This window comes from Panthera uncia, chromosome E1 (assembly GCF_023721935.1).
Source record: "Panthera uncia isolate 11264 chromosome E1, Puncia_PCG_1.0, whole genome shotgun sequence".
In the NCBI taxonomy this organism is placed as follows: Eukaryota; Metazoa; Chordata; class Mammalia; order Carnivora; family Felidae; genus Panthera; species Panthera uncia.
This window is the reverse complement of record NC_064814.1, coordinates 38,723,510-38,793,610: the sequence shown is the minus strand read 5'-3', so window position 1 is coordinate 38,793,610 and position 70,101 is coordinate 38,723,510. Positions and strand designations below refer to the sequence as shown.

At 47.4% G+C, this 70,101-nt stretch overlaps 3 protein-coding genes, 1 long non-coding RNA gene and 1 pseudogene across 8 annotated transcripts in view; all 5 read left to right on the top strand.

Annotated features, from left to right (window-relative positions):
• Nucleotides 1-9,777: 9,777 nt before the first annotated feature.
• On the top strand, nt 9,778-13,136 carry LOC125926140 (histone H2B, gonadal). The gene is made up of 2 exons (XM_049635342.1): nt 9,778-9,987; nt 12,936-13,136. Exons 1-2 carry the CDS (start codon nt 9,823-9,825, stop codon nt 13,134-13,136), a joined length of 366 nt encoding a protein of 121 aa, XP_049491299.1. The 5' UTR covers nt 9,778-9,822.
• Nucleotides 13,137-18,616: 5,480 nt separating this feature from the next.
• Nucleotides 18,617-20,287, top strand: LOC125927660 (glyceraldehyde-3-phosphate dehydrogenase-like; annotated as a pseudogene).
• A 4,217-nt stretch (nt 20,288-24,504) lies between these two features.
• On the top strand, nt 24,505-36,562 carry TMEM98 (transmembrane protein 98). Its single transcript, XM_049636653.1, has 7 exons — nt 24,505-24,687; nt 26,862-27,043; nt 28,190-28,321; nt 29,288-29,321; nt 31,793-31,908; nt 34,444-34,503; nt 35,748-36,562. The coding sequence occupies exons 2-7, from the start codon at nt 26,913-26,915 to the stop codon at nt 35,953-35,955; spliced, it is 681 nt and encodes a 226-aa protein (XP_049492610.1). The 5' UTR covers nt 24,505-24,687; nt 26,862-26,912; the 3' UTR covers nt 35,956-36,562.
• A 12,277-nt stretch (nt 36,563-48,839) lies between these two features.
• Nucleotides 48,840-59,115, top strand: LOC125926817 (uncharacterized). 3 transcript variants are annotated; one of them, XR_007459175.1, is made up of 4 exons: nt 48,840-48,962; nt 53,099-53,294; nt 56,362-56,554; nt 58,719-59,115. It is a non-coding gene; the product is annotated as an uncharacterized LOC125926817 (long non-coding RNA). The 3 variants fall into 3 exon arrangements; XR_007459177.1 differs by lacking the exon at nt 53,099-53,294 and having other exon boundaries at nt 48,881-48,962; XR_007459176.1 differs by lacking the exons at nt 48,840-48,962; nt 53,099-53,294 and adding an exon at nt 53,542-53,683.
• An 8,044-nt stretch (nt 59,116-67,159) lies between these two features.
• The window catches only part of SPACA3 (sperm acrosome associated 3), a 7,683-nt gene continuing 4,741 nt past the window's right edge, over nt 67,160-70,101 (top strand). Inside the window, exons 1-2 of one of the 3 annotated variants that reach the window (XM_049636650.1) lie at nt 67,160-67,309; nt 68,687-68,857. In XM_049636650.1, the coding sequence (XP_049492607.1) occupies nt 68,826-68,857 (32 nt within the window). In that variant the 5' untranslated portion in view covers nt 67,160-67,309; nt 68,687-68,825. The remainder of the gene's footprint in view (nt 67,310-68,686; nt 68,858-70,101) is intronic. The other 2 variants (XM_049636652.1, XM_049636651.1) reach the window with 2 other exon arrangements.

Here is a 70,101-nt window from a genome sequence, read left to right as displayed (position 1 = left end):
AAAATGTTTCAATATACACAGAGACAGCCAGAGAAACGAAACACTGAAATATGCATTTGAAGAAGATAATATAGAACAGGTTTGCTCATTATTAATCTCCTTTGTGATAACGTTTAGATATAAACACATTTGGATATGTATGTTTGTGTTACAGCTTAAAATATACTAAAAGCCAGGGGGCACCTGGGTGGCTCAGTGGGGTAAGTGTCTGACTCTAGATTTCTGCTTGGGTCATGATCTCATGGTTGGTGAGTTCGATCTCTACATCAGGCTCTGCACTTACAGTGCGGAGCTTGCTTGGGATTGTCTCTCTCCCTCTCTGCCCCTCCCCTACTTCTCCTGTCTCTCTCTCTCTCTCTCTCTCTGTCTCTCAAGATAGATAACCTTTAAAAAAAAAAAAGGTGGGGAGCACTTGGGAGCCACAGTAGGTTGGGTATCTGGCTTCAGCTCAGGTCATGATCTTGCAGTTCATGAGTTGAAGCCCCACATCAAGCTCTGTGCTGTTAGCATGCAGCCTGCTTCAAATCCTCTGTCTCCCTCACTCTCTGCCCCTCCCCCACTCTCTCTCTCTCTCTCAAAAGTAATAAACATTAAAAAATATTAAAAAATAAAAAATAAATTAAAAATATACTAAAAGCCAAAATAAAAGTTAAAATCACCAATAATGAGATGCACTGACATGATGAGTGATATCATCTCCTTGGAAAGACATAATAATATCACTTACCTGCTAAAAATGTATCCACTACATCTAATTATGAAGAAACACCAAATAAACCCACATTAAGGAGCATCCTACAAAAAACCAACCTGTACTCTTGAAAAATATCAATGGCTTGGAAGACAAAAAAAGGCTGAGGGGCTGGTCCAGGCTAAAAGGCCCTAAAAAGACACCACAGCTAAAGGCAGTTTGTGACCTGGACTTTAACCAGAACAATGTAAAGGACAATATTGGGACAATCTGTGAAATTTGAATACAGACTGTAAATTAAATAGTAGCATAGCATTACTATTGGTTTTCCTGAATTTGATCATTATATTGTGGTTCTGAAGGGAATGTCCTTATTCTCAGGAGATGGATCCTAAGTATTTAGGGGTAAAGAGTATGATGTCTCAAATTGTTTGGCAAAGAATAATAATAATAGTACATGTGGATATATATATATATATATATATATATGTAGAGAGATATAAATGGATAAAGCAAATGTAACAAAACATTAATAATTGGTGAATATAAAGAATGTGTGGGAGGGGGCGCCTGGGTGGCTCAGTCGGTTAAGCGTCCGACTTCAGCTCAGGTCATGATCTTGTGGTTCGTGAGTTCAAGCCCCGTGTCGGGCTCTGTGCTGACAGAGCCTGGAGCCTGCTTCGGATTCTGTGTGTCTCTCTCTCTCTGCCCCTCCCCTGCTCATGTTCTCTCTCTCTCTCTCTCTCTCTCTCTCAAAAATAAATAAACATTAAAATTTTTTTTTAATTTAAGAATGTGTGGGAACTTTTTTGCACTCTTCCTCCAATTTTTCTGTAAGGTTGAAATTATTTCAAAATAATAAAGTTAAAAAATCAAATAACAGTCTAAAAGTGTCCTAACATAAAAATGTTTATTTTTTAGAAATCCTATAATACTTAGAAATGAAAGTCACATCAGAAATTTGCACATCAGACGTTCCACGACTGAAGAACCCACACACATTTTGAAAACTCTGGTGAGGAGTGTCTGTAAGGTCTGGTTGCCACAGATATGCTAGGAGATTATAGATACCAAACAGACCATTCGAAACCCCAAAAATAATTTAAATAATTTATCTTTTCAATATATTTATAATTTAAATAATTGAATATGTAAATGTCATCAAATATGCCCCAAGGAGGGTGCCACCTGTTCTCTGCCTGAAATTCCCTTCCCTGTTGTCTCACCCCTCACCCCTATGGCCTAGCTAACCTCTGCTCCTCTCTTACCTCTCAGCCCCAACATCACTTCCTCCAGGAAGGCTTCCCTGATTTCCTAAGTGAGGGTTGGCTGTCCCTCCTCCGTACCCCCACAGCACTCTGGAAATGTCACTCCCATTCAACACTGAATACACTTGAGCCTCTTGTCCATCTCTCACGAGAGAGAGAGCCATGAGGTCCGGGGCCATGTCTGTTCTGTTCTTGGATGTAACTCTGGCACCTGGCAGCACAGTGCCTCAGATGTGAAAGCTCTTAATACACACTTGCTTGATAAATGAATAGGGAATGGTCTGTGAATCTATGGGTTGTGCGATGCGAGGTTGTCAGCACCCCCCCACCGCTTGGTAGACTTTCTGCATTAAGATCAGTCTTTGTGCAGCATTTATCTTATTCTTATCTCCTGCCCCTAGAAGCAGGTTTCAGGGCTGTGTTCGCTTCTGTCCTGAGGCCAAGCCTGTGCACTGTATGTTCACATTAAACAAAAGCTATTGTTCCCCAAACTCCTCTGCAGTTGACCTGCTACTGGCTTATCCTTGAAAATCAACTCTGAATTTTCCAAAGCAAATATTTGCTCCTGTTCTCTCCCAGAATGCTTCTGGGCTGCCCCACCTCCCTGCCCTCCCTTCACCAGGTGCCCTGCATTCAGGAAGACAGCTCACCCCAGCAGGAGTCCTGCAAGACAGAAGCAAGAAGGCCAGGAAAAACAACATTCAAAGGCTCTTGTATACATTTATTTTATAAGCCCAAATCATCCTAGAGCAGAAGTAGAAAGGACACTTTATGTTGCAAAATAACTTGATAATGCACTCACATCCATATTAGAAATTACGTGGAACTCTCTGCCTGAGGTATTATCCAAAAGATGCTTCTTCTTCTTTCATGCCCAAGACTGGATTTGAACTATGAATGGTACATCAAAGGCAGCGTGTATGCTCTCTGTGGTTACTGAAGCCTAAGTTTTTTTAAAGTAAAAGCAGACCCAACAGTTGCCTCCCTGGTATCCCTGGTGGCTTGCCCACCTATGGACCTCCCTGCTCCACTCCCCCACCCTTCTATAGACATCTCACAGAACAAAGGAAAGGGAAATTTCATCGCTGAGCTCACTGTCATGCACCACCCTGAAAGCCCAGAAAGTGACTTAAGAAGTTCATTTTCTCACCTATAGCTATTAAAGACAAAGATCAGCTGGCCAATTGCTAAGGACCTGGCTCTGGGTTCTAAGGATTTCTTCTTTCTTTTTTAATTTTTATTTAATTTATTTTTTAAATTTACACCCAAGTTAGTTAGCATATAATGCAACAATGATTTCAGGAGTAGATTCCTTCCCCATTTAGCTCATCCCCCCTCCCACACCCCCTCCAGTAACCCTCAGTTTGTTCTCCATATTTAAGAGTCTCTTATGTTTTGTCTCCCTCCCCGTTTTTATATTGTTTTTGCTTCCCTTCCCTTGTGTTCATCTGTTTTGTATCTTAAAGTCCTCATATGAGTGAAGTCATATGATATTTGTCTTTCTCTGACTGACGAATTTCGCTTAGCATTATACCCTCTAGTTCTATCCACATAGTTGCAAATGGCAAGATTTCATTCTTTTTGATTGCTGAGTAATACTCCATTGTATATATATGCACCACGTCTTCTTTATCCATCCATCCATCGATGGACATTTGGGCTCTTTCCATACTTTGGCTATTGTTGATAGTGCTGCTATAAACATTGGGGTGCATTGGGTTCTAGGGATTTCTATCCCTACTGTCCCTGTGGCTCTAAAGCTGTGCTTACCTGTGATAGTGTTGAGTTGGGAACAAGGATCTTTCTTTAACTCTTTGGAAGGGCTGATACTGCAGACAAAGCTCCTTTTAACATAGTCAACCTGAGCAGGGAGGAAGTTGGGGTATATCAGCTGAAGAGAGGGAGGAGAGAAGAACCCACTGTCCTTTGATGAAAACATGTGGACTTTCTCTCCCAAGACAAGTATATTAAGCACACACACAAACCAGTTTATACATGGACCCCTCTGTCCCTCTGCCCAAAATAACCTGTCTATGGATCCCAGGTTAAGAAGCCCAAGCTAAGGGAAGGGTCATACCACAGGTCCTAATCTTTGGGGAATGGAGAAGAATTCAAGAAACCATCATTGTCAGTATCCTGTGAGTCATCAGATGGGGACTGTCCCATAGCACATTCCCAAGCGTGGGCAGAGAAGCCACATGTTTATGGCCACAGGAAAGATAGCGTCAATGGTAGAGGAGGCAGCCTGGGACAGCCTCCAGAAACTCTTCCTGTCTGTGAAAACATAGTTTCTGACTATAAACATCTCCCTGGAATGTATCCTCTTTACTAATTACAGAAGTGCTTATCACACTGAGTTGAAGCTGGCTGTCCAGGCCTCATCCCTAAAGTCTCCAGGACAGAGGCCATGCTCTACTCACCCTTTTATCTCCAGCCCTCAAGCTGTGCCTGATGCCCTGTACATATTTTTTGAATCGCGTAGATGAATTAATTAGTGAGCTTATTTATTAGGAAAATGGGTGTGTGTGGGTGTAGTATTCTATTTCAAGGAGCCTGTGGCATTTCTCCAAGCCCCAAGCCAGAAAATCACTAACTCTCAATCTATCCTGGCCATTGGAAGTGGTTCTAGAACTAGAACATTTGGGGGTGTGATAGAAACCCACCAGAGGGAAAGCAACAAGGCACGACCACAATCAGTTGATGGATTGATAATGTCTTAAGGCAGGATGTACCAAACCTTAAAGTGTGTACGAATCACTTGGGATGTTGTTAGAAATGCAGGGTTTCAGGTCCCACCTCCAGCCTACTGAATCAAAATCTGCATTTTGACAAGATTCCCAAGGGCTGCTGCTGTTGGTTTGCAGATGATACTTTTTTTTTTTTTTCATTTAAGCAATCTTTACACCCAGCCTGGGGCTCAAACTCACAAGCCCGAAATCAAGAGTCACACGCTCTACCAACTGAGCCAGCCAGATACCCTACAGACCATACTTTGAATAGCAAGATTTGAAGGAGTCTCAATGGTTGTATAATCAAACATATACTCCCTAGGGAAACTGAGTCCCAGGAAGAGCCCCTGCCTTTGACTAGGTCAGAGCAAGGTGCTGGTAGAGCTAAGACCAGAACTCAAAGCTTCTGCTTTGAGTAGTGGGTAGTCTCCACTGCCCAATGTGGCAGTGAGCATTTGTGAGACAACATGCTGGGGGAGGAAGATTGAGAAGTCAGGGAGGGCAGCACTCTGGATCTTCTCCAGGTAACCCCAGTCCCTTCCTATTCCTATTTTTAATTGGGGGGGGGGTGGCCTTCTTTTTTCCATGTTTTTTTTTCTCCTCTAAAAGCTTGGTGTAGATGGGAATCCCACCAGCTCTGCAAAACAGTATGGCGGTTCGTCAAAAAATTAAAAATAGAACTACCCTATGACCCAGCAATGGCACTACTAGGTATTTATCCAAGGGATACAGGTGTGCTGTTTCAAAGGGGCACATGCACCCCCATGTTTATAGCAGCACTATCAACAATAGCCAAAGTATGGAAAGAGCCCAAATGTCCACCCACAGATGAATGGATAAAGAAGATGTGATATATATACAATGGAGTATTACTCAGCAATCAAAAAGAATGAAATCTTGACATTTGCAACTATGTGGATGGAACTGGAGGGTATTATGCTGGGTGAAATTAGTCAGAGAAAGACAAATATCATATGACTTCACTCATATGAGGACTTTAAGACACAGAATAGATGAACACAAGGGAAGGGAAGCAAAAATAATATAAAAATGGGGAGGGAGACAAAACATAAGAGACTCTTAAATATGGAGAACAAACAGAGTGTTACTGAAGGGGTTGTGGGAGGGGGGGATGGGTAAATGGGTAAGGGGCATTAAGGAATCTACTCCTGAAATTGTTGTTGCACTATATGCTAACTAACTTGGGTATAAATTTAAAACATATATTAAAAATAAACAAACAAAAAACTGGAAATTCAAAATACAAAAAATAAAAAATAAATTAAAAAAATAAAAGCTTGGTGTAGAGGTTAAATAAGATTGCTGGGGCTGGGAAAAATTTGGATTCTTTTCTTATCTGCACCTGACAAAGTAGCAACTATTCGGTACTAATATCATCCACCATTAATATTCGATTAGTATCTATAGTGCTGACACTCCAGGAACAGTGTGACATCATTCCCAAGGTGATATCTTCTAATCTGTCCCCCAAACTCCCTCTCCTCCTGCCATTCACCCAGAGTTTCTCAACTGGTGAGCTTTGGCAGTATTCATCTCCTAGAATTAAGATCACGAAATAAGATGATGTTAAAATGCACAGTGTGAAAAATAAACAAAAAACAATATAATGCACAGTGTGCCCCTCTGACTTTTTTGAATCAACAAGATTAATTCCTCGGACTATCCAGAGGTAGAAATGATATGAGCAGTGCTTCTCTCCAAATTCTAACAACCTGAACCCTAAAGAAATGATACAGGGGAAAAGTAGAAGCCACAAAACCAGGAGACCTCAGAAGCTATGTAGTCCAGTGTCCCACCCAGTGTCTGAATCCCCTCTACTGTGTGCTGCAATGCCAGACTTACCTGGGCCACTTGACTCTTTCGGCCACCCCCATTCCACGTAGATGTCACCGCACAAAAGCAGGCTCCAGGCTACCCCCATTCCACGTAGACGTTGCCGCGCAAAAGCAGGCTCCAACACCATTTCACTCAGTCTTACTCCTGAGTCACTCCCCAGACACTCCATGACCTGAATCCCAACTGTCCCATCTTCTTGTTACTCATTACCCCTATTTATGAGCTTGGTTTGTCCTTTGGATCTGATAGTCCACCAAGATAGGACCAGGTCGAAGTGAATTATAATCAAGGAGGAGAGCCAAGGTCATGGCCAGTTAAGGAAGAGCCTTCTATTTTTCTCAAGTCGATCTCCCTCTTAGAGTTTCTATCTGTAGAATTCTAACACAATTATCACTAAACTCCGTAAAGTCTGCCTTCTCAGTGTCTAAGGTCTGTGTCTGACTGTGCTTAGCCATGTCACAGTCACTTTCTCCTAGTGTCCCCACCCTTTCCAAGTCTCTAATTAGCCCTTCTGTACTGAGTAGGGTTCGGATCAGAGGAGCATTTTCCCCATACAGTTCTCAGGAGGCCTTAGGGATACAGTGGCACCCAAGCTTTAGATACTTGTACTGAGGCATCGATGGTGGCTGGGGATCTTCATTTCAATAAGCAGCTCAGGAGATTTTGCCGCAGGTGGGCGGGAGGCCTAACTTGGGAGAAATAGTGATGGGAATTTTGGTGCCAGACACATCAGAGATCAGTTCCTAGCTTCGCACCTTACTGCCTGTGTGACCTTAAACAAATTAGTTTATCTTTATAAGCCTCAGTTTCCTCCTCTCTTCTATACTTCTGAGTATTAAAACCACAAGGTGAGATGTCGATATAGTGCTTTGTATAATTCAAGGCAGGTACTGAGCATTCAGTAAATACAAGTTAGCATTGCTGTTAGTGTAACTGCTTCTTTTATCTTCAGGATAGGGAACGTATTTATTTTTTTAATGTTTGTTTATTTTTTCAGCAGAAAGAGTGTGGGCAGGGGAGGGGCAGAGAGAGGAGCCAAAGTGGGCTTTGCACTGACAGCGGTGAGCCCGATGCAGGGCTCGAACTCACCAACTGTGAGCTCATGACCTGAGCCGAACGAAGTTGGATGCTCAACCGACTGAGCCCCCAGGTGCCCCCAGGATAGGGAATGTATTAGCAGGCAATTTATCGCATATCCTTTTTAGCTGACTGAGATTTCTAACAGATGCTGGTGAGTCTTCTGATCACCCTATGACTTCTCCCTATGTCAGCTTTGTGATTCCTTTCGGTAATTCGTCACCATTTCCATACAGACCCATGGGCCTTGCACTTAGTAGGGGATCACAATTTGCTGAGTATTTTTTAATGAGTGAGTGCCATCTGGCCAGGACTTCTTACTACACTCCCACGGCAACATCACCTCTGTTGTCACCCTTCTCCAGTGCTCTCCAGCATCTTCTGGACGTTACAGTGCTCGTTTGGTTCCCCATTGCCCCCATCACTGAAGAGTGCCATCCCACAGATGACTTCTGCCAGTTTGTATTTACTTTGTTGCATTAAGACGCCCAGTGCATTTCATCATATATGCTCTATGCATATGTTGCATTTTTAACTAGACAGATAATGAGTGATGAAGCCGGTAAAAGGAGAGTAGGAGTTGAGGCGGTGGGTGGGATGTGCTTTGACAGCCAGGTCATAGACTGTCTTTTTCTTTTCACAGGAGTGCTCAGTATAGTTCTTTGTCACCAAAGAATTCATTCCGGGGAGTTGAGCCTGCACCACAGATAGGCTGCATTCCAAGTTCTTGGAACTACATTCCAAGTTCTTCATCAATGAATAAATACATGCAGCAGCCGTGCAGAGCACACGTGTGTAACGACAAGGAGAGTGGGGCTCTGGCGTTCGGGTTGGAAGAGCAGCAGAGCATGGGGTTAGAAGCAAAGGCTCAGGGGGGGGCCGGTCCTGCCATCGTGCACTGTGTGGGACCCCCGGACAAGTCACATGAGCCCTTCCAGACTCAGTTTCCTCTTCTGTAAAGTGACGGTAATACAAATACCGACCTCATATTGTTGCCCTGAGAACTGATTGCAGTAAGGTACATTACACACTTTGTATGGGGTCGGGTACATAGGGCTCGATAAATGGGAGCTCCCAGTGCATCAGTCCCCACCAGTCTCCTGAGCTGGGGCTTCAGTGTGGCTCATAACTGGGAGAAGGAGGAGTTCTGTTCTGGTTCTTCTTTTGACACCCTGGTTCTCTGGCGTCCTCTTATCTGCTCCTTCGTGTGAGGCTGGGCATTTCCTTGTAGCTCAGCTGATAATGCTAATTGCGGGGAGTTCGCGACCTCTCCATCTAGGGTTTCTCAACCTTCAGTCTTGAAGGTACAGTGACTCCCTGGCTTCCCTATTCATGCTTTGTCACCTGAGTTCCTAATTGCTCTTGCACAGCCAGGTACCCCTCCCAGTGGAAATGCACACACACAGGGCACACCTGTGCAGAGCTGTTCCTCGAACCCCAACCCCTGATCTTGTGGGGTTGCTTCGGGAAGGTTTTACAGACCAATGAATCCTAAATCTGGCTGGTCATTAGATTCACCTGGGATGCTTTTATTTTTTTTAATGGTTATTTATTTATTTTGAGAGAGAGAGAGAGCAGGGGAGGGGCAGAGAGGGAAGGAAAGGAAGAATCCCAGGCAGGCCCTGCACGGTCAGCGCAGAGCCCAGCTCAGGGCTCCATCCCACAAACCAGGAGATCATGACCTGAGCCAAAACCAAGAGTCGGATGCTTAACCAACTGAGCCACCCAGGTGGCCCCAACTCACCTGGGACGCTTTAGCAAAAGATGCAGCTTCCAGGATCCCAGGCTCAGTCCTTTTGAATGGAAATCTTTGTGGCCAAGAACCACTATAATAAGAACACCTGGGGTCACACACGTAAAAGGAATCACTGCGGAGATCCGTGTTGCCTGGTAAATTAATGGCTGTCAGGTCAAAGTGGTCACTCTCTCTTTTACATGGGAAGAACAGAGGAAAGGTTAACATTTTGAGTTTCCCACCTCAAGCTCTTTTCCAGAATGTACCATCAGCCTGCCTTGTTAGACTCCACACCTAGTATTTCTTAAGTGTTCTGGGAGTATTGTCTCCTGCAGGTGCAGTCACTAACCACTGATTTTATTAGGAGAGCGTGCCTTCCAGCTCCCCCTAGCAAACCCCTTTGAGGCGCTCACTTGCCTCCAGCCAGTGCTGTGACCTAGACGTGTTAAGGATCAAGCCTTCCACATGTACTGCATTTGCCTACACCACCTAAGATGCCCGAAGAAGACTACACTTTATACTGCAGCCCAAGAGAAGTATGGGAGGGCCAGCTCAGCCTCTGGGAAGAAGAAGAGGAAGAAGAAGAAGAAGGAGGCCTATCTTGGTTACATGGGGAAAATCCTAAAGCAAGTGAGTTGGGGCTCTCCTGATGGAAGCTTAGAATGGCCAAGACCCGTGTCATGTGAGTGGCCCTGGGTGTGTTCTTGACTTCAGCTTTTCTCACACAGGGGTCCTTCTTCACGCCCCAAGTTCCTGAAAAGTTGCGTGCAAACAGCTTCGATAAACTGGATCTGTAGATGGTTGCTATCTTTTCCCACTGGGCTCGCTGTCTGTTGGCAGTAACTCTGAACACCTGAGCTCTTCGTGTCTCTCTTGGATCTGTTGACAGGCAATCTAGAAATTGATTCTTAAATGCCCTCTTACAGAGAGAGGATTCACCACCTCGTCTGTTCTTATTCTGTGAAGAGGCACTTACAGCAGGTTTTCACTAAGTGGTGCTCTGTACTTCGAATGTACCTAGCATGGTAGGCTTTCGTTCCTCCTTCCCGCCCACCCAACCTCACTTTGTAGCCTACAGTTGCAGAGAACAAAATCAGAGAAGGCTTCCCCTTTGGAAGAAGCTACGGGGAAGAGAAGAAGGTAATTTTGTGACAGATGTAAGAAGGCTTGATTTTGAATTTTCTCCATGACGATAGGGCAGGGCTGAGTGTTCATGGGTGATCGTTACAAAAGCCCCCTGTATTCCAGGGGTTTCATTTGGATTCTGTTGCTTATCCTAGGAGAAGAAAGGGAAAATGGAATGAAGGAATGCTAGGAGAAGGAAAGAAATATGTGGTATAGGGCCTGGTTTCTCAACCCCAGCACTTAACCTTTGGGGGCTGCTTCATTCTTTGTTGTGGGAGCTGTCTGGAGCATGGTGGGATTCTGGGCAGCATCTCTGGCCTCTACCCACTGGATGCCAGTAGCACCCTGTCTCCCAACCGAAAATGCCCAGAGACATTGCCCCCCACTGAGAACCTGCATTTTCTGGAAGGGCTCTCTGTGCGAGTTCTTGGACCGAGTAATCCTCTAATCATTAGTCTGTCCTTGGCCTGTCCTTCACTGCGTGGGTCTGGCAGGCCACTCTGCTTCTGCAAGTCTCCCAAGGGTCAGGTCTGCGCCTTGGGTCAGCCCCTCAGGGCATGTGAGGATAAAACATGTTGGTTGGATAAATGTATGGAGCATCTCAGTAGAAGCCAGGTCTGCTGGGGAACTCAGATGGAAACGATGTGGTCTGTATCACAAAGGGGCTCACAAGTCCTGCAGGATGGGACCACAGAGGACATGGAGAAACCTTTCAACTACTGCTTCAAGCCTTTCCTTTTACAAAAAAATAAACTGAGGCCCAATGTGAGAATATTACTTGCTTATATGACATCTCATGCCCATCCAGAGCTAGGATTAGAGTCCTGGGTGGGTGATTCTCAGGGCACCTGAGATCATTCTCCTGATGATTCCAGCTGCCCCTCTAACTTTAGACGAAGTCATGAATGACATAAATTGGCATGTGATGCAGGTTCTGAGAATATACAGAGCCCTGATCTTTAGTGGGAAGTTGTGGAACACAGATAAGCCAGAGGGGTTCTTGGGGAAGAATCCTAAAGGGTGGATAGGATTTGAAAGGTGGGATTGGGTGTCAGCATGGTAGGTAGAGATGGGAGATCAACAGTGGTATGGAGACCAGAAAACGTAGGGACACATCCGAGGAAGAGCGAGTTTTCCCAGCGTGGCTGGAGATCATGTCGGCACAAGGAGGTAAGGCTGAAAATTGAGAAGTGTTCAAACAAGATGCTTACTAATACGAAATACAGAGTGTGAACATCTACTCTAAACTTCTATCAGGGCACCTGGGTGGCTCAGTCGGTGAAGTGTCCAACTCTTGGTTTTGGCTCAGGTCATGATCTCATGGTTCGTGGGTTTGAGCCCTGTGTCGGGTCCGCAATGTCATCACAGAGCCTACCTGGGATTCTTGTCTCTCTCTCTCTCTCTCTCTCTCTGTCTCTGTCTCTGTCTCTGTCTTTATCTCTTTCTCTCTTGCTCTCAAAATAAATAAACTTAAAAACAACTCTCGCTCTCAAACTTTAAAAAAACTAAAATTATATTTTCCATCTTCTGAAGGTGTTGGATGTTAATTCCACTTCTGTTAGGAAAAATTAAGGCACAAAAGTTTTTTTCTTTAAGAGAGTGTGAGAGGGGGAAGAGAGAGAGAATCCTTTTTTTTTTTTTTAAGTTTATTTCTTTATTTTGAGAGAGAGCATGTGAAAGTGGAGGAGGAGGCAGAGGGAGAGGGGGAGACAGAGAATCCCCAGCAGGCTTTGTACTGTCAGTGAGGAACCCAATGTGGGGCTGGAACTCATGAGTTGTGAGAACATGACCTGGGCTGAAGTCTGACACTTAACTGACTGAGCCACCCAGGTGTCCCAAGAGAGAGACTCTTTTTTTTTTTAATTTTTATGTTTTTATTTTATTTTATTTTTGAGAGAGAGACCGAGTGCAAGCAGGGCAGAGGCAGAGATAGAGGGAGACAGAATCTGAAGCAGGCTCCAGGCTCTGAGCTGTTAGCGCAGAGCCCGACGCAGGGCCTCAATTCACGGACTGTGAGATCATAACCTGAGCCGAAGTCAGACACCCCCCCAAGAGAGCGACTCTTAAACAGGCTCCACGCTCAGTGCGGGACCTGATGCAGGGCTCGAACCCACCTGGGATGCTGAACTGAGCCACGGTCAACCAACAGAGCCACTCAGGTGCTCTTGAGGCACAAAAGTTTAAGTGACCAGAGTTAGTATGTATTCTACAGATAAAGGTGCTCTTTCTCACCAGCTACAAATTCCCCTTCCCCATCTTCCTCAGACAGTTGATAGATACAATGACCTAGTTTCTTTCCTCACACCCCTACAATCGTACCTGTGGTGATTCGTGTGGCCCCATGTATGCACGAATCCATGGAAGGCGTATGTGCTGGGTTAGACCATAAATTGCCAGCTTTGGGTGGGAAGCCTACACTGCTCTGTCTTACCCTTGTGCCATTTCTGTCCCAGACTCACCCAGACTTCAGTGGGTGCTCCTGGATCTCAGATGCACTGGGCTCTTTGGAGGACTGGCTGCTGGAACGGGTTAGCCTGGAGGTGGTTAGATTGTCCTTCTACAACCACAGAAAAGCCATCACCAGCAGAGAGATCCCTGGAGCAGTTAAACAGAGATCCTCTTGGAAGAGCTTCTGTATCAATGAACTGTTCTGAATGGCTCTGTTGTCGAGATGATTGCACTTGTCAAAAATAATCAGATATGTCAGAGGGCTGAGTCGGAAGACGAGGTATCAGACAAGGACCTGTTGCAACAGGAGTCTTGGTGCTACATAGGTGGTCTCTGGGTCCTGTGCTTTTAGCCTCTGACTTAATTTGTGGGGAAAAAATAAAGGCATTTTGTCTTGTGTGTGTAATGCTTATTTTTTATGGCTTTAAAATTTTTCTTAGGCATGCTTCTTCCCACTTGAACTTACCCATTGTCTTTTTGGAGGACACAGCTTAACCCATTATACCATGTACTCACCATCTCTCCCATGTTCAGCCCCAGGGCTAGAGACTGCTGTGCTGGAATGAATGCATGATTTTTTTAAAGCCCCTCTACTTAGATTTATAAGAACAACAACACCAAAAAAAAAAAAAAAAAGTAAAGAGAAAAAGGGTCTGTTTGTTCTTTGAGTATAAGTCTCATTGCATTGGTTATCTATGTAGCACTTAGCCTAATAGCATGTGTGTAGTGAGTGTCAAACGTATAAGCTGGTCCTAACTGTAGAAAAACAAAACAATTATAGTAGCATTATAAAAATATAACGATTTGGGAGCAGAAAGAATAAATGGGCTGATATAGTTTAGATGTGATAGTCTGGGTAAGCCTTGGTAGGTGATGTGAAGGAAGAAAGGTGCTAAGCATGGGGAAGGATTCTGGGCTGAGGGAGCAGCCTGAGCAAAGGTCCTGAGGCAGGCAGGCAAGCTGAAGCTTATTAGAAAAAAACAAATGAAAGCCAGGGAAGCTGGGTTCTGGCAAGCAAGGGAGAAGTCTAGTGGGAGAGGAGGTTGGAGAAAAAGACCGGGGCCAAGTCATGCAGAGTTTGATTTTATTCCGAAGATGGTATGAAGCCACTGAAAGATTCTAACAGGGGGACTGACATCTTGTTTAGTTTTGTGGGTTTTGGGGTGTTTTGCTGTTGTTGAATTTTGTCCTCCAGTAAAGTGTACAAATCTGAACACACCCCAAAGTTTTACATGTACATACCCAGATTAAGATACAGAACATTTCCATCGCTCCTGCTGTGTCAAGAATGGATTGAAGAGTGTGCAAATGGGAACTCTAGTCAGAGATCTCTTGTCTGAGTGTAGTAGAGAGATGACTGTGGCCCACATGAGTGTGGGTGGTTAGTAGAGAGGGGGAGAAATGAAGGGATTTGAAATGAATCTGAGAATTTGCTAACAGGATGGGGGAGGGGTGAGGAAAAAGTGAGGCTTCCTCGGTTTGGGGCTTGAGCCGTGTGGTGAACTGTGGTGCTGCTGCAGAGACGAAGACTGGAGGAAGGAGGACAGGTGTTTGGGGAGAGGCGACAGTTGAGAATTCCATTCTGGACACGTTTTCAACACCAGTGAAAACTGCAGATAGAGATGCTGAATGGATAGGACTGGACCAAAGATATGTTTGGGCATCGTCGGTATAAAAGGTGATGTACATGAATCAGAAGGAATGAATATGATCACCTAGGAAATGGGGTCAAAAGGAAAAGACAAGATTTTTCAAAACCGAGGTTAAAGAAATTCTAGTATTTAGAATCAGATGGTAGAGGATGGACACACCGAGGAGGAGAGATCTGAGAGGTCAGGAGAGGGTGGTGGTATGGAGGCCAAGGGAAGAGAAAGTGGTCTGGTCCGCTGTGGACAATCCTGGGGACAGTGTGAAAGGGGACACGGAGGGCACCTGGGTGGCTCAGTCGGTTAAGTGTCCAACTCTTGGTTTTGGCTCAGGTCATGATCTTGAGGTTTGTGAGACCGAGCCCTGCATCGGGCTCTGTGCTGACAGCATGGAGCCTGCTTGGGATTCTCTCTCTCCCTTGCTCTCTGCCCCTTCCCCGCTTTCTCTCTCTCTCTCTCTCTCTCTCAAAATAAACTTAAAAAAAAAAAGAATACACTTACTAAAAGAGACATGGACATCCAGGGCATTTGGCGACACGGAGATCATAGTGACCTTGAGAAGTCAACTCTCTGGAGCAAGGCGGGGCATCAGGCAGATCTGAGCAGGCAGAAGAACGAATGGAGGTAGCCAGAAGAGACAGCTTTTTGGATGGCATGGAGACATAAGGAGAATTTTAGTGCTGAGAGGGAACAGAGACATGGGCGGGTAGACAGAGGCACTTGGTATGCAGACAGCGGTATTTAAGATGAGCTCAATCGTTTGCTGATGGGAATTCTGCAGGATGGGCTGAGATAGTAAGTCAGAAGAACATAGAAAAAGGCAAAGGGTCCAGGACCTTGAGAAGGAGGGGGTAGGATTCAGAGCAGAAGCAGAAGAGGAAAGAATGAGTAAAAACACTGGTAAGTGTAGAGATTTCATGATCAAAGGGTGAAGAAGGCACCACATTTTTTCTTTCAGAAGGAAGCCAGTGAGAGTGGAAGAGGGCTGTGAGGGGGTTGATGAAATGAAGCTGTTGTCTAAGGGAGCAGGAAGTGAGACCTGGGTCCCTGGGGACAGATGGCTCACCAGCAATGAGTGCCTGTGTTCGGCCTGTGATCACGAACCAATGGCAAAGCCCATCTTGCTATGTGATCTTCTCCAGCAGCTGGTATCTGCTCTGAACCAGGAAGGAGAGAGGCCGGGGAGCAACTCCATGATGGACAATCCAGGCCAGCTAGGAGGGACAGGGGATGAAAGGGGTGAGGACATAGAAGACACAGAAGATATCAGGTCCGTAAACCGAGTTTCAAAGAAGGAATTTCTCTCTCCAGCATGCTTCAGCCTTAGCCCACCCACGAGTGCACATGCCTAGGAAGCAGCGGTGACACCCAGTGACCACTCCTTGAAGTGCACCTGCTCCGTGCAGGTCCTAAAGCAGCCTTGTATGAAATGACCTGGGGGGTGATCTGCTCCACGTGGGAGCCACTCAAGCCCCACCCCATTCTCTCCGTCATTGTCCCTTGGGGGATTCTGTACCACCAGCCCTGGGCTCTCTATGGGGACAGAGGAGCTGCTGTTCAGGTGGGTAAGTAGAGGTGGACTGTCTGGGCACTGAAGGCAATCTGGAGGGTGTTCGCTCGGACTGGGGCTTCTCTGCTAGGGTCCTGCTGTCCTGGGGATTCAGGGCAAGCATCGTAGGACAAGTCTGGGCATTCCCAAAACCATGCGGGGTTTGGACAATGCTGGCTAGTGACACAAGCCTCTTCCAGCCCACGGTTGCCCTGGGGTGGGGGTTGGGGATTGTCAATCCAGCTGATTCAAGAGCTGAGTGAAGACCCCCCTCTCTCTACTACCCTCCAAGAGTTGACTGTCCTCAGGGATCTGAGAGGTCCCAGATGTCTCCCTGACCCAAGCAGTGGGACCTGGCTTAGTCTAGAAGAAAAGCTGGGCTCCTCCCTATCTTCTGTCATCTATCATAGGTAGTGGGCTGACTGCTGGGCCCAGCAGATTCAGGAAGAGCTCTTTGCCTCCCCCTCAACTGCCTAAAAAGAATCGAGAGGAGGACCTGCCAGGAAGAGAGCTATTACCGTAGATAACTACACTATGATATGGGGGGATGGGAGCCAGGGAGGAACCCGGCAAGGCCTGTTTGATGAAAGTCCTTAAGGTCCCACTGTTTCTGAGGGGCCCAGACATTGTTTACCAGACATTTATTCTTTTTCATCTTCCTGTGAATTTCCTTCCTTCCATTTATTTATTTATTTAACATTTATTTATATTTGAGAGAGAGACAGACACATGCACACACACACACACACACACACACACACACACACACAGAATCCGAAGCAGGCTCCAGGTTCTGAGCTGTCAGGACAGAGCCTCATGCAGGGCTCGAACTCACGAACCATGAGATTGTGACTTGAGCCAAAGTCAGACATTTAAGTGACTGAGCCACCCAGGCGCTCATTCCTTCCCTTTAAAGTCCCAGATCCCTACCCCCTTCTCCTCCATTCAGAAATACTTATATACCTCATTTTGCTTAACCGTCTTTGGTATTTCCATGTCTGCGTGGATCCCCCATAAGTACGAAATGAAATTTGCTTTTACATGTTAGTCTGTCTGATGTCAATTTGAGTCTCAGTCCAGCCAAGAGGACCTTGAAGGGCAGAGTAAATTCTTCCTCCCTAAGAGTACACACGAAATTGGGATAGACTGGCTTTATCTGTTGTAGCCATAGCCAGGGCCATGACAACCTGCCCTGTTCTGATGCCCAGGTCACTGGAAGAACTAGCAGTTTCCTGGTGTGGGTGGTTTGGACTTTGATGCCAGGAAGACCTTGAGTCTACTCCCTGCCCTACCACGTGCAAGTTGCAAGAGCTCGGGTAAATCACCTCATCCCTCTGAGTCTATTTCCTCTCTTGCAAACATGAACATACTGACTTTTCAGGGTTGATGAGAAGGTCAACGGAGATAGGCATGTAAGAGGCCTAATCAGTGTCTGGTACATAGTAGGTGCTCAACAAATCTTCACTTCTTGCCTTGGCAGAGCACAAGCTTGCACTCACTGGTCAGAATGAAGACTCTTTCCTCCTTATCGCCCTCAGCACCATTTCTGACCTGCTGGCTTCTCTTCTCTAACCACTGGGTTCAGTCTTCAATTTGGAAACTCTTGCTATGGCTTGGCATTCAGACTGAGTGAGAAGAGGCCATAGGTAGGGTGCTTGAATTTTGAGGAGCTGTCCAGCAACCATCCTTCTTACCTGTTTTGAGAAAACCCCCTTGCGTGTAGACGTATTGGAAGGAAGGGTGCTGCTTGTGCCTCACCTCCCGTGTTGGAGACAGAGAGGAGTCCTACCCAGAACTTTGAATCTAGAAGGAAGGGTAAAGTTGAAGAGAGGGTCACAATCATTTCAGGGCAATTGCACCCAGCCCCTGGAGCCCCTGTGGTACCTGTCCATTTCCTAATCTGGGTCTTCAGTTTCCTGCTGATTCTGTGGGCACCCCATGTCATTTCAACAAGTCCCCTTCCCACATGGTATAATCAGTTTCCATAGCTTGCAAGTAAGAACACTGAGTGCTCATCTCAGGTCAGTCTAGGGAGACTTGAGGGGCATGGGCTTGGTAGAATGATGGGAGACAGCTGGCTAGTAAATGCACTGGCACAGCCATAGTACTATCCTGTCCTCCCTGCAGCTGGCTAGTGGATAGTTAATGGGGCATTTACACCACGTGTTTGTTTGTTTGGGCCTTATAGGGGAGGAAAAATAATTTTCCCTCTAGCCTTGTAGGTTCTTAGCTGAGACCCTCATGCAATGAAAAGATTAACAGGAGAAAAACAAACAGAAGCTTAATAACATGTATACCTCCTGTACACATGGGAGACACCCAGGAAAACGGAATAACTCCCTGAACCGGCCCAAGCCACCACCTTAAATACCACCTCCAGCTAAAGACAAAAGAAAGGTGTTGCAGGAGGTGGGGCCAGGCCAGTTATGGGAAGTTGGGGGTGGGGGTGGGGGTGGGATAGGGGGAAGCACAGGAAACAAGGGTATGTTATGCAAATTTAAGCTGGTGCCTTCCCCACTGGTAAGAGTTTCTATTGATTTAGGATTATCTTCTCTTTCTGGGACAGGGAGAACAGCTTTACAAATGGATATTTCCCAGCTCTCTGCTCCTCTTCATTTGATGGACAGCAGCATCTTCTGGAATAGTGCCAGCTGCATCCTGGAGACACAATGATAAAGGTCAGAGTAAACAGATTTGGCCACATTAAGTGCCTGGTCACCAGGACTGCTTTTAACTCTGACAGAGTGAATATTGTTGTCATATATGACCCCTTCATTGATCTCAACTACATGGTCTACATGTTCCAGTATGATTCCACACATGGCAAATTCATGGCATAGTCAAGGCTGAGAACAGGAAACTTGTCAACAGAAAGCCCATCTCTATCTCCCAGGAGTGAGACCCCGCCAACCTCAAATGGGATGATGCTAGTGCTTAGTATGTTGTGGAGTTCACTGGGGTCTTCACCAGGGAGAAGCCCGGGGCTCACTTGAAGGGTGGGGCCAAGAGGGTCATCATCTCTGCCCCTTCTACTGATTTCCTCATATTTGTGACAGGTGTGAACCATGGGGAGTGTGACAACTCCCTTGAGATTGTCAGCAATTCCTCCACTACCAACTGCATGGCCCCTTGGGCCAAGGTCATCCAATGACAACTTTGGCACCGTAGAGGGACTTGTGACCACAGTCCATGCATCACTGCCTCCCAGAAGACCGTGGATGCCCCTCTGGGAAGCTGTGGTGTGATGGCTGAGGGGCTCCCCAGAATATCATTCCCACTTCTGGTGCCACCAAGGCTGAAGCTCACTGGCATGGCCTTCCACGTCCTCACCCTCAATGAGTCAGTTGTAGATCTGACCTGCTACCTAGAGAAAGTTGCCAAATACGATATCAAGAAGGTGATGAAGCAGGCATCAGAGGGCCCCCTCAAGGGCATTCTGGGTTATAGTGAGGACCAGGTCACCTCCTATGACTTTAACAGCGACACCCACTCTTCCACCTTTGATGCTGGGGCTGGCACTGCCCTCAATGACCACTATGCCAAGCTCATTTCCTGGTATGACAATGAATTTGGCTACAGCAACCGAGTAGTGGACATCATGGTCCACATGGCTCCAAGGAGTAGGAGTCCCCTGGACCGCCAGCCCCAAGTGAGAGCAAGAGGAAGACAGAGGCCCTCAGCTGCTGGGGAGTCCTTTCCCCAACTCATCCTCCAACACACTGAGAATTTTCATGACCTCTATGCAGTTTCCATCCCAGACCCCCTGAAGAAGGAGAAAGGCTTGGGGAGCCCCACCTCCACAGGTGCCATCAATAAAGTATATTGTCCCCAGCCAAACCAAGCCAAGCAAACAAAAACAAGACAAATGGAGATTTCCCTTCTACATGTAAATTTCTTTTGTAAAAGGGTAATTTCTAACAGTTTTCAGAGCTTCTCCTATCTGCTATTTCTTGAAAATAATCAGCCTAGGGGCGCCTGGGTGGCTCAGTCGGTTAAGCGTCCGACTTCGGCTCAGGTCACGATCTTGTGGTCTGCGAGTTCGAGCCCCGCGTCGGGCTCTGGGCTGATGGTTCAGAGCCTGGAGCCTGCTTCCGATTCTGTGTCTCGCTCTCTCTCTGCCCCTCCCCCGTTCATGCTGTGTCTCTCTCTGTCTCAAAAATAAATAAACGTTAAAAATTTAAAAAAAAGAAAATCATCAGCCTAAATCAATCCTTATGCCACAGAAACATATTTTGGGGTGACAAATTCTGCTTCTCTTCAGTCTTTTCCGTTTGTGTTATAAACTCCCCAAGGCTGAAGTTTTCTTTCATATCTCTCCTACAAGAATCATAAAATCCAAGACCTGTGTAGGGGCCTAGAGCAGGCTGCCCCAAGATGGGCCACTTTGGCATGATTATTCTGAGTTAAAAGCAATCAAAACCCAGCAGATTCAGGAAAAGTTCTTTATCTCTCCCTCAACCGTCTAGATTTACAGCAGAAAGGAGAGCCTGTACCGGAAGAGAGCTATTAACAGAGATTTCTTTTTACCTAAGAAACTGATCTGCACAAGAGGGTGACCTCTGTTTTCCAAGCATCTCCTCTCCCTTTCCAGCTGATGGGCTTCCTCCCCTTCTAAGCCCGGACCTCGACCCTTCTCACGTAAGACATATACATGAGAATGACACATATTCCAGTGCACAGTATAGTGATTCAACAATTCTATACGTTACTCAGTGCCCTTCACAGTAAGTGTGCTCTTAATCCCCTTCACCTGTTTCACCCATTCTCCACCACACCCCCACCTCCGTGTAAAGGCTGGTCTTAGGCAACCAACCTGAGTGATGGAAAGCTGAGTGAGGTAGGAGGGCCCACAGTGACCACCAGGCTGCATACAAACACGCCCATTAGGGGATCCATCCTTAGGGGAACCATGCAGGGGGCACCTGCATGGTTCAGTCCACTGAGTGTCCAACTCTTGATTTCAGCTCAGGTCATGATCACAGGGCCACGGGCTGTGCTGAGCACGCAGCCTGCTTGGATTTCTCTCTCTCTCTCTCTCTCTCTCTCTCTCTCTCTCTCTCTCTCCCTCTGTCCCTCTCCCCCACTCGTGCTTCCTCTCTGTCTCTAAAATTAAAAAAAAAAAAAAAGAAGAAAAAGGAGACCCATCTCAAAATATCCATAATCCCTAGCTGACCAATGGATTACTTACAACTGGGCACAGGTACCAAAAAAGGAAAATTCCACACTTTCCCACACCTCTTCACCTTCCCCCTTAAACCACAGCCCCCCACCACTGCCTCCTGGCAGCTAGTCTCTCCTTCGCTGTCCTGCCCGCTGCTCCTTTGCAATGTATTCAATAAACTTCTATCTCCTTCGTTCTGCCCTGGGTGAATTCTTTCACTGCCTTGGCTGCGGGGCCTCCACCTGATCCCGTGGCCCCACACTCCCCTCTGGTAACCATCAGTTTGTTCTCTAGTTTAAAGAGTCTCTTTTATGGTTTGTCTCCTTTTTTCTTTTTCTTTTTTTTGTGGTTTCTTCTTTTTTTATTATTTTTTAAATTTTTTAATGTTTTTATTTATTTTTGAGAGAAGAAAGAGAGTGCCAGCAGGCGAGGGGCAGAGAGAGAGAGAGAGAGAGAGAGAGAGAGAGAGAGAGAGAATCTGAAGCAGGCTCCAGGCTCTGAGCTGTCAGCATAGAGCTGTATGCAGGGCTCGAATCCATAAAGTATGAGATCATGACCTGAGCCGAAGTTGGACACCTAACTGACTGAGCCACCCAGGCGCCCCTCTTCCTTCCTTCCTTCCTTCCTTCCTTCCTTCCTTCCTTCCTTTCCTTTCCTTTTCTTTTTTCTTTTCTTTTCTTTTCTTTTCTTTTCTTTTCTTTTCTTTTCTTTTCTTAGAGAGAGAGAATATGAGCAGGAGAGGGGCAGAAGAAGAGAGGGAGAGAATCTTACACAGGCTCCACACTCAGCACATGATGCAGGGCTCAGTTCCATGACCCTGGGATCATGACCTGAGCTGAAATCAAGAGTCAGATGCTCAACAAACTGAGCCACCCCAGTGCCCCACTTTTGTTGTCTCTTAAATTCCACCTATGAGTGAAATCATATTTGTCTTTGTCTGACTTATTTCACTTAGCCTTATACCCTCTATGTTGCTGCAATTGGCAAGATTTCATTCTTTTTTATGGCCGTGTAGTATTCCATTTTGTATATCTATGTATATATCTATGTGTGTGTGTGTATATGGTCTCTATATATACACACATACGACCTCTTCTTTATCATGTGGTTTAGCTTTTTACCTCAAGGCCACCAAATGTTTAAACCACTGAGACAAAAATAGCACTCCATCCTTCCCAGAGTATTTCCAAAAAATTGGAAACACTCATTGTCCCCAGTTACCCATTCCCATTCTTTGCTGTAAGCCCATTTTCCTTAAACAGATAGAGCTGAAGGGGTTTGGGACAGTTTCCCCACACCCCAGAATGGGCCACTTTGGCATGTGGATTATTTTGAGCTGAAGGTAAGTGAGACCCTACAGCTCAAGAGAAACTTTTGTTTTTCCCTTAACTCCATAGAAGAATCTACACTGGAGGGTCTTTCCAGAATAAGGGTTATTAGCAGAGATAAATTTTATCCAAGCGGCCATCTGTATAGCCAGGCAAACGGCCAATCACCAAATATCTGTTCTTCTTCTCGTATTCCTTCCCTCTGAAGTCCCAGACCCCTACCCCCTTCTCCTTAGCGCAGAATGACACATATACCCCATTTTGCCCGACCGTCTTGGGAATTTCCACGTCTGTGTGGATTCCCTGTATGTCTGCTATTAAATTTGATTTTCTCCTGTTAATCTGTCTCATGTTAATTTGATTCTTAGTGCAGCTAGAAGAGCCCTTGAAGGAGTCAGGAATTCCTGCTCCCTGCCATGGCTTCTCCATGAAAGCCCATTAGAGGGTAGCAAAATCACCCCTCAGCCTTCCTGTCCCTGAGTGTCAGCTCGTCACTGGGTCAGGCTCTCCATAAAACAGGTGAGCTGTGAATGCACGCACATGCATTGTATGCAGCGGGGAAAGTCCTGGGCCAGGAGAGCAGGCCTGGGGATAGCAGCCGCCCCTCTCCTACTCACCATTCCTACCCATGCCATATGGGCTGTGTTTTGAGAGATCTTCTGAATTTCCCAGAGAAGCTGGAAATCTGTAGGTATAAGTGAAATTGTTAATTTTTTAAAATGTGGGCAACTAGATTTTTTTTAATCGTAAGCCAAAAAAAAAAAAAAAAAGAAAAAGAAAAACAAAAAACCCAAAACCCCCCACAAAAACCCACAACCACCTCTGTGGATTTCAAGTAACCTAGGAGTGACCAGTTTGCAGAGACTGTATTAAGCTGCCTGGGACCTAGTCTGCCCCCTTTGGGACTTGTCACCAGTACTGACCTTAGATTAGTTGATGGGGTCTCTGCCTTAACTCCCAGGCTGTAGTGGGCCTCACTCTGATTCTGCCTCTTCCTTACAGGGCTAGGAGTTTGAGGGCCAAGGGAGATGACCATCTAGAACTCATGCCTTCTTCTAGACCATGCTCCTGGCTCACTGGACTCTGAAAACAAGTCTGCCCCCAGAGCCCAGCCTGTCTCCAGAGCCTGTGTCCACCTCCATCCTTCCAAGGCAACCTGTACCTCCTGGTGTGGGCATCCTTAGGCTTGAGGGATGGCAGAGAGGTGGCTGTTTGCAGAGCAGGGTTGGTGAACCAATAGTGTGAGTTCCCTTTGGTCGCTGGAGTAGAGCACAAACAGAAGGGGCAGGACAGCCAGCCAGAGTCCTGCATTTCTCCGCTTGTCCCTGGCACAGCAACTGTTAGGGGTGGGCCTGCTTGTGTGTCCAGTGTGGATGAGACTGTCAAGAGAGCTCACGCTGGTTTGCATCTACCCTGGGTCAGGCACTCTTAAATGCGCTGCATGCATCATGCCATTTGACCCTATTATCAGCTCTGAGCACGCCTACAAGTAGTGGGCCCACTTTGCAGATGAGGAAACCAAGGCACAGGGAAGTGAAAGAAATTGCCCACAGCTAGAGAGTGGCAGAGCCAGGATTTAAACCACGGTGTGTAGGGGCGCACTGGCTCCCTGACCAGCCCACAGCGGAATCTGCTAGGGCTCCACGGCCCCCCTGGACGGCCGGCCCGTAGGGGTTGGGTGGCCATAAGGACCCTGCGGCCTCCCTCTGAGCCTGGGGCCCCAGGGGAGAGAGGGGGAGGGGGAGGGGGAGGGGGGAGGGGTGCGAGGAGCGCCTGCCAGGTGGCTGAGGGAGGGCCTCCCCGCGGCCCCAACCCCCCGCCCACCCCCGGCCCGGCGGGGACGGCGGCGCCTGGCAGCGGGGGATTTGGACGCGGCGGCCGGCCCCCGCCCCCCTCCCCCCGACCTGGGGGTTTGGCTCCCGGGGACTTTATCTTGATTCCTCGGCCAGCCCAGCTCCTTCCCGGCATGCCCCGCTCCTCCGAGCCGCCCTCGAGTCCCGCGCCCGGACTTTGCCATCGGCGGGGCCGGGCGGCCGGAGCGCCCCCGGATGCGTCCTGCGGCCGCGGCCTGAGGTGGGTGGGCCTCGCCGCGCCCCGGAGCGGCGGGAGGGAGGGCGTCCGGGCGCGCCGGGGTCCCGGGGCCAGGAGATGGGGGCCGATGGCGGGGAAGGGGGGGGGCCCGGACCGGCGGCACCTTTGTTGGCGCCGCGGAGCCCGCGCACTGCAGCCCGGGCGCCCACAAGTTGGGCAAAGTGGGAGCTGCGCGCCTGGGAGCCCTGCGAGCCTCGCGCCGGGCCGGGCGGGGGGTCCCTTCTTCCGACCTGGGTGTTGGGACTGGTGTTCCCGGCAGGGGGAAGGAAAGAGGCGGAGGCTCGGGGCTGTTTTATCCTGGTGGATTTAGAGCCCCTTGGAGGTGAAGAGGGTGGGGGACACACACACACACACACACACACACACACACACACACACACACACCAATAAACCGAGACCTACCCACACGCTTACACAAAGACAGAGAAAGAGACAAAAACTTATCCTGAAACACACAGAGAAAAATACACGGAGAAAAAGAGAAACACGCTCTGACACAACGCTCCGAGAAAGGCCGCAAAAACTCAGAACGCTCATAGGGACTCAGAGAAACACACTCAGGACGCCCACAGGAAGCCAGGAAACAAAGCGGGTGGTCTTAGGAGGCCACGGTGCAGGGGGAGGGGGGGACAGGAAACGCTGGGGAGGGGGTAAGATGCCTGGAGAGGAAAATGGAGAAACACAGAGACACAGAAATGAGAGAAAAGAAAAAGGGCTAAAGGAGGTAGCCCTTCAGGAGGGACAGTGTAGAGAAACACACATCTAGAGAAATTGAGGCAGACGCTGAGAATTACCCTCCCCACCCCCTTCCCCACCCCCCATCCCCCACCCCCACCTCCTATGGGAGATACAGAAATAAAAGAGACAGACCCCAGCCTTCTCAGCCTCTTGAGCAAGTGAGTTCCAGGTGGTAGGACAGCTCTGTGAAAACTTTGAGAAAGGCCTCCTTGGCACTTTGAGCCAGCCAAGTCCCTATGTTGTCCACCTGGCAAACTCCTACTCATCCTTCAAAACCCAGCTCAAACAACATCTGCCCTGGGAAGAAGGCTTTCGCAGAAAATATCATACAAGTAGAGTTACCTCTTGTCCGTGTTCTCTGCATGTGACACAGCACAGGAGTTGAGCTGGGGAAGTGGTTGACCGGCAAACAGAAAACATGTGTCCATTTGTACACCCGTGTCTCAGCTCCTCAAGGTTTGGGGTTTATGTCTCAATTATCTCCAATCTTCAGAATCCAGCCTAGTGCTTGGTGCCTAGTAGATACTTATTGAATGCCAACCGGGAACGTTCAAACCCTCTGAGGCATGTAGTATAGAATAAGTTCTGCATCATCCTGGGATCATAGGAACGCCTAGACCAAGGCCCCTCTTGTGCAGATGGATGGAGAAATTAAAGCCCAGACAGGGGAAGAGACTTGCTCAAAGGCACACTAGTAGGAGCCTGCGATGAATACATAGTTCCCTGAGATGCCCTTGTTCCTCCGCCTGAGTCTCGGATAGGTGTGGAAGAACCCCCTGAATGAGAACAGACAATAGGCAATGAACATGTTACCATCAGTGGTAAGTTTCCAACACGGGAAGTGACAGTCAAATGCCTTTCCACAATGTTTAGAATCTTCTTCCCTTCTTAGAAAGGTGAGGGGAGGTGGATGCCCAGCCCAGTTTAAGTGAATGCGTTTCTGCTTTCAGACTACAGAACCTTGGACAGATTACTTAACCTTCCTGAACCTCTTTTCTCAACTGTAAAATGGGAATACTAATACCTACCTCAGGATTGTTAGAAGAGTTAACACACAAAGTGCCAGGCACAGAGTAGATTCTCAGTAAATGCAATCCTGCCCTTCTTAGGAGGGTATTCTTTCCTGCACTTGGTGTAGATGTGAAAACAACGGTGTTAGTTATGATGTTTCCTTTTGTGCAGATTTGAAAAGCCAACCTGGTCCAGCAGGTGGCAAACTCTTAATTAGACAAAAGGCAGATTTGGGACATGACATAAAATGCATCTCGTTTCTGTTCAGGCCCTCAGGTCTCTGCAGGTGACTTGGGGGGAACCTGGCTCTCCGCACCTCCCCCCCCCCCCCCCAGGTAGGACCCCGCTGCCCCACTCTCTTTTGCTGCTTCTTTACCAAGGCCTGCTCTGCCCTTGTGTCCTTCAAGATTTAGCTCCTGCTGGGGACGTGACTGGGACCGAGGGAGCCACCCAGAAGCATGGAGACTGTGGTGATTGTCGCCATAGGTGTGCTGGCCACCATCTTCCTGGCCTCGTTTGCAGCCTTGGTGGTGGTTTGCAGGCAGCGTTACTGCCGGCCTCGGGACCTGTTGCAGCGCTATGACTCCAAGTGAGTGGGCCCCGGGGAGGGGAAGGAAGAAGGGGTGGGTCCTGCCAGGGGCTCCAACAGCAGAAAAAAAAGAGAGGAGCCCAAGGAGTTTGGTAGTGGACAACTCTAGCTCAGCTTTTTGTCTCTAAAATGGTACCCGAAGGCTCCCTTTCCAAGAAACACCTCGGAGCTTGGCAATGTCCTGAGCCTTCTCTGACTCTGCCACTGAGTTAAGGAGAAAGTGACCGAACGGGCTCACCTACCACAAAGGTGTGGCCATCTATCCAGAAGTGGCCACTTCCCTTAGCATTTGAATACATCCAACTTCTTTCCAGCCAAACTCGTAGGAACGGAGATCCCAGGCCTGCATTCCAGCCACACATGGAAGCAGCAGATACTGGGTTGTGTGAAATCCCAGCAGAGGACTGTCTCCCTCTTTGCACGGATTTCTTCATGATGCGTTTTATGTGCAATCTATTTTGTAAGCATGATCTAGTTTTCCGTTTAGGGGTGTTTTAACGGATCGACCCTTGAGGGACCATGGCAGGTCACCCTTAGTTTCTCTTATCCCTCTGTCTGAATCCTATCAGCATCTCTGTTAAGAGGTAGATAATTTGTAAATGCCCGTTTATATGACCCAGGAAAGTTCTGCTATTCAACGGAATTCTCTGGCGTCCCCTGTTGTAAAGTCAGTGTTGTGATTCCTCCCACTTCTCCAGTAGAACGAGGAGGGGGTAGGACCAAAGTCCTTCCCGACAGTAATTCTGCAGACCAGGTAGGTTTGGGTAATAGGAACTTCGGCTTTTCTGGAAAAGGTAGGCTTGAAGGAAAAATGGGTTTAAGAAGGCTGTTATTTTGTGCTGAAGGAGCAGCCCTGTCTGATACATCTGCCTCCTATGGCTGTGGCCCTGCCCTTTCTCTTAGTGGCTCATTTCATTCTGCTTCAGCTGTCCTTAGTGCCCTGCCTGCCTCTGTGACCCATGTCTAGCCACGTGCCCCACCCACACCTGCGGTCCGACTAAGGTTAAATGTGGCTCCAGGACAAGGGGTCACTGCTTTAACTTGCTAACTTTTTACATCCTGTTGGGGGATGTGTGGGCCTCGGTGAGGAGAGGGTCAGCGACAGTCACCCGTCACGAAACCACTCACCTGGGCATTTCCTTCCAGGCCCATTGTGGACCTCATCGGTGCCATGGAGACCCAGTCGGAGCCGTCTGAGTTGGAACTGGACGATGTGGTCATCACCAACCCCCACATCGAGGCCATTCTGGAGAACGAAGACTGGATCGAAGATGCCTCGTAAGGCCTTGGGGACCGCGGACCGCGTACTTCCTTCAGTCCCCTGGAGATGGCACATGGGCCTCTGGGTGCCCTTTTCTAGGTTCCTTTGCCACAGCACTTGACCAGGCATCCGGGAGCACTGAGTCACTTACAGCTCTTTCCCAGCCCTCAGCGTCGGGGGGTAGAGAATCAGATTATGTTATGACAGTGTTTGTCCTTCCTCCCCCCATTCTGTAGATCTAAACACTGAGGCCCATAGACGTGTGGCAGAGGTTGTTACAGAGTCACCTTGATGTGCTTGGGTTATCCTTAGGGGGCCCGTGAATTTGACACCCAGGCTCCAGGGATGCAGCCTTTGTCTCCAGGATCCCTCAGGGATCTCTCCATCCGGCAGGAGCCTCTACATGTTGAGAAGTGTGTGCCATTCTGTGCCATTGTCATTCACCAGCAGACGTGTGGGGGACATTGCATGTAGGACACTGGGCCAGTTAGTGCAGCTGTTAGGAATTCTACTAAATACACTATTTCCGAAACGTTAGTGGGTCTCTGCACAGCGCCGTGAGCACACACAGGGGGCGATGTCTAGAGTTGCCTGGGATGGGGAGGTGGAGGTGGCTTTCATGAAGGCTGTTCCGGAGTGAGTGCCTTTTGACCTGGGCCTTGAAAGATGAGGTGCTCAAGAGGCTGAGAATAAGGGGAAAGTCACACGGGGTGGAGGGAACAGTGTCAGAAGCTCAGAGCTCTCAGAAAGCATGCCTTGAGAGGTGAGTGCTGCCTGAGAGAGTGGGCTGGATACGGGAGGGGAAGGGAAAGGAAAGAAGGTTCCTCCTCATTTAGCTCGTGGACCTGTTCAGTTTAACCCTGAGGCAGTCCTACTCTCGGTGGTGTCCCGGTGGGTCAGAGCTACATGAGGAGCCGAGCTGGTGGCCGGAGCCAGGTGGGTCTGCAAGGAGGAGCACTGACAGATTCTTTTTGTCTCCCCAGGGGTCTCATGTCCCACTGCATTGCCATCTTGAAGGTAATACTTTTGGATTTCCCATGAGATAAGGGGGTGGAGGGGCTCACCAAATCACCCCTGTGCCCACACTCTTTTTTTTTTTTCTTGTTAACATTTATTTGTTTTTTTGAGAGACAGAGAGAGGGCGGGGCAGGGGCAGAGAGGGAGAGGGAAACGCAGAATCGGAAGCAGGCTCCAGGCCCCGAGCTGTCAGCACAGAGCCTGATGTGGGGCTCGAACTCACAAACCGTGAGATCATGACCTGAGCCGAAGTCAGATGCTCAACCGATTGAGCCACCCAGGGGCCTCTGTGCCCAGACTCTTGAAGGGCATCTTAGGAAGGGCCCTGAACCCGTGCAAGAAGGTTTTTAAACATGCCTGACGCTTGGGATTTCTGCTGTTTCCACTCCCTCCTGGGTGGTCTGTTATACGCGAGCATTCTCAAGACCCTTTAAAGGTTTTCTTTCACCTGGTCCTGCTAATACAGTGGCCTGTGAGAAAGGCCACATACGTGGTCACTGGCCACATTTTCACCAATTGGGGAAGGCAGTGTGCCCGAGTCTGTGTAGCTGCTGAGGGGGAGTGGGCTCCCCAGCTTCCCTCTGGGCACTTTCCTTCATTAACAGAGAGCTCAGCCCTTTGCTCAGTGAGTTGAGTTCTGTATCTGGACTTCCCCAGTTACTGGAAAGTCCTTCATTGGCCCTCTCTGGCTGGGACGGTAGTCAGCCACATGGGACGGTCGGTGGTGTTGAAAAATCCAAACCATGAGTATTGTACTTGAAGGCAGATTTTTTTCTTCTAATTCTTGCAACCTCCATGATTGGGTGGAAAATTGCATCCAGTTTGTGTTTTGGCTAGTTTTTATAGTTTGGGGTAATTTTTATATTGTTAGCATTTTTTTTAATGATTGTCTTGTCTCCTATAGTTTAAAAAAAATTTTTTTTTAACATTTATTTATTATTGAGAGACAGAGAGAGACAGACATGAGCATGGGAGGGGCTAAGAGACGGGGAGACACAGAATCCTAAGCAGGCTCCAGGTTCTGAGCTGTCAGCACAGAGCCTGACGTGGGGCTCGAACTCACAAACCGAGAGATCGTGACCTGAGCTGAGACCAAGAGTCAGACGCTTAACCGGCTGTGCCACCCAGGTGCCCCAGCATTTGGTTTTTTAATCCTTGTGTGATAAGAATAATATTGAAATATTTGGTCAGTTGCAGATATTGGCAGTTTCTTCATCGCGTAACCTGGGAAACTACAACCTTTATCTTTTTGTCCAGTAATTATTCAAGATTTCAGAAACAGCCCATGTTTTCTCCAGTGTCATTCAGTACAGATAGGATGATGTCTTTCGTCCCATGTCTCCTGTAGCTGTCTCTCTTGGGGGACAAAGGAGTGTCTACTAGGAAATTGTCCTAGGGTCCAGGATTATTTAATTCCAGGGAGCTCTTTGGGTGTAGATATGGTTACAGACAGGTCTAATGACTAGAGCAATTATACCATATTCATTTCCCATCTCCCAGCTAGCATGTGTCCTGGTACCAGGTTTTGTCCCCGTCCCTGCCTATGACACCTGAGCTGGGGAATAAGTCAGCAGCAGGAAGGAGTCTTACTGGATTGGAATCAATGGTCCAGCCTGAGATTCTCAGATCCAAGGAGAGGGGAGAGGCCCTGGGGTCTGAAGGCCCTTTTGGTTGGCCACCTGCCCTTGAGTCCCTGTGGTGGGGACTTGCAGGAGGGGCCTCGGCTCTCTCCTGGGTGAGCTCTTGGCCTTCTTTCTACCCTCTTTTCCAGCCCCAAGTAGGTGACAGGTAATGGCACTTACTTGCAAGGGACAGAAGCACATCCAGGTTCTAACATCGGGGAGGTGTGGAAGTGGGGAACCAAGCTTTTGGGGGTGGCCAGCACTGTTGATGGATGAGAAAGGCCTCAGGTGGTAGTCATGCCTTTTTCCTGCTTTTTCCGAAGACTCATTTGCCATGGCTGTGTTGACAAACATGGTGTCACCCCAGATAATTGTTGAACTAAGTGCTGCTTTTGGAGGATGTGCTTCAAGGGGACAGTTGTCCTTTGTCCAGCTGTGTTCCTGAGGGTGCCCCACTGGGGAGATCTAGCCTTCTGGAAGACTAAACCATGAGGTGAAAGAATAGAAAGAGAAAGTAGGTTTTTCCCCCTAAACGACAAGGCGAAATTAGAGCACATGATTTTTCTTAGACAGATTAATTCAGCTTAGACTCCTCTAAACCGAAACCGTGACCCTGATCTCAGCTTCCCACCCCTCCCTCCTCGCTGGACGGTGCCCTTGGCTTTTGCTGCTTCCATCCCATTTCTCTCGTCTGTGTGCTTTTCACTCAGTTTGCCCACTAGGTTAGGGGCCCCTGGTGTGGGATGGAACCCAAGGCAGGGGCCATATTTGTTTGTGGGGCCAGCAGAAACTCTTGGGGGAGCTGGAGCGCCCCCCGCTCAGTCACCCCTCCCCTCCCTGCTGTGTTAGATTTGTCACACTCTGACAGAAAAACTTGTTGCCATGACAATGGGCTCCGGGGCCAAGATGAAGACCTCAGCCAGTGTCAGTGACATCATCGTGGTGGCCAAGCGGATCAGCCCCAGGTGAGCTGGTGGGCCTTGAGGTCCCCACCCTCTGCGGAGAGTGGGGGGACGGGGAGGAGGGAGGGACCGGAAGCTGAGGTGGCAGGCGGGCCAGGCTCCTCGAGGAAACTACATAGGTCACTTCAGTTACAGGTGTCCCAGACATTTACAGAGCGTCCAGGAAGGTTTAAATTCTCAGAGACCAAGCCAGGGTTTAGATACTTGTCTCACACAGTGCCCCCCGCCTCCCATGGGCCTCCTCCTCTGGTTGGCTTTTTGGGGAATTCTAGCATGTGACTAGGGCCGACTCTTCTAGTCCATTCTGCAGATCCCACTGTGTCTGCTGCCTCTCCCTCAGCCCCACACCAGCTGGGGCTGCCTGCCTTCCCTTCTTCCCAGGCTCTGGGCCAGGAAGCACATTTCCCGCCGGTGTCCACACCCTCGTGCAGTGACCATCCCCCACCCTGCCCTATCTGTACTGGAGACCAGTTTCAGGGACCTGCTCCTTGCCACTTCCCTGTCAACCACTGGCCCAGCCACGGCCCAGCCTGCAGCCTTCAGGACTGGGTGTGGGGACGGGGGGGAAGAGAAGCCATACCTCATTCAGATATCCCAAATGCCAGGCTGTCTGCAAAACCCCACGTGGGAGGCAACCTGCAGGACTGTAGTCAACAACTACACCCCCTCGTTTGGGCTTGACTTTGTCGAGAAGTATAAAGCCCTTTTCTTAGGGAGAAGGGTGGTACTGCGTTTGTGCTGCCATCTGGTGGCTGGTATGTGGATGTGCCTGAGTCGGGAGTTGGCCAGGTCCAGGATGTTTTCTCAATCAGCCAAGCAGCCTTACTGCCCGGACAGTGCCTCCACGTCCCTGGTTGGAATGGTGGCACTCCCTGTGAATTCCAGGGACTCTCGGTTTCCTGGTTGCCATGGCCTCGGCTAGATCACGAGGAACCAGCCCTCTGAAGGAATATGAGAGTTGGAGCACTTGAACTCTGTCCAGGGCATTCAGAGAGTTGAGAAAGTAGGAAGGAGAAAATCCCAGGGAGGGACTCAGCTCAGAAGAGTTCTTGGCTTTTCTGAACTGGAGCTGTCCCGGGTGGGTGTAGCTATGGGACTTGTACCAGCCTGGCCAGAAGGCCCTGCAGCCGAGGCCCTGGGTAAGGAACCAGGCATTCCTCTGGCCACCCCTTGTTAGTAGAGACTCTGCACTGCTCCTGTCTGCTGGACCTTCATCGTGCTTCCAGTCACTGCAAGAGCCACCCCTGGGGCCTGCGCAGTTCCTGTGATACCTGGTTGTCATGAGGAGGCATTGCCAGGAGCGGTGGGAGGAGGAAAGAGATTGAGATTTCTGGGGAGGAAGGAAGTCCCTGGGGCTGGGGATTAGCCCTGTTTTGAGAGGGGGTGTGTGTGGCATTGCTCAGAGAGTGGACCTAACCTGGTGCACACTGGCCCGTCCTACTGAGCCCCTTGGGCTGCTTCCAGAATGTTCCCTGCCATAATTCAGTCAGTGCCCTTGCTTTATCTTTTTGCCTTTAACACTTCTTTCTTCATCTGGCCTTTTTTTGTCCCCGTTGTTTTTCTTGCTCCATTTATTCCACATAAGTGTGTTGATAGCATATTAGTTTCAAGGCGAGTGGCTTCAGCTCCAGGGCACTACAGAGAAAGGGGCTGGCGAAGACGGCCACTGATGTTCTTTGCGTTTCCTCACCAGCCCCTCAGCCCCGAGACAAGAACATTGGAGGGCATCTACCTATTTTCAAGTGCTTTTCAAAATCAAACAATGTATCATTATTTTTTCTTCCTGACTACCACACAGTCCAGGAGCGAGGATTTGGATAAAAATCTTGAACCGTGCAAATCAGAATGAATAGTAGCTTCTTTCTGAACTTGATTTAAAAAAAAAAATTAACGACGAATTGTACCGTATGTAAAGGAAATCCACTGGAGCAGTTTGGACCCAAATTAAACTTGTAGGCTTTGTGTGTGTGTGTGTGTGTGTGTGTGTGTGTGTGTTCTATATAACTATATTTAACCTTTTTTAAAAAACACAATAGTAATAATACTTAACAGAAGTCAAAATGCAGAAATAGATTGGAAAGTGAAGGAACCCCAACTTGCACCCCACCCCAATCCCTGGCAGTAACACGATTGAATGCTGGGTATTCCTCCACACTGCTCAGCGGCTGCACTTCATAGCTTTTGTTTATTTATTTTCATGCCAGTGGACCCATCAAACTTTAGATATCGTTCGGCAGTTTGCCCTTTTAATTTAGTAGCGTATCTTGAACATCAGTCCAGAAGGGTGAGCTTAACACTTTTTAAAAACTATCGGGACTGAAACAAAACCCAAAAACAAAATACTCCCCAAATCGAACCAGAAGTCTTCCTGTTTAAGTCTGTCTGAGAAGGCAAAAGCAGTTGGAGAAAAGAATCACTAAAGATTGGGGCTCTTCAGTATCAGAAGAGAAGATCGGGACAAAGAAAGGTAGAAATGGAGGAAGAACAGAAAAGGACACCAGGGAAGTGAACTACTGAAATCCTTTTGCCTCCCCACAGAGTGGATGATGTGGTGAAATCGATGTACCCTCCGTTGGACCCCAAACTCCTGGATGCGCGGTGAGGAGGGGGGAGGGGTCATTCGGTTTCTCACGCGAGAAGCTCACTGTTCTTATCACATCTGTGAGGTCCTCTGTCTGGGTTGTGGAGGAGGCTGCTGTATTGGGTTCCCAGGGCTGCAGGCCCCATTCATTTGAGTGTGAATGGTGATAGAGGCCCGAGCTCTTCCTGAAGCCTGGGATTAGGGGGAGCCAGTCTTAGACTTTGAATTTTTAAGATTAAACATCTGGCCACGGTAAATCCTACCTGCACCTTCACTCCCTCTCCTTTCCCCCATCTGCCTCCGCTCCCCCCATCTCCGCTCACTCCCCAGGGGGTGGGTGGGTGGGGCAGGTGGTAAGCAGGGCAAAGGATGGAAGGGACAGCTGGGCTCAAGCTGTGCTCAAGTTCCGCAGGACTCCGCAGGACGTACCCAAGACCCCCCCTTGTGACCCTCCCGTAGTACACTGAGTATACGTTGGCTTTTGACGTTATACTCCTCTACCAGATGCAAACTCATTAGAACAAGCAGATTCTTTTGTCTCTTGGATTTACATGAGCATTTCATAGATCTGCTGTGTGATGATTGCTAGACTGCAGTGATTACAGTGGCTCCCAGGGCTTCAGTTGGTTTTTCTGCCCTGCTCCCATGCTCCGCCCCGCTGTGTCTACGGGCTCAGAATCTGATACAGTCCCACCTGCATCATATACACTCACTCCATCAAAGATATTCTACAGTGAATCTTTCAATACTGGGAAAGAAAACACTCCTCCTCAGTTTGGTTTTCAGTTAAAATTTGTTTTTAGAGTGGTCTAAACCAGCTCGGGGCCTTATTGATTCAAAATCAATAAGGGATGCCCCAGGCAGAGGTACGTCTATCGTGTTTTTAAGTGGGCAACAGTTGGGGATGCGCTCATCCAATGGACTAGATCTGAATAGTCCTACAGAACACTCTTCTGGGAGATGTTAATAGGTGTGCTGCAGAAAACAGTCTCCACAGTCTTAAATGAGTTAGTGAGCCACAGCACATTGTATTCTGTCCTTACAGCTTTATCACGCATGTTACAGGCTCAGAGAAGGCTTCAGTTAACGTTGTTTAACCCAGCCATGCCCAAATTTATTGGAGTGTGGAGCCATCTTTAAATCACCAACCTCCCGGGGAAGGGCCTCCAGTTTGGAGAACACCAGACCAGAGTCTGTCCATGTGGGCTTTGGTGCTCAATCCCTCATTCCCTAGGGACACTGATCCTGCTGCCTTTTCTAGGACTACTGCCCTGCTCCTGTCTGTCAGTCATCTGGTGCTGGTGACCAGGAATGCCTGCCACCTGACTGGGGGCCTCGACTGGATCGACCAGTCACTGTCTGCTGCGGAGGAACACCTGGAAGTCCTTCGAGAAGCAGCCTTGGCTTCTGAGACAGATAAAGGCCTCCCAGGCCCTGAAGGGTTCCTGCAGGAGCAGTCGGCCATTTAGTGCCTGCTGGCCAGGCTGCCGCCGTCCCTGGGTGGCTCAGCGGACCTTCCGCTTCTCCCGCAGCGTGAGTTCTCAGGGGTTCAGCTGTACGTGCCGAGCTGATGCCTCTGCTGCAGTAGCAAATGCTGACTGGCGAGTGGCAGTCTAACACCGCGGTTCCAGGAGACGGCTTGCACCGTCTGCACAGCAGAGCCTTAGAGACTGGTAGACCGGCAGCTTTATTTAGCCCACCTAGTGTTTTCAAGAAAATTGAGCCACCATCTAGAAATCACAGGGTTTCGCCCTGGAATCAGAGTTTCCGGCTTCTCTTAAACAATCCGAAGATAAGGCAACTCTGAAATGCATCTGCAGAAGACAATCAACTTGAACTCAGTGGGAGTTGTGTCTTTTGACAGGGCTTGTACTCGCTCTCTCTCTCTCCCTCTCACTCGCCTGGTCTGTTTCATTTGTTTGTATTATCTGCCCTGTCCCTGGGGCATCTGAGTCCCTCTTCCCCTTCCCAGGTTTGCCTTTGGAAGTGAGCAACGAGTTGATTTTTCCTTGTCATTGGGCCTGCAATTTTACCTACCTACCACTAGGAGGACAGTACACTTACACTTAGACTTCTGTCAAGCGAGTGGTTATTGACTCATTCGAACGTATGGGGTGCAGTGCGATGTATTTGAGAAGTCAGGGTGGGAGAAGGGAGCCTGAGAGTCCTGAGGACACATTGTGCATATGACCCAAAAAGAGGTATTTCAAGACCCTTCAGAGTTTAGGCGGAAGTGAAGATCCCACCATAAAGTAGTTTCCACATGAGCAATGATATCCGTGAAGATTGTGTTCCCCCTTTCTTTTGGTTTCTGTTTGTTTTTGCAAATATTGAAAGACGAGGGGCATTTTTATGACATGAGACCTTTGTGGGACCCAGAATTCCAATCACATATCCAGACATACATCTGAGTTGCTTAATTGCCATCATAAGCATATAGGAGAGCCGGAAGTACTTTGCTTCTCCCGGGATCTCAGAGCCAATGTTTCTCTTGGGAGACAGGGCTCTGGCTTGGGAGCTGCCTTGGTTCATATGCTGTGCTGTTTGGCATGTTTGGATCTCCGAGTCTGGTCCCATTTCATTTTCTGTGTCCTAACTCATCAGCAAATGCCTCTGTCTGGTTCTAGAGAACCAGGAGCCCATATTTCCAAGATCAAGATTGGAGCCTTGTTTGTCACTGAAATGTCCCATTGGGCACAGTCCATTTTCTGCTGGAAAGCAGGATGCTTCTGTGTACGGATTCCCACCTGGGAAATGGAGTCAGGAGAGGAAAGCTTGGGTCAGCTCGCTGTGGACTGATAATGGATTCCTGACTACAGGGCCACCTTATTGGATTGTCCATTCCCATCAGCTCTGAACACATACTAAGTAGCTAACTTGTCCTGCTGGTAGGGTGTGAATGGGGAACTTCCTCAAAGCCACTTTGAATTTTCCATGTCGTGGCCTCCACAAACAGACATCCACAGTCCTCCTGTTTTTTATTTTCCCTTCCTTTCAAAAACCTACATTCACAATGAGATTGGAAACCACTTTCTGCTAAGGGGTTGCAATGGCTGCCACAGGTATAAATGTCCCTGCCTTTGAACCTGGGTCAGAGCCCTAAGCCAAAGAGGGACAGCCCCAAATTGGCATCTCAAATACCACCCAGCAGGCGTGGGGGCGGAGGGTGGAGGTGAAGTTTCCCAGCATCCCTGAAGCAACGCCCGCTGTTGCCAACCTTCTGTGAGCCCTGGCAAGTCCTGGTGCCTACCTGAATCCCTGGGTCACTGCAAGGAGAGGTTGCTGAACGCCTGGGAAGTGTCTGCTAGACTGCAAGATCTCCGATCTGGCTGCTGCGTGGTTTCTCTTTTGTCTCCAATGCAGGACAAATAAGTCTCTGGATAAGGTGGGTGTTGGTTGAGGTGAAAGCACCATCTGAGGGAGGAGGCCTCCCTGCTCCTCTTGGCCCTTTGCGAGTTGGCTGAAGTTACCTTCTCCGGGAGGGCCAGGTTGGTGAGCACAGGGGATCCAGCCTGGTGTGGTTTCCCAGGGGATGGACGCGTCCCAGGTCCCTGGTTCGCTAATGTCTTTCTGCATGGTGGTAGCTCTCCCGTGACACACACCACCCCCTGCCCTGCCCTGGAGTAGGAGCGTCAGACTCAGATTGTGAAGACGGAATGACTCAAGGTTGGCATGGAGTGTGAGATGAGTAAGATCTTCAAACTCAAACAGTTAGGTTCAAATTTGGACTCTGTCATTTACTGTGTAAGCTTGGACAAGTTCCTTAACCTCTCTGGTCCTTAGCTTTCTCATCTATAAAATCAAGGCTCCTTACTACCTCATGGGTTAGTGTGTCAATCAAACAGTGTGTGTGTGTGTGTGTGTGTGTGTGTGTGTGTGTGTAATGCCCCGTAGTGTGCCTGGTACTGGTTAGCCGACATTAATCCTTCTCTCCCCGAAGCCGCCCATGCCCTGAGGCAGGTGACCCAGATGGCAGCACCTCAGTGACCCTGGCTCTGTCTGAGCAGGAGTCTCTGTTCATAAGCTCTGGAACTGAGTGGCCAAAAATGCTGGAATCACTGCAGTAGGGAGAGTGGCCCAGCCTTGTCCCTGCCCCATCCCTGGTCTGTTTGCAACCTAAAGATGGATCTCTCCACCTCTTATCAGTGTTTCCAGGGTTGATTGCTCAAGCTCACATTCCTCCAGAAAATGGCCCAGGGAGCCTCCTCCAGCTTGTGACATCTTCCAGATGGAGCACGTGTTCCTGGCACCCAGCCCACCCTGGTGCTTACCCTGACCTGCCTCATTCCAGAAGTTCCTTCTCTCAAGAGGCTCTACTCTGTGCCCGATCCCATAGAAAATGCATGCACCTGATCTGTCAAAAACAAGACGACTTACAATTCAAAATCCCTGAGTTGCTTTATGACCTGGGACATCTTGGGAAGGTGTCAAAGGAAGAATTTGCATCAATTTCTTTCTTTCCTTCCTCCACCCTCCTCTACCTCACTTCTAAGCCCTCCTGCCCCACCAAACTTGTCCAGTTTGCTCACCCTGGGAGAGAAGTGTGCTAGAGGCTGGGGCTATGAGCAAAAAGTGCCCTCCCTGTCCTTAAGAAGCAAGAGGGACAAATAAGCAGCCGACCGAACCACAGCTGTGGCAGTGCGGTGATGGAGGGGTGCCTAGCCTGGGACCGACGGGGTACAGAGCAGGGAGATGGGAGTCAGTGAAAAAACCTGGGGGGAGCAGATGCCCCCATCACGACTGTCAAGGGGCAGAGAGGTGTCCTGGGCAAACTGGACAACACAGAAAAGGACCAGGAGAGCATGGCTGATTTGAGAAGTGCAGGTGGTTTGGAGGTTGGAGTGTGGGGTGGACAGGATGTTACATCACGGAGGACCCTATAGATCCTATTGAGGAGTCAGAGCTTTATTTCTCTGAGCAAAATAGGAACCACAGAAAGGCTTTAAGCAGGGGAGTGACAAGGTCAGATTAGCAATTTAGAAAGAGTCCTTCATACCCTATGACAATAGTCTCAGTCCCATCAATTTGCCTGATGCCACTGAGTACACATTTCCCCCTGAGTCGGAGAGGCTCACGACCCAATCATGATATAAAACAGGGTGGCAACTGGTTGGGAAGGAGGAAGAGGGACTAGGCATCAGAGTAGAAAGTGCCAGAGGGAAATACTGCGGTCATGCCTGGGTCTGCTTCTGGCTGATATGGAACCTGTCTCTGTCAGAAATGCTGATGAGCAGGGCTTTAAGAATTTGGGGCATAACTGGGTCCTTGCTGCTTCATCCATCTGTGTTTTTATCATTCCTACTTTACAGATAAGGAAGCCACAGCCTAGAGAGATAGGTAACTTTCCCCAAGCTAATGATCCGAGCAGGAGGGGCGCCTGGGTGGCTCAGTTGGTTGAGCATCTGACTCTTGGTTTCGGCTCAGGTCATGATCTCACAGTTCTGTGAGTTTGGGCCCCACATTGGGCTCTGTGCTGACAGCATGGAGCCTGCTTGGGATTCTCTCCCTCTCTCTCTGCCCCTTCCCTGCCCTCTCTCTCTCTTTCAAAGTAAACATTAAATTAAAAAAAAAAATCAAGCAGGAACTTCAACTTCCCATTTTGTGTTCTCAACCAACCACTCCCGCCTGCCTGGGGGCGGTGGGTGGGGAAATCCATAATGGGAAGGAAATAACAGATACCAGTGTCGTCCCATTTTCTTCTAGTTTTAATATTGTTCACTTAAAAAGTGATGGTTGTGACCCATAAATTAATTTCATGGCTCACTAATCGGTTACAACCCACAAGATGATAGTGCATGGATACTAAAATGAGGGCTGGGGCATGGGTGAGGTATTCTTTCCATCCAACATGACTTAATTTGATCCGTTTTAAGTAAAGTGTGCATGTACCAGATTAGTGGCAAAAATTTATGGGGCAAAATGGAATAATTAATTTATTACATGATTGATCAGTTCAGGAGTCATCTGTTGAGCATCTACATGATCTAGCAATGAATAAAAATATAATGCCTCTCTTGAGGTGCATATGATCTAAGGTGGAAAGAAACCCATAGTCATTTTCAATATAATGCAGTAAATGCTAAGTAAGGGAACGCGTGTAATGAGAGCACAGCGCAGGGGCACCTAACCCGGCTCCAGAGAGTTTCCGGAAGGTGGTGATGTCTCAGAATTTTCAAGAAGTAGGTGTTGGCGGGGAGGAGATTGGGTGGGTGGGAGCAGGTGGAGGTGGAGAGGGACAGAGGACCCAGGAAGGGGAGTTGTGCAACAGGACGTCCTCCTGTGCTCAGGAAATTACTGCCACCAGTGTCGGATGGGAGGAGGGGGTGTTGGGAGATGAGCCAGGAGAGCGGGTCGAGGACTAGACTCTGGATTTTTCCTCTGGGTGATAGGGATTTATTGAAAGTTGAAAAAGCTCTTAGTTTTTCTTGGAAAATTACCAAGTGATCTCTGCACCCTCCCCAGCCTTTAATGTTATCCTAATTTGATAGTCGAACAATGGCTCAGCATTGTGTTAATTTACATTTCCCTGACTACTGGGGAAGTTAAACATTTTTCATGTGTTTATTAGCTATTTACTTATTCATGTCGTTTCCCCACTTTTCTCCTGGGATTTTAATATTTTTTTTATCGACTTATATGAGCTCTTTATATATGAAGGATAACAACCCTTTGTCATATTTATTGCATGTATTTTCCCCAGCCTTGTCATTTGCCTTTTAGTTTTGTTTAGAATGGCTTCTGACGTCCAGAAGTTTTAAATTTGGTGTAGTCAAATGGATTGATTTTCTTTCCCTTAGTGATTTCTTCCATTGCTTTTATGTTTAGAAAATCCTCTCTCATCCAGAGATCAAATAAATATCATTGAAATGTTTGAAGCAGCAGAGTGCCATGGGTGGGTGATTAATAATAATATTCACAGGTTAGATGTAGTGGTAAAAAAAAAACCCAATTAAACAAACAAAAGCCAAGCCAAAGCAGAAAAACAGTAGAAGAAATTAAACCTTCCTTTATCCACCACAAACCCAGTCCAAGGTTAAGGGTGGGAATAATCAGGGATCAAAGAGACAGAGATAAGGAGAGGCCGGTAGTCTTGAAGCACTAACACGACGTGGGTCAGGCAGGCAGGAAGTAAGCTACAGGTCCCAGGGTAGGATATGAAGGAACATGGCATGTTTGGTTAGAATCTGAGATGAAAAGAAACAGTGATGGGAGAGGGGGTTGGAAAGAGAATCAGAAAAAGCCAAGAAAGCTTGCTAAGACGTTAGGACTGTGTTCTAAGAACAATGGAGAACAATTGAAGGTATAATTCAAGTGATCCAAATAACTCTTAATGCCTCATGGAGCCAGTTAGCATAGAGTTTCATTTAAGTAGGCATAGCCTGGCAGTCAAATGACAAATGACCAATGGAAGACCAATGACAAAATTCCATGGACAATGGCACTGGTCTGCCTCTCTTAGTCCGGACCAGATGGTGAGAAGATATCATCTCTTATCTGTCCCTTTTCCTCTCTTCCTTGTTGCCAGGAAAGAGCCTGGGATCTGGAGGCAGTCAGACCCCAGTTTGGATCCTGACTCTGCCACTCCTTAGCCATGCCCTTTCCCATCTGCCTGCCTCCCTTCCTTCTGCAAATTCCGTCAGACACCCATTATGTACCAAGCATTGTCTACGTGCTGGGGACACAGGGCAGAGATAAACCACACAACTGCTGCCCTAATAGAATTATAGGCTAGTGAAGGAAGACAGATGTTAAACAAATGATTGCTTAAATAAATGTAGAGTTAGGGGCACCTGGCTGGCTCAATCTGTGGAGCAGGCTGCTCTTGATCTCAGGGCCATGAGTTCAAGCCCCATGTTGGGTGTGGAGCCTGCTTAAAGATTAAACAAAATAAATGTAGAATTTAAAGTTTTTCAAGTATTTTAAGAAGAGAAATAGAATCTTATGAAAGATTATTAGGGATACTGATCTATCAAGATGTCAAGGAAAGCTTCTATTAAAGGGGATCTACTATCTGAAGGATGAGTAGAATTCAGATGTTGAGGAGTAGGGTCACAAAGTCCTTTGGCAGAAGGATGAGGTGAGACAAGGCCAGTGTGACTGGAGAGTACACTGGAAGGAAGACAAAGGTGACAATGAGGCAGAAGGTCAAATCATGCCAGTCCTTGTAGGCTATGCAAAAGACCTTGGTCTTTATCTGAAGAACAATGAGAATTCATTCAGATGGTTTGTTCAAAGCTGGTAAAGTTGGAGTGGGGTGGGGCTAGAGAAACAATTAGATTTGTATTTCAGAAAAGTCCTTTTGCTTTCTATGTGGAGAATTGATTGGAGGGAGCCAGAGAAGAAAGGGGAGACCCAATGTGATTGCATCACATAAGGCAAGAGAAGATGGCAGCTTGGTCTAGGCAGGGAGAGGGGGATGGAAAGTTAGGGGAGAATAAATAGGACTTGGGTATGGGTTACTAGTGTTCATGAAAGATTTCTGGGTTTCAGGGTTGCACACCTACATGGGGATCCCTATCCCCATAGATATAGGAAACACCAGAAGAGGATCAAGTTTGGGGAACAGGTTGGGGGTGGGGGAGGTTGAAGCCATGTGCTTTGTACTTGAAGAGTTTGAGGTGCATTTGAGATTTCTGTGTGGAGTTAGGTATAATGACTACATCTCAGAGACGACTGGAGATTTTTCATTGGTCATTATAGTTCAAGGTATAGCTCTGTATCCGATGCTAGGGAGAGAGAATGGAGTGAAAATAGAAGAGGGCCATGAGGCACTCCAACATCTCATAGGATCTTGGGCCAGTGTGAGGCTCTTGTAGAGTTATTTTGATGGTTAGATGAAATACCACATGCCCCATGCCTGGCACATAGAGGCAATTCAGTAGATGTTAGATACACATCTCCCTTCTCTCCTTTTAACCGCTCTGCTCCCTTTATTTTATGCTTTTCTATCTTCTGGCTCTATGTATTATAGCCAGAGACTTAAACCCGATTCTTCCAACCAGGGATGGCCCCAGGACACCTAGTATAGACACCAGGCAAGCGCTGCTCTCCTCCAAGACCTAGCCCTGGAAAGCCTGCATCTTGAGCGCTCTCTGAAACTGAACTAAGAGACTTGGGGGCCTTTGCTTAGTTGACCAATGACCTGCATTTGGAGAACCAAATTTCTTGGCACACACAGCAACATGTATCTTAGCATGCTAATCATGCCACCTCACATTTCTAGAACATGTTGTGTATTTTTCAGCGAGTTTTCATAACGATTATCTCAGTTGTTCATCACAGGATTTTTCATTATGAAATGCATTTGCATATTTTATTTACCTCTAATTCCTTCCCCACTGCTAAAACAATAGCGTTTTGAGCAAGCGTGCATATGGATGATTTACAAATTCACTCCACTCTCTTTCTCAAGCTTGCTTTCTCTTGTGTTCCCATTTTATTTTTAAATCATGAGTTTCATCTTCCTTGTCATAAGCCTTCACATGTTTCAGTGCTTCTCAAAATCACCATTCTGTTATTTCTCTTCCTTTTGGCTTCTGCCCCCACTCGCCTCGTGGAGAACGAGGGCTCTGGCCCCCAGAGTCCATTGTTACTGCACATTCAGAAACTCACGTTTCTGACTCCTCTCCACCTCATTTCTCTCTGAAGCAGGTGCTGTTTATTCTGCATTGAAGCTTCATATTAGCTTTAACGAGAGATTTGTTATGCGAGACAACCTCAGGATCACGCAGCCCCATCCAGGTTCCTCCTTTGCCCCTGGCATCTTTAAGATTCTCTTCTATTTATTTTTTTCTTGAAGATTCTCTTCTGCTTCTCAGCCTCCCATCACTACTTTTCTCCTCTTATGCAGGACACTTCCCTGCTTTTCTTTTCTGGATTCTTGGTCTTCATCTTCTGCTACCCATGCTTATCCTCTCATTAAACATCTGGAGATTCAAACACTCATGACCTGGTCCTTGACCTTGAAGTGCTCACAGTCCGCAACAGTGGGTCTCAAACCCGATGGCGTATTTGAATCATCATATGAGGACTTCAATAAAAAATATGAATGCAAAGGGAACCTGGGTGGCTCAGTTGGTTAAGCATCCGACTTCAGCTCAGGTCATGATCTCGTGGTCTGTGAGTTTGAGCCCTGTGTCAGGCTCTGTGCTGACAGCTCAGAGCCTGGAGCCTGCTTCGGATTCTGTGTCTCCCTCTCTCTCTGCCCCTCCCCCGCTCATGCTCTCTCTCTCTCTCTCTGTCAAAAATAAATGAACATTAAAAAAAAAATTTAAAATGTACGAATGCAAAAGCCCTAACCCCAGAGGTCCTGCTTTAATCGGTCTTGAGTGGGGACCTAGTCATCGTTATTTTTTAAAGGACATCCTAATGTGCAGCCAAGGATGAGAACCACTCACTGGCCTAATGGGTAAGACAGATGTATAAACAGGGGCACCTGGGTGGCTTAGTCGGTTAAGTGTCTGACTTCTGCTCAGGTCATGATCTCACGGTTTGTGGGTTCGAGCCCTGAGTCGAGCTCTGTGCTGACAGCTCAGAGCCTGGAGCCTGCTTTGGATTCTGTGTCCCCCCCCTCTCTCTGCCCCTCCCTGCTCGCACTCTGTCTCTCTCTCTCAAAAATAAATGAATGTAAAAAATAAAAAGGAAAGATGTGCAAACAAATGATTTTAATATAATGTGAAGGCAGAAGCAAGCACAGAGGCTGGAGGAGAATGGAAGAGAAGCCCCTTATTCAACCTGGGAAGCCAGAAAGCAGGGGTGATTAGTCAGAGCAGATGACTCAGGGCTTCAACCCATCCTAGAGAAGATTTTCACAGAGCCCTCCCCTCCAGCTTTCCAGTAGGAGAAAAAGTACTGAAAGGACCTATGTTTTCTCTGCTGATCCCTCCCTGTCCTAGGGTGGTGCACATTTGGGCCACCTTGATGGTGTGTCTGACCCTCAGCCCCTATGTTCACTTTCCTCTCCAGGTTCTTTCTTTTCTCTTCCCCAGTTGTTTGGCATTTTCTTTGCCTCTGAAGCTCCCACAGACATTTCCTCTGGCCCATTGTCTGGTCCAAAGCTCATTCTGGATCTTGACGCAACAGTTCCCCTACGACGTCCTCTTTGGCCCCGCTGTGATTTCTCTTGTGATGGCTGAGCAGTTTGCTGGCATCGCAAGAGATCTGTTGGTGCCCACCCCCCCCACTCTGCCAGCCCCCCAGCGCCAGCACTGAGGCTGTGCTGCTAGGTAGGGTGGGAGTCAACCACAGCAGTGGCCTCCAGCTGGCCCCAGCTGCCCACCATCCTTCCGAAACGTGTTGCTGCTTTCTTGGCTGGCCCTCTCCTTTTCCTGGGTCAGCAGTCTGACGTTTGCTCTGTCTTGAGGCAGTTTCGAGAGCTCTGGAGCCAGATCCCAAGTCCCTGGAGGCACTATCTTGGTTTTACAGCTTGGCCAGTTCTGGAATTGGCCTGGGAAACCATATTCTTCCCCCACGGCCTGCCCCCCACTCTCACTGAGGCTCACTGTGCTCCCGAAACAGGACTCTACACACGGCTCCGTTGTTCACACTTCCTCACTGGGTCTCGTCTCATTCGGCTGGACAGCAGCCCTCTGATCTCCTCGTGTTTCTGCAGAACGTCTGTGCGTGGCCCCGTACTCCCACTGCCACCTTGACTTTCTCTCTTAATTACCAGGATTCTGTTAACACAGACTTCTTATTTTGCTTCTTTGATTTTTTTTTTTTAAAGTGATTTCTGTTTCATTCTCTCACCTTTGCCATTTCTCTCTCTGCTTTTCATTACAGTTGACCTTTGAGCATCAGGGTTTGAATTGCACAGGTCCACCAATATGTGGACTTTTTTACAGTACGGCCCTGTAAATGTATCTTCTCTTCCTTATGATTTTTTAAGTAAGTTTATTTATTTTGAGAGAGAGGGAGAACATGTGAGTGGGGGAGGGGTAAAGAGAGAGAAGGGGAGAGAGAATTCTAAGCTGATAGCACCAAGCCGGACACGGGGCTTGATCCCATGAACTGGGAGGTCATGACCTGAGCCAAAATCAAGAGTCAGACGCTCAACAGACTGAGCCACCCAGGAGCCCCTCCTTATGATTTCCTTAATGACGTTTCTTTTCTCTAGCTTACTTTATTGTAAGGATACAGTGAAGGATACATCTGGGTGTTAATGGGCTGTTGATGTCATCGGTAAGGCTTCTTCTGGTCAACAGTAGGCTATTGGTAGTTAACTTTCTGGGAAGTCGAAAGTTACACAGGGATTTACCATACGACTACATGGTAAATCCCTGTGTAACTTTCGACTTCCCAAAAAGTTAACTACCAGTAGCCTACTGTTGACCAGAAGAAGCCTTACCGATGACATCAACAGCCCCTGTCTTGATCGAGGGTCAACTGTATTTACTTCTACAAATGGGATTTCCTAATTTGCTCCTTACAACTTTGGCCTTATTCTTGCCTGTAAGACTGTCTCACATTATCTTTCCAGATGACCCAGCACCATTTGGCTTATGAAAAGGTGAACCAGACTCCCTTGCTGGGAGTCACTGCTGTTCGACTAGCTTCTGACATGATGGGACTTTGTGTACCATCCATGCCCTCTCTGGGGGAACACATCCCACACCCACCTCACCGGAGTCCACGGGCTTCTTACAACATGCCTGGAAGATGCATAGGGGTAGCAACTGCTATTCCTGTTTTGAAATTAGGAAAATGAGACTTAGCCAGAAGGACACCGAGGCCTAGAAGGGAACCAGCTCCTCAAGCTCATGTGGCTGGTAAGGGAAGAACTGGGGAGAGAATGCATCCTAATTCCCAGAGCATTACTTGCCCCAGGGTTCCGTACTGGACGCGACCATTGGGTAGCCAGCCGGTTCGAGGGTGAGTGCTGGATCCTGCCCTCAGGAAGTTTCGATAAAATCCCTCTTGGTGTGAGCCTATGACCCTGGCTGACTGGTCTGTTGGGTTAATGTTTCAGAATGGCAGATGAGTCACTGTGTTTCTATTTATTTTTAGGGTGTCAACCACAGGGACTCTGGGAACAAGGTTCAGCAACACCTTCCCTTGTATACTAGATACACAGCATGCAATATTTTCCCACTGGTTTTCTGGTTTGGACATGTTTGTAGTCAAGTGTCTGTGTTCTCTTTGGGTGAGCAGTCTACCAATGAGGCCAAACTCCATCATTCCAGATCACGTGTGTGCATGTTCAAGGGTGGGGATTTGCTATAGTTCAAGCTGAGGCTAAAAAGGGGATACCTGTGTGGCTGGGTGAGAGACAACATCTCTTCTCCCCTTTCTTAGAGAACATGCAGTATCACTCTCCATAACAGTCTTTGCTCCTGCCCAGGAGGAGCGTCTAGACCTCTGGACAAAGGCTAACATTTATGGGGTCATCTTTTCCTGATGGGTGGGGCTACTGTGATTCAGGATCAAGGGCCAGATTGGCTGCTTCTTCTCTGATTCCCAACTTCAAACAGATTGCTCCTCTTCTACGTCATCTCAGAGGGGAGCACAGTTGGTTCAGGCCCAGGACTATCTTCTAGAAGGTTCACATCTGTGTAGTTGAGCTGCCCAGTCCCATCTCAGCAGGCAAGCTTTGGGCGTGTGTATGTGTGTGGTGATATGTTCCAATACCCACATTTGGGAGTGTCGGAAGTCCTGTGTATTTCCTTGATTACTTTCTGAATTCTCCATCGCAAATGCTAGGAAAGGCTGTGGTTTGGGAGCTGGAATGTACCAGAGTTGACGAATAAACTTGGTATTTGCTTCCCATTTGGCTGTGATCTTGTATGCCCACGTCACTGATGTGGGCACCTGTCATCATGGAAAAGGTATGATAAGAAGTTGAAAAAGCATAAACACTGTGCAAAAGCTCAAAGGTAAACTCCTTTAAGTTCAGAGACACAAGGAATGCTCAGGACAACACAAAAGAGAAGTCATTTAACCCCTAACAGGACTCACCATCATAGTGCTGGGGCAGGCTAACGCTGAGGAGCCTTAAGAGACGAGGGGCCTTATGTGCACGGGGCCCCAACTGCATGTTGGGAGCTGTTTGAACACCTTACATACAGTATTTCATTTAATCTTCATGACAAATGAAGGACCTCATGAGCCAGGTATGATTATTCCCACTGACTTAAGTCTCAGAGAGGTCAAGGCACTGGCCAAAGGCCACAGGGTGACTTAGTAGCAGATTTGGGATGAGAATTAATGTCACTCAAGTCCCATTATAAAAGCCTGGAACTAGCCCCCGGGAGAATGAAGTGCTCCTCCCTGGAGGGGTTGGCACTGGGGAGGAAAGCCCTGTCCCTCAGGCCTCCGTGGGCCAGATGGACTGTGGTGTCATCCTATGTAGTGGTCCCTTTGTGAAGTACACAGAAGAGACAATTTTCTGCTTGGGGATAAAGTTCAGAAGGTGGAACTGGGTGGTGCGGTGCTGGCTGCCTGCCAGCTGTGAACAAGGAACCAGAATACCTGGAATGTGGTATGAGAGCCAAGACAGAGCAAGGCCCCAAGTTCATGTACTTCTGAAATTTTAATTTAATTTAATTTAATTTAATTTAAATAGAGTGAGCAGGGGAGAGGGGCAGAGAAGGAGAGAGAGTCTTAAGTAGGCTCCACACTCAGCATGGAGCACGACGTGGGGCTCAATCTCACAATCCTGGGATCATGAGCTGAGCTGAAATCAGGAGTCGAACACTCGACCGACTGAGCCACCCAGCGCTCCCTTCATTCATGTACTTTTCTCTAGGTGTTAGGAGGCCTTCATTTTTCCACTTGTAGCGCCATGGAGAGCTTACTGTGGGGAATAAGGACATATCACTCTTCCTTCCCTTCAAGGTAAAACCTCTTGGAGGTTTTCCTTAGTCCTATTCAAATAGAATATGTGCCTAGGGAGAGCCTATGAGTGCTGGCACCCTCCTTAAATAGTGGGGTTGGAGAGAGACTCAGGACTTGTGCTCATCCCTGAGGTCTTGACTCAGCTGTCACCTCTTCCTACCTTTGGACTGGGCTGACACCTCTGGGAGAACATCCTCTGTGTTCATTAGTTCTTCCTTAAGGTGCCTTTCAACTGTTGTCTAATAAGGACAATACTAACACTTATATGCTCATACTGTGTGCCAGGTATCAGTACAAGTATTTTGTATTTATTCATTCATTCAATCTTCTCAACATAGGTATAGCATAGGTATCATTATGTTTTGGAAAAAAAAAAGGTTACTTATTTATTTTGAAAGAGAGAGATACAGAGCGAGCAGGGGAGGGGCGGATCCCAAGCAGGCTCCACCCACACGGTCAGCATGGAGCCCCACATGGTCTCCATGACTACCTTTCTAGCTTTCCTTGGAGTAAGTGTGGCTATTTGACTATGTTCTGGCTAAGGAGATGTCAGTGGAAAGATCATAGGATGCTTTCCGGAAGATTCCTTTAAAAGGGAAGAATCTGGTCCTTCTCCCTTTCTTCTGTCTTGCTGCCTGGACAGCAGATCTGGTAGCTGGAGCTCAAGCTGTCATCTCGGAACAGGAGAAATCACATCCTCGGAATGACAGAACCTTCACGCTACCCTGAGTTATCTACCTCGATTTATTTCTCGTGAGACAGAAGTAAACTTCTGTCTTGTTTAAGCCACTGTTAGTTGGGTTTCCTGTTACTTTCAGTCCAGTCTAATCCTAATTGACAGCATTAAATATGGGTAAGAGCTAAGGTCAATAATTGTTTGTGAATTGACAGTGAGTCCCCAAGAGAAGCCTGGCTTGTCCTCTCTCCATCTCTCAGGTACTGGTGAGAGAGAATCTCGGGTTTCACAAGAAAATGTCCTGAAACCCTGAAATGCCTTCTTGTGCCTTATGGGCCTGGGCAGGTTTGCGTCTGGAAAATGGGTTGTGCCTGGAACATGGTTCTCAGGTATGGTGGTCTGGGCTTTATTGGCTTTCCTTCTCCAGCCACACAGGGACAAACCAAAGGGGCAGAGCCAGCCTTAGGTTCTGAACATGGGCCTCTGCATCGGCTTTGCCCGCCTGAGGTGAGCTGAGGAAGCCCCAGAAAGTCCAGAAGGATCAGTGAGGTGGACTGATTGCCTCTTCTGTTATTCTTGTTGCTGCTACTGGCACGCTTTGAAATTAATTGATGGTTTCCTTTTTTTTTTTTTTAATTTGTTCCTCCCTTTGCTTTTTCTGAATTAATTTTTTCATCGTGAAATATTTCAAAGATTAGACAAGAATAGAAAGGAACATAATGAATACCTATTTACCCACCATTAAGCTTTATCAGATCTTAACATTATGTCATATTTGTATCAGATCTCATTTAAAGAAGTAAAACATTACTGATATAATTGAAGCTTCCTGTATATTACACCCCCCCCTTCCCATTCTTCTCCCTCTTCCTCAGAGGTAACTATTACCATGAATCCACTGTTTATCATTCCTATGTATGTCTTTACACTGTTAGTACATATTTATGCATCCATTAATACAACATAGCATTCTTCAGCAGGGTTTTAAATTTTATGTATAAATTGTAGCATACTCCACTTATCATTGGATTCTCCATGGAATAATTCTACCATAATGTATTTCTCCATTTTCCTGTTGATGAATATTAAGGATATTTCCTTTCTTTCTTTTTTTAACCCAGACAGTACTGGTGGGACACATTGTGGGAGTTTCCTTAGGGTTAAATTTTTAGAAACTATGCCCCCTAAGTCAAATATGCACCTGTTTTTGTACGGGGCCAAAAATTAAGGATGGGCTTTATTTACTATTTTTAATTTTAATTAAAAAAATTGACATTTTAGGGGCACCTGGGTAGCTCAGTCGGTTAAGCAGACCGACTTTGGCTCAGGTCATGATCTTGTGGTCCGTGGGTTTGAGCCCCGCATCGGGCTCTGTGCTGACAGCTCGGAGCCTGGAACCTGCTTCTGATTCTGTGTTTCCCTCTCTCTCTGCCTCTCCCCCCACTCACGCTCTGTCTCTCTCTGTCTCAAAAATAAATAAACATTAAAAAAGTTTTAAAAATTGACATTTTAGCCATTTTTAGGTGTATAGTTTAGTGACACTGAATACATTCACATTGCCTCTATCCATTTCCGGAACTTTTTATCTTCCCAAACTGAAATTCCGTCCCCATTAAACAATAAATAACTCCTTATTCTCCACTCCACCATTCTACTTTCTGTCTACGAATTCGACTACTCTGGGCACCTCATATGAGTGGAATCATACAGCATTCATTCTTTTGTTTCTGACGTATTTCACTCAGCATAATGTCTTCAAGGTTCATCATGTTGTAGCAGAATTCCTTCCTTTTCAAGCTGAATAATATTCCATTGTATGTATATAGCACATTTTTTTTATCCATTCAACCGTGGATGGATGGTTTTTACATTAAAACGTTTTTTTAAATGTTTATTTATTTTTAAGACAGAAGAGTCAGAGCATGAATGGGGGAGGGGCAGAGAGAGAGGGAGACACAGAATCTGAAGCAGGCTCCAGGCTCTGAGCTGTCAGCACAGAGCCCGACGCGGGGCTCGAACTCATGAACCATGAGATCACGACCTGAGCCGAAGTCTGATGCTTAACCGACTGAGCCACACAGGCGCCTCAGTTTTTACATTTTTAATGGTTAAAAAATAAGAATATTTTGTGGCACATGAAAATTACACAAAATTCAAATTGCAGTGTCCAGAAAAAATTTATTGGAACACAGTCCACAGGCATCCATTAAAGTATTGACTACTGTTGCTTTTCATGCTAAAATGGCAGAGTTGAGTAGTTGGGACAGAGACTGCATAGGCTAGAAAGCCTAAAATATTTACTCTCTGGCCCTTTACAGAAAAAAATTTCTGAACCTTGCTCTATGATATGTAATCACTTAGAGGTGAAATGGTTGAATGGTAACTATTCTCCTCTTCTTCCTCCTCCCCCTCCTCCTCCTTCTCCTCCCCTTCCTCCCCTTCCCCCCCCCCCTCCCCGCCCCCTTCAACAACTGCTTCTACAACTTCTCTTTTTCTTCTCCAAGGGCCCAGATTCTTTGTTTAAATGAAAGCCGGGAAGGGTTCTTCAAAAGCATTGTGTGGTTAGTTATTTGCTGTATGACAAACAACTTTGAAATGTCAATGGCTTATAAGAAGTATTTATTTTGGGCTTATAGGCCTGCATGTTGGCTAGGGTTTGGCTGGTTTGTAGTGGGCTCAGCTCAGCTCGGCTTCTCACTGTAGTTTGGGTCCAGGTCTTCTCCACATGCCTCCTTGGGCTTGTAGCTAACTGGGGCAAACTTTTCTCATTGAAAAAGGAAGGGGTTCTAGAGGGTAGGTCCAGTGGCATGAGCACATTGCCAGTCTTTGCTAGTGTCATGCAAGCATCCCAATGGTCCAAGCATGGGGATATACACTCTGTCCACCGTGAAGCCATGGTAAGAATGTGGGTGTACAACGCTCCCACAGGGGAGTGAAGGTCTGAGACCAATAATCCATCTAGCACAGGCATCAACTTTTTTAGCTTCAGAACTTTTCTTCAAACAAATCCTTACGTGGAGTTTGAATATATAATATAGACAAGAGGGAAGCTGTTCTGATAGATGTGGGGGGTGAGCTGAATCCTGCCCTCTACTCCCCTGCAGGGCCTCCTGGGATGTCTCTGCAGAGTCTCCCGATGTCATGGACTATCATTTGCCAACCACCCTTCTTCTAGGAGATTTCATGGAGCTCTTCCTTCTCTAGGGTCCGGGGATCTGAAGCCATGGTTAAGAAGGAGCAGGCCTTCCTGAAGGTTGGGTCTCAATATGGGGTCCAGAAGGGGCACCTCCTAGAAACCAGGTATAGAGGATGCCTTGGGTCACACCTGACTGCCAGCAGAGCCAGACAACGGGTAGCAAACAACCCCGATTTGTTCCATGACTCAGCCCCAACCGGCTGGGTTGCTGCAACTCTCACTCCTTGCCTGCCTCTGACTCAGGTGCAGGAGATTGTTGTCTAATGGAACATAGGGCTCTCAGGTCACAGCGTCCTGGGGGGGGGGGGCATTGTGACGCTTATCATTACTGATTTGCCAGCACAGTCTCGGTGGTGCCTTTTGGGCAAGTAGGCTGTTGCTATTTTTAGAACTGAGCCAAAGGCCAGCCCCTTCCCATGTGGCCTCTCCACTTCCTTGCTCTCTGCAGTGGCATCCGCTTTTATTCCTACAGGCAGGTGGAGGCAAGAAGGAGGTGAGTGAGGACTTAGTGTCTACAGAGGCTTTGTCATACACTCACTTGTTCTCTGTGTATTTATTTAGCATCTGTTATGTATCAACATCTGGGTTAGGCAGCGCGCAGATAGTGAGAAACAAGAAAATAGAGCCAGATACCTGCTGTCTAACCCATTTGCTGGTGAAGACTTGTTTCCCCCAGATGGACAGATTTTCCAGGGTGACTTCTGTATACCTGGTGTTGGCTGGCTGCTTAGACCCACTGCTGCTGTGCCCTCTTCCCAGCCAGAGCAGCCCTCCTGGCATCTGCTACTTTTACCTTCCCGCTTGCTTCCCTGTTTGAACTTAGTACCATGAGCCCTTAGGGCTGCCTTCTTCAGAGGCCAGCCCTGGAGTTGAAATTCTCCCTCTACCCAACCCTGCCCTGAGCCCTGATCTGGCTTGTTCTCAACCCCTTTGCCCAAGACTAGAAGGAAGTGAGCACTTTTAAGGCCAGGTGTTGAATTCTCCTGATGATACAGTTAGATAAAACTTCTGGAATAACTCCATTACCTTTGTAAAAATTAGCTTCCTTTGATGAGGAAACTGAGTGATGACTAAAGCTACCTTTTCTGGAGAAAGGAAAGATTATTCAGGAGAGGGGCAAGCTTCCACTTCTTTTCTTTAAAAAAAAATTTTTTTTTAATGTTTATTTTTGAGAGAGAGAGCAAGCGAGAGAGAGAGCAAGCACAAGCAGGGGAGGGGCAGAGAGAGAAGGAGACATAGAATCTGAAACAGGCTCCAGGCTCTGAGTGGTCAGCTTAGAGCCTGACACGGGGCTCGAACTCACGAACTGTGAGATTGTGACCTGAACGGAAGTCTGACACTTAACTGACTGAGCCACCCAGGTGTTCCCCTTTCCTTTCCTTTCCTCTCCTCTCCTCTCCTCTCCTCTCCTCTCCTCTCCTCCTCTCCTCTCTTCCCTCCCCCCCTCCCCTCCCCTCCCCTCCCCTCCCCTCCCCTCCCCTCCCCTCTCCTTTTCATTTTTTTTTCAGAGACAGAGAGAGAAATGCAGATAGAGACTGTGAGAGAATCTTAAGCAGGCTCCACACTCAGCATGGAGCCTGAGGCGGGGCTGGATCTCACACCCATGAGATCATGATCTGAGACAAAATCAAGAGTCGGATGCTTAAATGACCGAGCCACCTAGGCACCCTGCAAATTTCCACTTCTTATTTAGAATGTCTAAGGAACCATGGGCACCTGGCTGGCTGAGTTGGTAGAGTATGTGACTCTTGATCTCGGGGTTGTGAGTTCAAGCCCCATGTTGGGGACAGTAATTACTTTAAAAGAATGTTTAAGAAACCAGAACTGGATAGCTATTGCCTGCATCTTTTAGGGGTGCCGACTGTCGCCTTCTATCTATCTCCTCTGTTTTCCTGTCTTCCTGTCTGTTTGTCTCGTCTGCCAAGCCTGACTCTGCACTCCCAGGAACAGAAATACACACCCAGGAGTTCATGACTGCTTTTCAGTCCCATGAACTCCGTACTTGTTTGCAAGGCTGTTTTAAGCAGTGTGGGGTCTGAACTCAGCTGTTGTCCCCACGTGGGAGCCTTTCCAAGACAATAGTGACCTGGATTTTAGATATAGTGGAGCTGCATAGGTTCTGATCATCCCTTGGGAGCAGTGTCTCCTTGTTTTGTTTGTTTGTTTAAGTAGGCTCCACACCCAACACGGAGCCCAACCTGGGGCTTGAACTCACGACCCTGAGATCAAGACCTGAGTTGAGTTAAAGAGTGGGACGCTTAACCGACTGAGGCCCCCAGGCACCCCTCCTTGTATTTTGGATGTTTGGTGTTTGATGGTTAGCCATGGGACTTGGCATTTCACAATGTTAGGTCTCTGTGCAGCTTAACTTATCTACATTCTTGTTGACCCTTAATCAGTAAAGATGGTCTTGGCTTACCCACGGGACAGAGTTTGATTTATCGGATTTCTTTCTTTACTGAGGCTCAGGGGTAGGGCAATGCCTCCCCTCCCTTTTTTATTCAAGTATAATTAGTTCCAAATGCACAATATAATGATTCAGCAGTTCTGTACATTACTCAGTGCTCATCGGATGCCTTCCCCACTTTATATGGTCAAGAGCAGTCATCTTAACCTCTCTGACTCGCTTGTTCTTTGGCATGCGGGGGAGGGAGGGAGAAGATGCTGTGGTTTAAAAAACACAAGAGTATATGCTTCATCCTCCAGATCTTCACCCTGATTAAATGCCCAACGTTAGCTTTTCCATGTATATAGGGATGCGAGTGTGTGTGTGTGTGTGTGTGTGTGTGTAAGTGGAAGGGTGGCATAGGACACCAAGCACCTTTTTCATGGAACCATAGAGGGTTTGACAATGTTTGTGATTTTTCATTAAAATCTTGAATAAGAATGTAAGTAAGCCGAGGCAGGTAATACATGGCTCTTAGCACGTAATAACAAGAGGTAACATTTGTTAAGCACTTACTGGATGCTTTCCCTCATGTGAAACGCACAAGGCTTCTAATTGATTTGCATTATCATCCTTATTGACAAGTGGGTCACTCAGTTGGGAATGGCAGAAGAGGGGCTTGACTTCAGGTCAGACTTGGCATCAAAGCTCTGTAAACTCTACCCCTTATTGGTTGAACTGTTGAAATGATTCTTCCATTGGAAACTTTTTTTCCTTCCTGACAGAAATGTTTCTCTCAGGATGGGTCAGAGGCCCAAATACAGGCCTGTGGATCACCAAAACCCAAGAGCTTTCCACTCCTGACTCCCTGCAAAGCCCAAGATTCATAGCTACCTCTTCGAAAGTTTTGAAAAAAGAGGATTTTCTTGTCTCAAAGTTCCCTCTGGCCCGGAGGCTGTTGAATGAGGACTCTTTTCAGTAAGTCATAATTCCCTTGAACTTCTCCCCCTGCTAATCCATTATGATGTTTATTTTTTCAAAGACCAATGTTTATTAGACACCAATTATGTATAAGGTCATTCCCCCTTTCTCCTCACACCAACATAGGAATGGTGAAGTAGGTATAATTATCCTTATATTATAGTTGAAGAAATGGAGACGAGGACGCTCTCAATTTTGCGAATGGTGAGTGAAAACACCATAAGCCAAGTCACCAGGTGGGTGATTAGAAAGCATAGCTGGAGGATGATAGTGTTAGGAGGGGCTGTGCCGATCATCAGACCACACCAAAATTTCTTATTTCAAGGCTCAGGAAACTGAATGCAGCCTAGAGATGAAATGTCCGGCATCACACAGAACATAGGAGCACAGGGGAACCAGACCGAGGCTGCTTTATGCTGTATATAAATAAGACTGTTTTGAGCTCAGCACTACTGACATTTTGGGCTGAATAATTCTTTGTTTTCGGGGGCTGCCTTGTGCATTGTAGGATGTTCAGCAGTATCCCTTATTTCTACTCACTCAACTCCAGTAGCATGCCTCTCCCCAGTTGTGGTAACCAAAAATGTCTTCTGTCATTACTAAGTGTCCTCTGGGGGACAAAACCACTCTCCCAGTTGAAGGCCACTTCAGGTCCATTGAATAGCAAGAACCTGGAGCCTCTTCCCTTGCAATCTGGAAGAGAAATTGTTTTGGGGGCACTAGGGGGACAAAATCTTTCCTCCCCGCCCAATCGTCCAGCACCTTTGGGGTCTCTGCTGGGGTCTCTGAACTCAGCCCAGAGAGAACAGCATTCAGAGAGCTAGTTTCAGGGAAGGTGTCAGAGGGGACACAGAATGAAAGCCAGACCTTCTGAGGGGTACATGTTATTCTCTCCATTTCCAAGATGAAGATGTAGGTGTTCAGAGGGTTGAACACACCCATCGAATCAAGTACGATCTCTCTTCCACACGCCATAGGGAGCCCCATACGATACCCAGGCTGACTGTTCATTAGTAGGTGCTCTGGGCCCATGAACAATAAGGTGAGGGAGCTCCTCTCGTGTATTCTTCATCAATTACAGTAGGAGTGCATTACTATGAAGTTGTGCTCTGGAAAGATAGATCTCGTCTCTTACTTGCTGTGGGCCCTGGGGCGGTTGGTTTTCCCGTTGGGGATTGCTGTCCTCACATTGACAAGATGGGGATGTCAGACTGCACCACCGATGAGCAGTCTTTTTGCTCTCCCTATCCACTTCCCCACGTTCCCAATCTTGACACTCGAACCTGTAACGGTGTTTATAGGTTGAATTAATTTTAATTAAAGATGAGAGTAGCTTTATGGAGGAATATGTATATTCTTAAAATTTTTTTAATGTTTATTATTTTTGAGAGAGAGAGAGAGAGACAGAGAGCAAGCAGGGAAGGGGCAGAGAGAGAGGGAGACACAGAATTGGAAGCAGGCTTCAGGACCCCAGCTGTCAGCACAGAGCCCGATGCGGGGCTCGAACTCACAGACTTCGAGATCATGACCCGAGCTGTAGTTGGCCACCCAACTGACTGAGCCACCCAGGCGCCCCAGGAATATGTATATTCTTAAAACTCAGATTAACCTATTTCATTGACAGGAAAGATGTCAATAAAAATGCCCCTTTAAAGACACTAACATGTTAATAACTGGGCCTTTTTGAGAAGCAGCAACATGGAAGCAGATTTCTAACCATTTGTCTTAAAATTACATCGTGAGCCATATGGCCAAGTGAGACAGGCCACAGGTTAAGCACTGCTGGGCGTGGTCTCAGTAGTCTCTTAGGGCTGATGTGCATTTATGGTTGTTGTGTGCAAGGATAGCGCCCCCTGGTGTAAATCCTTAAGCTCCACCAAAGCTGAAATTTGTCCAGTTGCTTGCACAGAAAAGGGTGGAGGGGCTTTGGGACAAGACCAAAGTTGGTTTATCAAGAGAGTAACCAGAGAATCACATTTTTGGAAGCTTCCAGGAGGCAGTGATGTCTTTGCCATCAAAGAACATGGGTCTTGGAGTCAGACTTGGCTTTCAAATCGCTGCTTCAAGGCTGTACGCACTTGGGGAAGCTACTTCTTTCAGTCTCATTTTCTGTACCTGTGAAGCTGAGATAATTAATACCCCCATCTCGGGTTTGTTTTAGGAGTGAAAGAAGGAAGTGGGGGTTGGAAGAGTGACTGAAGATGAAGCTGGAAAGGTAGAACCTGATCATGAAGAGTTTATGTACCATGGCCAAGAGTTTGAATCTGACTCCAAGAGCAAGGGAGCCAGAGGAAGCCTGCAGGCAAAAGTGACATGATGGCATTTGTGTGTTGGAAAGATAACTGGTGGCAACAAAGACAGTGGAGAAGGTCTGTGACTTTGGTGGTGGTGATGGAGCTGGACTAGATGGGAAAGCCATTTTGGAAGAAATGATGCAATATGGCGGCTAATGAGATGGGAGGGGAGAGGGTGCTGTCAGAAAAGGCAACATGCATATGTACAGCTGTTAACGTGCTTTCCCATAAATCTACTTACCTGACTCTCATAATAGTTTTCTGAGCAAGATATTATAATCATTATCATTTTATACGTAAGGAAACTGATAGGGAGGTTAAGCCAAAGGCTATATATGTAGTGAGTGGTCAAATCAGAACACAGGCCATTGGTTCCCAATTCTGCCTCTGTCTCTTAGGTCACACTGCCTCTCAAGTTTCAGTGGGCAGTCCCTGCAGAGTGGGAAGCAGTCTGGGACCAGGGGTGGACGTGTGCCCGGCCCCCCAGGTTGTACAATCTCCCTGGTTGCTAGGAGTCTCTGATAATTAGAGTCCCCAGGTTGCTAGGAAACCTGGGTTGCTAGGAGTCTCAGTTTATTATAGGTCTTGGGTTGTTAGAAGCCGCAGGTTATTCAATTTTTCAATTTATTAAAGGCTTCATGGTTCTCAAAGGCCCCAAGTTATTAGAATCATCAGTTATTAGGGGCCCCAGGCTCTTAGGGCTCTAAGCTCTTGAAATCATTGGGCTGTTAGCCCACCCTGGTTGCTAGGAATCTCAGGATTTTAGAGGCCTTCAGTTTGTAGAGGCTTTAAGCTTTTGAAGGTGTCACTTTGCTGGAAGCCTCACTTTTCAACATCTCCAGCTTGTGATAGGTCCCAAAGTGCTAAGGACCCGAGCGCAGATTTTTCGGTCCCGTGGCTTCCCAAAGTCGTGAGCCAAGCACGTGGATTTCTTCTTCCCATTCAACCTCTTTCGGTCTGCTCAGATGATAGTGTAACTGCAGCTTTGGGTTTTCCTCCGGGGGTTTCATCCTGGGTGACCTCCTTCAGCCCCACAGCTGCATGGACCTGATTCATTCTGCTTGGGGTTCTAACCACTTAGGCACTGGTTGGAAGGCCTTTAGAGCAGAAACTTGGTGCGATTTCTAGATAAACCAGATATTGAAGCACACTTGGGTTATGCTTCTAACATTCACCCTCTAGCTAGTCGGTTTTAAGTAATCTTAAATTAGACTTTGTGAAAAATTCCAGAGTTGATTGCCCCTTTATTTCCCATTATTTTACTAGCTTGGTCAGAACCAGTAAAACTAGCCTGTGCATTTTTCCTTTTGAAAACACTTTTTATTATCAAATAATTAGAGACTCACTGAAAGTTGCAGAAATAGTAGAGAGAGATCCCTTATACCCTTCATTCAGTTTCCCCCCATGGTTACATCCTCTATAACTATAGTATACTATCAAAATTGGGACATCCACTTTGCCACAATGCGTGTCTGTCATCCTATGTCACTTTATTTAAAAATACTTTTTAACGTTTATTCATTTTTGAGAGACAGACACAGAGCACGAGTGGGGGCGGGGCAGAGAGAGAGGGAGACACAGAATCTGAAGCAGCTCCAGGCTCCGAGCTGTTGGCACAGAGCCGGACGCGGGGCTCGAACGCACAAAGCGCGAGATCATGACCTGCTCTGAAGTCTGTCGCTCAACCAAGTGAGCCACTTTGCACCCTGTCTTATGTCACTTTATAATGCGTACATTTGTGTACCCACCATCCCAATCAAGAGAGAGAACACAACATCTTTATAGTCTCATCCATTTCTCTCCCTCCCCAACCAGTGTGTTTTTAAATGTACTCCCCGAACTGCCATTTGGTGACTTCTGGGTGCCTCAGCCATCAATAGTTAAGGAAATACAGAGATAAACAGAACATACTCCTCATTCTGGAAGAGCTGGCAGACAGGGCTACCGTCAAGCACACTGTCAATTACAATGTAATGTGGTAGTTCTATGATAAAGAGAGAAAAGGTGCTGGGGCAGGAAAACAAATTGCAGGGTTCAGGAGGTAGAGTGTGTTGGGTTAGCACTTCCTGCAAAAGTCGCAATGCAAGACTGGTTTTGAAGGATGAAATGGAACTCTCTGGTGCCCAGGGGGAGAGATTTTTGGCCGATGAGTTTGGGAAAGAGTTGGTGGAAGCCTGTGGAAGCCCACAGGCTGGGGGTGGGGGCGGGGTGTGCAGGGTGCTGAGGCTGGAGAAGTGGAGAGAGAGGTCAGACCGCCGAGGACCATCTGGCTGCTGCACTGAGTCACCAAAGGTCGCGTAGAGAGTCCTAAAGGTAAAGTCCTAAAGGTCACGTAGAGAGACCATTAGGAAATCATCGCAGTCCCAGAGAAGTCAGGCTGAGCACCGGCCAGAGTGGCAGGAACAGAGATGGAGACCCATTTTTGACCTCTGGGGGCCATCAGGATGAGGAGGGAGAGTGTGACAGGAATGAACAAGCACTTCTGTGAAGACGGATGTCTTCCCTTTTCCTTTCGGCGGTGTTGGTTTCCCTGAGAGCAAATCCCTGCGATGTAAGTCCCAGAAGATGAATGCTAGTAGAGTAATTCCCTGCTCATCCAGAGATCTTGTGACTTCAGTGAGGGCCAACACAGCACAGACTTGGATGAGGAAAAGGCCTCTGATCGGTTAAAACAAGCTTCCTGCTTTTACTTTGCAGCATCATTCGGTGCCTTTACTCGGAGCTCATTTTGACAATTCAGGTGCACTTCTCAAAAGAACGGTTACTTGGTTTCCTCTCCCCAAAATACTAATAATTAGAAACCACCTTTTCATTGAGTCTGCTTGGTGCCAGGTCCCGTATAAGATGCTTTGCATGTTATATCATTAATCCTCTCAACAGCCCCATGAGTGGCCGTTCTTTTGACTTTATAGGTGAAGATGTTGAGGGGCAGTGAGGCTAAGTACCCTGCCAAAGCCACAGGGCTAGTAAGTTTTGTAATATCAGAACCCCAGCCAAGGTCTGCTGCTCTCAGCCAGCTGCCCTGTGCTGTAGAAGCCACGAACCGTAAAAGGGGTGGGCAGGAGGTCAGCAGTAGTGGCACCAGGGCAAGAGAGGGAATAACGTTAACTGAGGAACCTGACAACTGTTACGTGATTTTATACAAACCTCACACAAGGAGGGGATCAGTCAGGGTTCCCCAGAGGAACAGAACTAGTAGGATGTGTATATCTATATCTACATATCCGTAAAAATGTTTGGTTACAATGGTGATCGCACACACACACACACACACACACCTTTAAAAAATTATGATAAGGCTTATGCAATTATGGAGGCAAGCAAGTCCCAAGATCTGTGGGGTGAGTTGGTAAGCTGAAGACCCAAGAGAAGCAATGATGTAGTTCCAGTCCAAAGGCTGGCAGGCTTGAGGCACAGGAAGAGCTGATATTTCAGTTTGATTCCATAGGCAGGAAAAAGGCTGATATCTGTGTTTGAACGCAGGCAAGGGGGTTACCTCTTATGCAGGGAGAATCAATCCTTTTGTTCTATTCAGGTCTTCCACTGATAGGATGAGGCCCACCCGCATTAGGGAGGACAATCTTCTTTACTACATTTATCTGATTTAAATGTTAATTTCCACTGGGTGTTGTATGGAAACCAATTTGACAATATATTATGTTTTAAAAAAAAGAAAATAAATAAATGTTAATTTCATCTACTGCGCAGTATAGTGAATATGGACAATAATATTGTATTATAATACTCAAACTTGCCAGGAGATTGGAACTCCATTATTCCAACCACGAGAAATAAATAATTATGTATCACGGTGGCTAATTATTAGCACCATGGCAATCATGTGACAATGTATAAATGTATGAAATTAACAGGTTGTGCACTTTAACCGTATACAACGTTACATGTCAAATATATTGCAATGAAAAAAAATGTTAGTCTCATCCAGAAACACCCTCACAGACACACAGATAATGTTTGACCAAATATCTGGGCACCCTGTGCCCCAGTTAAGTAGACACATAAAATTAACCATTATACGAAGGAAGACAGAATGATAAAGGAGACACAAAACTAAAAGAATATGCTGGTGTGAGACTAGTTAGTGTAGGGTTAGTGACTTTATATGCCTAAGAACTCCTGATAACCATATCTTGCAATTACACTATGTACTGTGATCAGTGGTGAAAAAAACAGAAACATCACTTACGGAGAAGAGGTGAATTCTGTTTTTGATGTACTAGGTTTGGATGGACCAAGTGAACAGGTCTTTCCCTAGGGGCTCCAGCCTCTCCCTACGTGTGGCCAGAGGAGGACTTGTTTTTTCCATGTCCACAGTGTCCCTGGCACACTCTTTTGGGACCAGTTTCAGCGCTCTCCTGAGAGAGTACCCTGGGCTAAAAGGTTTCTGAATCAATTGACTAGGTGATTTTCATTTCTTCATTTCTTTACCTAGAATTTAAAAAATCTTGTTCTTCAGACACATGAAAAAATGCTCGACGTCATTCATCATCAGGGAAATACAAATCAAAACCACAATGAGATACCACCTCACACCTGTCAGAATGGCTCACATTAACCACTCAGGCAACAACAGATGTTGGTGAGGATGTGGAGAAAGAAGATCTCTTTTGCATTGCTGGTGGGAATGCAAACTGGTGCAGCCACTCTGGAAAACAGTGTGGAGGTTCCTCAAAAAATTAAAAATAGAACTACCCTGTGACCCAGCAATTGCACTAGTAGGTATTTATCCAAAGGACACAGATGTGCTGTTTCGAAGGGACACACGCACCCCAATGTTTATAGCAGCACTGTTGACAATAACCAAAGTATGGAAAGAGCCCAAATGTCCACCGATGGATGAATGGATAAAGGAGATGTGGTATATATATATATATATATATACACAATGGAGTATTACTCGGCAACCCAAAAGAATGAAATCTTGCCATTGGCAACGGCGTGGATGGAACTGGAGGGTATTATGCTAAGTGAAATTAGTAAGAGAAAGACAAATGTCATATGACTTCACTCATATGAGGAATTTAAGATACAAAACAGATATACATAAGGGAAGGGAAGCAAAAATAATATAAAAACAGGGAGGGGGACAAAACATAAAAGACTCTTAAATATGGAGAACAAACAGAGAGTTACTGGAGGGGGTGTGGGAGGAGAGATGGGCTAAATGGGTAAGGGGCATTAAGGAATCTACTCCTGAAATCATTGTTGCACCATATGCTAACTAACTTGGATGTCAATTAAACAACAAATAAATTAAAAAAAATAAAAAAAAACCCAAAAAATCTTGTTCTTTTAAAAAAAGTTTTTTAGTATTTATTTTTGACAAAAGAGAGAGAGAGAGGAAGAGAGAGACAGAGCGTGAGCCAGGGGAAAAGCAAAGAGAGAGGCAGACCGAGAATCTGAAGCAGGCTCCAGGCCCTGAGCTGTCAGCACAGAGCCCGACGGGAGGCTCAAACTCACGAACCGCGAGATCATGACCTGAGCCGAAGTCAGACGCTTAACCGACTGAGCCACCTGGGCACCCCTAAAAAATCTTGTTCTTCACAGTGGGAAAATAGACATAGGGGACTCGTGAGGCATCCCCCAGTCTGCTGGGAGCAATGAGGAAGGTACTGATGTCATGTAATGGAGGCAAGATGACATATTAGCGTCAGATGCTGTGCAAGGGTACCAGGGACTCCCAGCTCAGCCCAAGTGGGCCAGAGGAGGAAGCCCAGCTTCAGTGATGTTTAAAGGACTAGAAGCCAACAGGGAGTTGGATAGAAAGGATGTGTTTGACAGAGGGAATAACATGAAGCATAGCATATATGACATGGATGCAAAGCATTATCACATATTTAAGGATCTATAAAAAGTCTGGTTAGGACAGTGGTTCTCAGCCCCGGTAGCATTTGGGGATCTCCTGGAAACATTAAAAAAAAATACTGATGCCTGAGCCCCACCCCAGAGATTTTGATGTGATTAGCCTGGGATGGGGCCTAGGCATCAGCATTTTCTCTAATGTGCTGCCGGGGGCTGAGAACCAGGAATGTAAGAGCTGCTTCTGGAGAACTTAAACCTGCAAGGAGTCAGTGGAGGGTCTCTACTAGGATGTGGTCAAGACTATGAGCTGCCTTTGGGGCAACAGGAAAGTCTCCCGCAGAGCTCAGTGGAGAAATAAAGACCCACTGACCCCCAACTGGGACCTTATTTGCCCTCATAACTGTTCCTTTTGAGCTGCTGTTTCTTATTCACCAGTTAAAAGTGAAAGTCAAGTGGGAAATAACAAAACATACAATAAAATAAAATAAGCTGAAAGATTGCTCAATAAAAAGAAGCGATAAAATAGTAAAAGCAGGCCAATGCAGTAAAAACCCCAAATCTCAACCAGACAGAATCACCACCAAGGGCCAGACAATAAAAGCAAGAGCTAAAATGTACTGAACTAAGTGGTAGGCATCTTCATGCATTACGAAAGGATTATTTCCATTTTACAGAGGAGCATAATGAGGCTTGGGGAGATTGAGTGCTGTGGTTCTAGTGGGCAGGGCAGGCTAAATAGCCAGTAGGGGGCAGAGCAAGACATTGAACTTGGGTGTACTTAGCTCAAGTCCAGAGCTCTGAAGGCTCAAGCCTGGCTGCACACTGGAGTCATCTGGGGAGCCTTTAAGAAATACTGATGCCATGGGGCACCTGGGTAGCTCAGTTGGTTAAGTGTCTGAATTTGGCTCAGGTCATGATCTCGAGGTTCATGAGTTTGAGCCCCACATTAGTCTCTGTGCAGAGTGCTCAGAGCCTGGTGCCTGCTTCAGATTCTGTGTCTCCCTCTCTACTCCTTCCCCACTCGCACTCTGTGTGTATCTGTCTCTTTCTCAAAAATAAACATTAAAAAAATTTTTTTTAAAGAAATACTGATGCCAAAAAGACATTTCTCCAAAGAAGACATGCGAATGGTCAACAGGTATATATGAAACAACAAAAACACAAAACGTTTAATGTCATTAATCATTCAAGAAATGCAAATCAAAACCACAAGGGAGATAACACCTCATATTTATCAGGATGCCTCTTATCAAAAAAACAAAGGACCACTGGGGCGCGTGGGTGGCGCAGTCGGTTAAGCGTCCGACTTCAGCCAGGTCACGATCTCGCGGTCCATGAGTTCGAGCCCCGCGTCAGGCTCTGGGCTGATGGCTCGGAGCCTGGAGCCTGTTTCCGATTCTGTGTCTCCCTCTCTCTCTGCCCTTCCCCCATTCATGCTCTGTCTCTCTCTGTCCCCAAAATAAATAAAAAACGTTGAAAAAAAAATTAAAAAAAACAAAACAAAACAAAGGACCACAAAGCGTTGGTGAAGATGTAGAGAAATTGGAACCTTCGTACGCTGTTGGTGGGAATGCAAGACGGTGCCGCCACAGTGGAAAACAGTAAAAATAAAATGACCGTATGGTTTAGAAGTCCCACTTCTGGGTATTTTTCTGAAATAATTGCAATCGGGATCTCAAAAAGATATTAGCACTCTCGTGTTCACTGCAGCATTATTCACAACAGCTGAGATGTGGAAAAACCTAAATGTTCCTCCACAGATGAATGGTTAGAGAAGATGTGGTATATGCACACAATGGTGTGCTATTCGGCCAGAGAACAAATTGACGGTTGCTGGAGGCATGGGGGGAGGGGTTAAAGGGGTGATGGGCACTTGTGAGGATGAGCACTGGGTGTCGTATGTAAGAGATGAATCACTGGGTTCTACTCCTGAAGCCAAGACTGCACTGCATGTTAACTACCTTGAATTAACAAGTGAAATGAACTGATCACAGAAAAAGACTTCCCTGTGGGGCACAGACACAGGTGTCACGTGTCCTTCCACTTCACTTCTTTGTCCCTCAAGCTTTAGGGTCCGCGGCATCACCTTTGTCCTAGGCTTGTCCACACTGAACTGTCATCATTCAGATGCAGAAGGCAGGCCTTCTGTGGCTCAGCACTAAGGAAGAACTTTTTGCCAGTGCGAGCAGTTTGATGGTGAGGGAGGCTGCCTGAGGGGGCGGTGTGCACCTGCCATTGTCATCCCTGGGCAACCACCTGAAGGGTCCTGTCGGGAGCTGAGGAGTCATCCTTCAACATATTGTGGTGTGTGTGTGTGTGTGTGTGTAGATGGCCAAGAAGCATTGGGCCTAGCTACTCCTAACATGTTCCCAGTCCCGAAATTGAGGGGTTCAGGGGGCCAGTTGAAGCTCAGTGGGCAAAGATGGTTCTAGAAGATGAGGTCACAGAACTGGGAGATTCCAGAAGGCTCTACGTCAGTCTGGAGCCTGCCCTCCCGCATCATTCTCTTAAAGCTGGGTGCCTGGGGCACTAGCACTATCATGGGGGTGTCCTGAGCTGAAGCAGGGTGTTGGGTCACTGCTGCTGCCGCCACTGTCACTGCTGTGTCAGCTCTGGTGGGGACGACACCTGATCAGTGAGCCCCCTTCCCCTCTTTCTGCAGCTGTTAACCAGTCCCTGGCTGGCCTAGCCAGAGAGGGGCATGGAAAAAGAAAGGTCGTGGTCAGAAATGGAGGGGGGTTAGTCCTGGGCTGGGAGAGCACCCAGCTGAGAGAGAGAGGAGACCTTGCTGGTGGGTGTCTGGTCTCTGAATTATCAGACCTCACTCCTTGTACACCTTGACCTGCCGTGAAACACTCAAGATGAAATTAGTTTTAAATCTCTTGGCTACAAAAAGTCAAAAACAATCTCCATGTAGCAGTCAACTTGGTTTCTTCATCCATAAAGGGGGCTATTATTCCTACGCCTCTCGAGTTGTTGAGAAGATTAGATGAGATTAAGTTAGAAAACATCCAGGAAAGGCCCAGCTCAGTGTCCGCCAGGTTTGGAGAACTCAGTGAGGTTCCCCTGACTCCTGACCTCTCCGCCTCCAACTTTTCTGGGGAGGGTTCAGGCTGTTGGGGTCAGGACCTCAGGATACTTCAGTTTAAGCCGCCACTCTAAACCAGCAGCTCTGCTTGATGCTTAGGATGTGAAGAGAAACAAGATGGCCATTGTTCTTTGGAAGTTCACTTCATGGTGGGAAAAACTCATGCATATTACAGTCCAGTGTGACAGAGGGACAGCAGAGGCACAGGGTGCTCGAGGAGTGTGGGGTTGTTGGAGAACTCAGCTCTGGTGTGACCCTTCAAGTATAGTAAGAGTTAGCTATGGAAAGGAAGGAGAGGGCTACTGCTTCAGACAGTGGGATCACCATGAGCGAACAGTATGGCATTACAGGAACTCACTTTGTGAGTGAAAAGAGGTCCACATGGCTGAGTCACCAGCGGACTTGTGGACCATGCCTAGGAGCAATGATGAAGGGAGCCAATGCAGGGTGTCAGGTGGCCAGGCTTTTTGTTAAAAAAAAAAAACCAAAAACAACTCATGGTGGTAAAAGTGTGTAGAACAGTTCGGAAGAGTCAGGACTAGGTGTAAGGAGCCCACCAGCATGCCGTGATGGTGGTCTGAACTCTTGGAGGGAGGGTACAATCAGTGGCACTTTGGGATCTACGGTTAGAGAAGGGTGAAGGGGGGTAGTGACAGAAGGAGTGAAGAATGCCATCCATATTTCTAGTTTGGATAAATGTGTTTAAAGCCAAGAATGTTTGAAACCCAGAAATGAAAGACTTAAAGGAAGCCGATTTTAGTGGGGACATCAGTTCTGTTTTGGACATGCTTAGTCCGAGGTGACTGTGGGATATCCAAGTGGAGATGTCCAGGAGGCAGCTGCACAGGACATCTACCGTTCTGGGGAAGACGGAATACGACGTCATCAGCCGCGGGTGGCAGTTCACAGTGGGGCTGTCCACAGGGTATCCTGACGTGAAAGAGAGGAGGGAAAAAGGCTGACGAGCATGCCAGCACTTAAGACGTAGGCAGAGTGGAGTCCACAAAGGGGAATCAGAAGAAATAGCCTGAGAAGAAGCAGGGGACCCAGGAGAGGGGGCATCATGGAAGCCAAGAGAAGGAAGAGAGGCCACAGGTGAATTGGTCAGCACTGAGAGGGGCTGCTGAGGGCCCCTGTGGGACGAGAAGTGACAAAGCCCATTGAACTGGGCAGAACAGTTTCAGGCGAGTGATGGTGGTGCTGAAGCTAACCGTCATGGGGCTGAAAGCAAAAGGGGAGGTGAGAAAGGGGTAATTTTTCCCATAGACGTTTCCATGAGAAGAGAGGGAACGAGACCAGTCAGTATAGATAATGATGAGACCCAAGCGCATCCATGCATCAGAGGAAGGAGAGGCGGTAGGAGGAGGTGCCGAGGACCCCAAGAGAGGAGAGGTGATCCATGGGGCAAGGTTGAGAGGCAGGAAAGGGTGAAATCTGGAGTTCACAGATGCAACGGACCTTGATAAGCGCAGGGGCGACGCATGGTCAGGCTAGAGGGGTGGAGGTGAGAGGGATGAGGCCACTGCTGCCTCAGTGAGGCAGGAGGTGAGGTCTTCTGGGAGCTTGGGGGTGGGTCAGGGAGGGGAGGAGGCTTGCGGACAGCCATGAGCGTCTTGAATACTCTTTGAGGGAAATGGGAGAGAGAAAGCTGGCCAAGGACGAGCATTAGTGCTGATGCCAGAAATACTCCATAATAGAAATAACTAACCTATTTTTAGTACAAAGAGCTAAGTTCTCCCCGTGCCTTTCTCTTCTCATTCATTCTTTCAACAATCTTACGAGGCAGGTATTATTCACTTCCTCGTCGCATAGCTGAAGAAAATGAGGCTTGGGAAGTGTCCAAAGTCAGAGATGTTTAGCAGTGAGGAGGTGGGGTTCAAACTCAGGGCTCACTGAGAAGCCCCACCCTTAATCCACTTGTCACCCTCAATGGCTTGAAGGCCCATTGGGGTTGGAGGCCAGGGGTTTTCAGGGACACCCTTTTGTGAGGTGTGTGGAGGTTTGTGTGTCTATCTCTGAAGGTGGACAGCAGGTGTGGTGGGATAGAGGTCACAGGAGAGGTGGGAAGATGTGTCAGGGGTTGGGGTCAAGGAGACACTGGAATGGAGGGTTGCCAGAGGAGGGGAGGGGGTAAGATGCAGGGATGGCAAGGCCATGGGAGTGGGTGGCTGAGACAGAGTGGAGGCCATAACCAGGGATGAATGTCCTCCATGATATCGAGGGCTGGCCAACAGAGCCAGAGCTGAGAGGCAAGCCAAAGGAACCGAGGTCAGAGCTTCAAAGGAAAGAGGCTTTTGCAAGGTGATGGTTTAGAAAGGGTGGTGGGCACGCAGGAGAGT

What these genes read in the sequence shown, in the direction of transcription:
- LOC125926140 (XM_049635342.1), top strand. Translation starts at nt 9,823, where the DNA reads ATGTACTGCATTTGCCTACACCACCTAAGATGCCCGAAGAAGACTACA. An exon ending in TGGGGAAAATCCTAAAGCAA is followed by an intron (nt 9,988 to 12,935) that starts GTGAGTTGGGGC and finishes TTTCTGTCCCAG; the next exon opens with ACTCACCCAGACTTCAGTGG.
- TMEM98 (XM_049636653.1), top strand. Translation starts at nt 26,913, where the DNA reads ATGGAGACTGTGGTGATTGTCGCCATAGGTGTGCTGGCCACCATCTTC. An exon ending in GACTGGATCGAAGATGCCTC is followed by an intron (nt 28,322 to 29,287) that starts GTAAGGCCTTGG and finishes TTGTCTCCCCAG; the next exon opens with GGGTCTCATGTCCCACTGCA. An exon ending in CCCAAACTCCTGGATGCGCG is followed by an intron (nt 34,504 to 35,747) that starts GTGAGGAGGGGG and finishes TGCCTTTTCTAG; the next exon opens with GACTACTGCCCTGCTCCTGT.